Here is a 71,320-nt window from a genome sequence, read left to right as displayed (position 1 = left end):
GTGGCGTCATTTTATACAGAGCTTTACATTCACATCTATTAACGTGCATTAAAAAGAAGGAGATTTACTCAAAAGAAACAACTATAATTCAACCACTTCATATGACTCTGGTCCGGCCACATCTGGAGTATTCCGTCCAGTTCTGGTCACCAGTCCTCAGGAAGGAGGTGCTGGAGACAATCCAGAGAAGGGCAACAGGTGGAGGAGATCAGTTATGGGGGATGGAGGAGCTCAGTTATGGGGGGGTGGAGGAGATCAGTTATGGGGGATGGAGGGGCTGAGTTATGGGGGATGGAGGAGCTCAGTTATGGGGGGGTGGAGGAGATCAGTTATGGGGGATGGAGGGGCTGAGTTATGGGGGATGGAGGAGCTCAGTTATGGGGGATGGAGGAGCTCAGTTATGGGGGGTGGAGGACCTCAGTTATGGGGGATGGAGGGGCTGAGTTATGGGGGATGGAGGAGCTCAGTTATGGGGGATGGAGGAGCTCAGTTATGGGGGGTGGAGGACCTCAGTTATGGGGGACGGAGGAGCTCAGTTATGGGGGATGGAGGAGATCAGTTATGGGGAGGGAGGAGCTCAGTTATGGGGGATGGAGGAGATCAGTTATGGGGGGTGGAGGAGATCAGTTATGGGGGATGGAGGAGGTCAGTTATGGGGGGTGGAGGAGATCAGTTATGAGCAGAGTATTTCAGGAAAGGAGAGTCTGGAGGAAGGAGCAGAGTATTTCAGGAGAGGAGAGTCTGGAGGAAGGAGCAGAGTATTTCAGGAGAGGAGAGTCTGGAGGAAGGAGCAGAGTATTTCAGGAGAGGAGAGTCTGGAGGAAGGAGCAGAGTATTTCAGGAGAGGAGAGTCTGGAGGAAGGAGCAGAGTATTTCAGGAGAGGAGAGTCTTGGGAAAGGAGCAGAGTATTTCAGGAGAGGAGAGTCTGGAGGAAGGAGCAGAGTATTTCAGGAGAGGAGAGTCTTGGGGAAGGAGCAGAGTATTTCAGGAAAGGAGAGTCTGGAGGAAGGAGCAGAGTATTTCAGGAGAGGAGAGTCTTGGGGAAGGAGCAGAATATTTCAGGAGAGGAGAGTCTTGGGGAAGGAGCAGAGTATTTCAGGAAAGGAGAGTCTGGAGGAAGGAGCAGAGTATTTCAGGAGAGGAGAGTCTGTAGGAAGGAGCAGAGTATTTCAGGAGAGGAGAGTCTGGAGGAAGGAGCAGAGTATTTCAGGAGAGGAGAGTCTTGGGGAAGGAGCAGAGTATTTCAGGAAAGGAGAGTCTGGAGGAAGGAGCAGAGTATTTCAGGAGAGGAGAGTCTGGAGGAAGGAGCAGAGTATTTCAGGAGAGGAGAGTCTTGGGGAAGGAGCAGAGTATTTCAGGAGAGGAGAGTCTTGGGGAAGGAGCAGAGTATTTCAGGAAAGGAGAGTCTGGAGGAAGGAGCAGAGTATTTCAGGAGAGGAGAGTCTGTAGGAAGGAGCAGAGTATTTCAGGAGAGGAGAGTCTGGAGGAAGGAGCAGAGTATTTCAGGAGAGGAGAGTCTGGAGGAAGGAGCAGAGTATTTCAGGAGAGGAGAGTCTGGAGGAAGGAGCAGAGTATTTCAGGAGAGGAGAGTCTGGAGGAAGGAGCAGAGTATTTCAGGAGAGGAGAGTCTGGAGGAAGGAGCAGAGTATTTCAGGAGAGGAGAGTCTGTAGGAAGGAGCAGAGTATTTCAGGAGAGGAGAGTCTGGAGGAAGGAGCAGAGTATTTCAGGAGAGGAGAGTCTTGGGGAAGGAGCAGAGTATTTCAGGAGAGGAGAGTCTGGAGGAAGGAGCAGAGTATTTCAGGAGAGGAGAGTCTGGAGGAAGGAGAAGAGTATTTCAGGAAAGGAGAGTCTGGAGGAAGGAGCAGAGTATTTCAGGAAAGGAGAGTCTTGAGGAAGGAGCAGAGTATTTCAGAAAAGGAGAGTCTGGAGGAAGGAGCAGAGTATTTCAGGAGAGGAGAGTCTGGAGGAAGGAGCAGAGTATTTCAGGAGAGGAGAGTCTTGGGGAAGGAGCAGAGTATTTCAGGAAAGGAGAGTCTGGAGGAAGGAGCAGAGTATTTCAGGAGAGGAGAGTCTTGAGGAAGGAGCAGAGTATTTCAGGAGAGCAGAGTCTGTAGGAAGGAGTAGAGTATTTCAGGAGAGGAGAGTCTGTAGGAAGGAGCAGAGTATTTCAGGAGAGGAGAGTCTGGAGGAAGGAGCAGAGTATTTCAGGAGAGGAGAGTCTGGAGGAAGGAGAAGAGTATTTCAGGAGAGGAGAGTCTGTAGGAAGGAGCAGAGTATTTCAGGAGAGGAGAGTCTGGAGGAAGGAGCAGAGTATTTCAGGAGAGCAGAGTCTGGAGGAAGGAGAAGAGTATTTCAGGAGAGGAGAGTCTGGAGGAAGGTGCAGAGTATTTCAGGAGAGGAGAGTCTGTAGGAAGGAGTAGAGTATTTCAGGAGAGGAGAGTCTGGAGGAAGGAGAAGAGTATTTCAGGAGAGGAGAGTCTGTAGGAAGGAGCAGAGTATTTCAGGAGAGGAGAGTCTGGAGGAAGGAGCAGAGTATTTCAGGAGAGCAGAGTCTGGAGGAAGGAGAAGAGTATTTCAGGAGAGGAGAGTCTGGAGGAAGGAGCAGAGTATTTCAGGAGAGCAGAGTCTGGAGGAAGGAGAAGAGTATTTCAGGAGAGGAGAGTCTGGAGGAAGGAGCAGAGTATTTCAGGAGAGGAGAGTCTGGAGGAAGGAGCAGAGTATTTCAGGAGAGGAGAGTCTGGAGGAAGGAGCAGAGTATTTCAGGAGAGCAGAGTCTGGAGGAAGGAGAAGAGTATTTCAGGAGAGGAGAGTCTGGAGGAAGGAGCAGAGTATTTCAGGAGAGGAGAGTCTGGAGGAAGGAGCAGAGTATTTCAGGAGAGGAGAGTCTGGAGGAAGGAGCAGGGTATTTCAGGAGAGGAGAGTCTGTAGGAAGGAGCAGAGTATTTCAGGAGAGGAGAGTCTGGAGGAAGGAGCAGAGTATTTCAGGAAAGGAGAGGCTGGAGGAAGGAGCAGAGTATTTCAGGAGAGGAGAGTCTTGAGGAAGGAGAAGAGTATTTCAGGAAAGGAGAGTCTGGAGGAAGGAGCAGAGTATTTCAGGAGAGGAGAGTCTGGAGGAAGGAGCAGAGTATTTCAGGAGAGGAGAGTCTGGAGGAAGGAGCAGAGTATTTCAGGAAAGGAGAGTCTGGAGGAAGGAGCAGAGTATTTCAGGAGAGGAGAGTCTGGAGGATGGAGCAGAGTATTTCGGGAGAGGAGAGAGAGGAGGAAGGAGCAGAGTATTTCAGGAGAGGAGAGTCTAGAGAAAGGAGCAGAGTATTTCAGGAGAGGAGAGTCTGGAGGAAGGAGCAGAGTATTTCAGGAGAGGAGAGTCTGTAGGAAGGAGCAGAGTATTTCAGGAGAGGAGAGTCTGGAGGAAGGAGCAGAGTATTTCAGGAGAGCAGAGTCTGGAGGAAGGAGAAGAGTATTTCAGGAGAGGAGAGTCTGGAGGAAGGAGCAGAGTATTTCAGGAGAGCAGAGTCTGGAGGAAGGAGAAGAGTATTTCAGGAGAGGAGAGTCTGGAGGAAGGAGCAGAGTATTTCAGGAGAGGAGAGTCTGGAGGAAGGAGCAGAGTATTTCAGGAGAGGAGAGTCTGGAGGAAGGAGCAGAGTATTTCAGGAGAGCAGAGTCTGGAGGAAGGAGAAGAGTATTTCAGGAGAGGAGAGTCTGGAGGAAGGAGCAGAGTATTTCAGGAGAGGAGAGTCTGGAGGAAGGAGCAGAGTATTTCAGGAGAGGAGAGTCTGGAGGAAGGAGCAGAGTATTTCAGGAGAGGAGAGTCTGTAGGAAGGAGCAGAGTATTTCAGGAGAGGAGAGTCTGGAGGAAGGAGCAGAGTATTTCAGGAAAGGAGAGGCTGGAGGAAGGAGCAGAGTATTTCAGGAGAGGAGAGTCTGTAGGAAGGAGCAGAGTATTTCAGGAGAGGAGAGTCTGGAGGAAGGAGCAGAGTATTTCAGGAGAGGAGAGTCTTGAGGAAGGAGAAGAGTATTTCAGGAAAGGAGAGTCTGGAGGAAGGAGCAGAGTATTTCAGGAGAGGAGAGTCTGGAGGAAGGAGCAGAGTATTTCAGGAGAGGAGAGTCTGGAGGAAGGAGCAGAGTATTTCAGGAAAGGAGAGTCTGGAGGAAGGAGCAGAGTATTTCAGGAGAGGAGAGTCTGGAGGATGGAGCAGAGTATTTCGGGAGAGGAGAGAGAGGAGGAAGGAGCAGAGTATTTCAGGAGAGGAGAGTCTAGAGAAAGGAGCAGAGTATTTCAGGAGAGGAGAGTCTGGAGGAAGGAGCAGAGTATTTCAGGAGAGGAGAGTCTTGAGGAAGGAGAAGAGTATTTCAGGAAAGGAGAGTCTGTAGGAAGGAGCAGAGTATTTCAGGAGAGGAGAGTCTGGAGGAAGGAGCAGAGTATTTCAGGAGAGGAGAGTCTGGAGGAAGGAGCAGAGTATTTCAGGAAAGGAGAGTCTGGAGGAAGGAGCAGAGTATTTCAGGAGAGGAGAGTCTTGAGGAAGGAGCAGAGTATTTCAGGAGAGGAGAGTCTGTAGGAAGGAGCAGAGTATTTCAGGAGAGGAGAGTCTGGAGGATGGAGCAGAGTATTTCGGGAGAGGAGAGAGAGGAGGAAGGAGCAGAGTATTTCAGGAGAGGAGAGTCTAGAGAAAGGAGCAGAGTATTTCAGGAGAGGAGAGTCTGGAGGAAGGAGCAGAGTATTTCAGGAGAGGAGAGAGAGGAGGAAGGAGCAGAGTATTTCAGGAGAGGAGAGTCTAGAGAAAGGAGCAGAGTATTTCAGGAGAGGAGAGTCTGGAGGAAGGAGCAGAGTATTTCAGGAGAGGAGAGTCTGGAGGAAGGAGCAGAGTATTTCAGGAGAGGAGAGTCTGGAGGAAGGAGCAGAGTATTTCAGGAGAGGAGAGTCTGGAGGATGGAGCAGAGTATTTCGGGAGAGGAGAGAGAGGAGGAAGGAGCAGAGTATTTCAGGAGAGGAGAGTCTAGAGAAAGGAGCAGAGTATTTCAGGAGAGGAGAGTCTGGAGGAAGGAGCAGAGTATTTCAGGAGAGGAGAGAGAGGAGGAAGGAGCAGAGTATTTCAGGAGAGGAGAGTCTAGAGAAAGGAGCAGAGTATTTCAGGAGAGGAGAGTCTGTAGGAAGGAGCAGAGTATTTCAGGAGAGGAGAGTCTGGAGGAAGGAGCAGAGTATTTCAGGAGAGGAGAGTCTGGAGGAAGGAGCAGAGTATTTCAGGAGAGGAGAGTCTGGAGGAAGGAGCAGAGTATTTCAGGAGAGGAGAGTCTTGAGGAAGGAGAAGAGTATTTCAGGAAAGGAGAGTCTGTAGGAAGGAGCAGAGTATTTCAGGAGAGGAGAGTCTGGAGGAAGGAGCAGAGTATTTCAGGAGAGGAGAGTCTGGAGGAAGGAGCAGAGTATTTCAGGAGAGGAGAGTCTGGAGGAAGGAGAAGAGTATTTCAGGAGAGGAGAGTCTGGAGGAAGGAGCAGAGTATTTCAGGAGAGGAGAGTCTGGAGGAAGGAGCAGAGTATTTCAGGAGAGGAGAGTCTGGAGGAAGGAGCAGAGTATTTCAGGAGAGGAGAGTCTGTAGGAAGGAGCAGAGTATTTCAGGAGAGGAGAGTCTGGAGGAAGGAGCAGAGTATTTCAGGAGAGGAGAGTCTGGAGGAAGGAGCAGAGTATTTCAGGAAAGGGGAGTCTGGAGGAAGGAGCAGAGTATTTCAGGAGAGGAGAGTCTGGAGGAAGGTGCAGAGTATTTCAGGAGAGGAGAGTCTGTAGGAAGGAGCAGAGTATTTCAGGAGAGGAGAGTCTGGAGGAAGGAGCAGAGTATTTCAGGAGAGGAGAGTCTGGAGGAAGGAGCAGAGTATTTCAGGAGAGGAGAGTCTGGAGGAAGGAGCAGAGTATTTCAGGAAAGGAGAGGCTGGAGGAAGGAGCAGAGTATTTCAGGAGAGGAGAGTCTGGAGGAAGGTGCAGAGTATTTCAGGAGAGGAGAGTCTGTAGGAAGGAGTAGAGTATTTCAGGAGAGGAGAGTCTGGAGGAAGGAGCAGAGTATTTCAGGAGAGGAGAGTCTGGAGGAAGGAGCAGAGTATTTCAGGAGAGGAGAGTCTGGAGGAAGGTGCAGAGTATTTCAGGAGAGGAGAGTCTGGAGGAAGGAGCAGAGTATTTCAGGAGAGGAGAGTCTGGAGGAAGGAGCAGAGTATTTCAGGAGAGGAGAGTCTGGAGGAAGGAGCAGAGTATTTCAGGAGAGGAGAGTCTGGAGGAAGGAGCAGAGTATTTCAGGAGAGGAGAGTCTGGAGGAAGGTGCAGAGTATTTCAGGAGAGGAGAGTCTGTAGGAAGGAGTAGAGTATTTCAGGAGAGGAGAGTCTGGAGGAAGGAGAAGAGTATTTCAGGAGAGGAGAGTCTGTAGGAAGGAGCAGAGTATTTCAGGAGAGGAGAGTCTGGAGGAAGGAGCAGAGTATTTCAGGAGAGCAGAGTCTGGAGGAAGGAGAAGAGTATTTCAGGAGAGGAGAGTCTGGAGGAAGGAGCAGAGTATTTCAGGAGAGCAGAGTCTGGAGGAAGGAGAAGAGTATTTCAGGAGAGGAGAGTCTGGAGGAAGGAGCAGAGTATTTCAGGAGAGGAGAGTCTGGAGGAAGGAGCAGAGTATTTCAGGAGAGGAGAGTCTGGAGGAAGGAGCAGAGTATTTCAGGAGAGCAGAGTCTGGAGGAAGGAGAAGAGTATTTCAGGAGAGGAGAGTCTGGAGGAAGGAGCAGAGTATTTCAGGAGAGGAGAGTCTGGAGGAAGGAGCAGAGTATTTCAGGAGAGGAGAGTCTGGAGGAAGGAGCAGAGTATTTCAGGAGAGGAGAGTCTGTAGGAAGGAGCAGAGTATTTCAGGAGAGGAGAGTCTGGAGGAAGGAGCAGAGTATTTCAGGAAAGGAGAGGCTGGAGGAAGGAGCAGAGTATTTCAGGAGAGGAGAGTCTTGAGGAAGGAGAAGAGTATTTCAGGAAAGGAGAGTCTGGAGGAAGGAGCAGAGTATTTCAGGAAAGGAGAGTCTGGAGGAAGGAGCAGAGTATTTCAGGAGAGGAGAGTCTTGAGGAAGGAGCAGAGTATTTCAGGAGAGGAGAGTCTGTAGGAAGGAGCAGAGTATTTCAGGAGAGGAGAGTCTGGAGGAAGGAGCAGAGTATTTCAGGAGAGGAGAGTCTGTAGGAAGGAGCAGAGTATTTCAGGAGAGGAGAGTCTGGAGGAAGGAGCAGAGTATTTCAGGAGAGGAGAGTCTGGAGGATGGAGCAGAGTATTTCAGGAGAGGAGAGTCTGTAGGAAGGAGCAGAGTATTTCAGGAGAGGAGAGTCTGGAGGATGGAGCAGAGTATTTCGGGAGAGGAGAGAGAGGAGGAAGGAGCAGAGTATTTCAGGAGAGGAGAGTCTAGAGAAAGGAGCAGAGTATTTCAGGAGAGGAGAGTCTGGAGGAAGGAGCAGAGTATTTCAGGAGAGGAGAGAGAGGAGGAAGGAGCAGAGTATTTCAGGAGAGGAGAGTCTAGAGAAAGGAGCAGAGTATTTCAGGAGAGGAGAGTCTGTAGGAAGGAGCAGAGTATTTCAGGAGAGGAGAGTCTGGAGGAAGGAGCAGAGTATTTCAGGAGAGGAGAGTCTGGAGGAAGGAGCAGAGTATTTCAGGAGAGGAGAGTCTGGAGGAAGGAGCAGAGTATTTCAGGAGAGGAGAGTCTTGAGGAAGGAGAAGAGTATTTCAGGAAAGGAGAGTCTGGAGGAAGGAGCAGAGTATTTCAGGAAAGGAGAGTCTGGAGGAAGGAGCAGAGTATTTCAGGAGAGGAGAGTCTGTAGGAAGGAGCAGAGTATTTCAGGAGAGGAGAGTCTGTAGGAAGGAGCAGAGTATTTCAGGAGAGGAGAGTCTGGAGGATGGAGCAGAGTATTTCAGCAGAGGAGAGAGAGGAGGAAGGAGCAGAGTATTTCAGGAGAGGAGAGTCTAGAGAAAGGAGCAGAGTACTTCAGGAGAGGAGAGTCTGTAGGAAGGAGCAGAGTATTTAAGGAGAGGAGAGTCTGGAGGAAGGAGAAGAGTATTTCAGGAAAGGAGAGTGTGGAGGAAGGAGCAGAATATTTCAGGAGAGGAGAGTCTGGAGGAAGGAGCAGAGTATTTCAGGAGAGGAGAGTCTGGAGGAAGGAGCAGAGTATTTCAGGAGAGGAGAGTCTGGAGGAAGGAGCAGAGTATTTCAGGAGAGGAGAGTCTAGAGGAAGGAGCAGAGTATTTCAGGAGAGCAGAGTCTGGAGGAAGGAGAAGAGTATTTCAGGAGAGGAGAGTCTTGGGGAAGGAGCAGAGTATTTCAGGAGAGGAGAGTCTTGGGGAAGGAGCAGAGTATTTCAGGAGAGGAGAGTCTGGAGGAAGGAGTAGAGTATTTCAGGAGAGGAGAGTCTGTAGGAAGGAGCAGAGTATTTCAGGAGAGGAGAGTCTGTAGGAAGGAGCAGAGTATTTCAGGAAAGGAGAGTCTGGAGGAAGGAGCAGAGTATTTCAGGAGAGGAGAGTCTGGAGGAAGGAGCAGAGTATTTCAGGAGAGGAGAGTCTGGAGGAAGGAGCAGAGTATTTCAGGAGAGGAGAGTCTGGAGGAAGGAGCAGAGTATTTCAGGAGAGGAGAGTCTTGGGAAAGGAGCAGAGTATTTCAGGAGAGGAGAGTCTGGAGGAAGGAGCAGAGTATTTCAGGAAAGGAGAGTCTGGAGGAAGAAGCAGAGTATTTCAGGAAAGGAGAGTCTGGAGGAAGGAGCAGAGTATTTCAGGAGAGGAGAGTCTGGAGGAAGGAGCAGAGTATTTCAGGAGAGGAGAGTCTGGAGGAAGGAGAAGAGTATTTCAGGAAAGGAGAGTGTGGAGGAAGGAGCAGAGTATTTCAGGAAAGGAGAGTCTGGAGGAAGGAGCAGAGTATTTCAGGAGAGGAGAGTCTGGAGGAAGGAGCAGAGTATTTCAGGAGAGGAGAGTCTGGAGGAAGGAGTAGAGTATTTCAGGAGAGGAGAGTCTGGAGGAAGGAGCAGAGTATTTCAGGAGAGGAGAGTCTGGAGGAAGGAGCAGAGTATTTCAGGAGAGGAGAGTCTGGAGGAAGGAGCAGAGTATTTCAGGAGAGGAGAGTCTGTAGGAAGGAGCAGAGTATTTCAGGAGAGGAGAGTCTGGAGGAAGGAGCAGAGTATTTCAGGAGAGGAGAGTCTGTAGGAAGGAGCAGAGTATTTCAGGAGAGGAGAGTCTGGAGGAAGGAGCAGAGTATTTCAGGAGAGGAGAGTCTGTAGGAAGGAGCAGAGTATTTCAGGAGAGGAGAGTCTGGAGGAAGGAGCAGAGTATTTCAGGAAAGGAGAGTCTTGGGAAAGGAGCAGAGTATTTCAGGAGAGGAGAGTCTTGGGGAAGGAGCAGAGTATTTCAGGAGAGGAGAGTCTGGAGGAAGGAGCAGAGTATTTCAGGAAAGGAGAGTCTGGAGGAAGAAGCAGAGTATTTCAGGAGAGGAGAGTCTTGGGGAAGGAGCAGAGTATTTCAGGAGAGGAGAGTCTGGAGGAAGGAGCAGAGTATTTCAGGAGAGGAGAGTCTGTAGGAAGGAGCAGAGTATTTCAGGAGAGGAGGGTCTGGAGGAAGGAGCAGAGTATTTCAGGAGAGGAGAGTCTGGAGGAAGGAGCAGAGTATTTCAGGAGAGGAGAGTCTGGAGGAAGGAGCAGAGTATTTCAGGAGAGGAGAGTCTGTAGGAAGGAGCAGAGTATTTCAGGAGAGGAGAGTCTGGAGGAAGGAGCAGAGTATTTCAGGAGAGGAGAGTCTGGAGGAAGGAGCAGAGTATTTCAGGAGAGGAGAGTCTGGAGGAAGGAGCAGAGTATTTCAGGAGAGGAGAGTCTGGAGGAAGGAGCAGAGTATTTCAGGAGAGGAGAGTCTGGAGGAAGGAGCAGAGTATTTCAGGAGAGGAGAGTCTGGAGGAAGGTGCAGAGTATTTCAGGAGAGGAGAGTCTGTAGGAAGGAGTAGAGTATTTCAGGAGAGGAGAGTCTGGAGGAAGGAGCAGAGTATTTCAGGAGAGGAGAGTCTGGAGGAAGGTGCAGAGTATTTCAGGAGAGGAGAGTCTGGAGGAAGGAGCAGAGTATTTCAGGAGAGGTGAGTCTGGAGGAAGGAGCAGAGTATTTCAGGAGAGGAGAGTCTGGAGGAAGGAGAAGAGTATTTCAGGAAAGGAGAGTCTGGAGGAAGGAGCAGAGTATTTCAGGAAAGGAGAGTCTGGAGGAAGGAGCAGAGTATTTCAGAAAAGGAGAGTCTGGAGGAAGGAGCAGAGTATTTCAGGAGAGGAGAGTCTGGAGGAAGGAGCAGAGTATTTCAGGAGAGGAGAGTCTTGGGGAAGGAGCAGAGTATTTCAGGAAAGGAGAGTCTGGAGGAAGGAGCAGAGTATTTCAGGAGAGGAGAGTCTTGAGGAAGGAGCAGAGTATTTCAGGAAAAGAGAGTCTGGAGGAAGGAGCAGAGTATTTCAGGAGAGGAGAGTCTGGAGGAAGGAGCAGAGTATTTCAGGAGAGGAGAGTCTGGAGGAAGGAGCAGAGTATTTCAGGAGAGGAGAGTCTGTAGGAAGGAGCAGAGTATTTCAGGAGAGGAGAGTCTGGAGGAAGGAGCAGAGTATTTCAGGAGAGCAGAGTCTGGAGGAAGGAGAAGAGTATTTCAGGAGAGGAGAGTCTGGAGGAAGGAGCAGAGTATTTCAGGAGAGCAGAGTCTGGAGGAAGGAGAAGAGTATTTCAGGAGAGGAGAGTCTGGAGGAAGGAGCAGAGTATTTCAGGAGAGGAGAGTCTGGAGGAAGGAGCAGAGTATTTCAGGAGAGGAGAGTCTGGAGGAAGGAGCAGAGTATTTCAGGAGAGCAGAGTCTGGAGGAAGGAGAAGAGTATTTCAGGAGAGGAGAGTCTGGAGGAAGGAGCAGAGTATTTCAGGAGAGGAGAGTCTGGAGGAAGGAGCAGAGTATTTCAGGAGAGGAGAGTCTGTAGGAAGGAGTAGAGTATTTCAGGAGAGGAGAGTCTGGAGGAAGGAGAAGAGTATTTCAGGAGAGGAGAGTCTGTAGGAAGGAGCAGAGTATTTCAGGAGAGGAGAGTCTGGAGGAAGGAGCAGAGTATTTCAGGAGAGCAGAGTCTGGAGGAAGGAGAAGAGTATTTCAGGAGAGGAGAGTCTGGAGGAAGGAGCAGAGTATTTCAGGAGAGGAGAGTCTGTAGGAAGGAGCAGAGTATTTCAGGAAAGGAGAGGCTGGAGGAAGGAGCAGAGTATTTCAGGAGAGGAGAGTCTGGAGGAAGGAGCAGAGTATTTCAGGAGAGGAGAGTCTGGAGGAAGGAGCAGAGTATTTCAGGAAAGGAGAGGCTGGAGGAAGGAGCAGAGTATTTCAGGAGAGGAGAGTCTTGAGGAAGGAGAAGAGTATTTCAGGAAAGGAGAGTCTGGAGGAAGGAGCAGAGTATTTCAGGAAAGGAGAGTCTGGAGGAAGGAGCAGAGTATTTCAGGAGAGGAGAGTCTTGAGGAAGGAGCAGAGTATTTCAGGAGAGGAGAGTCTGTAGGAAGGAGCAGAGTATTTCAGGAGAGGAGAGTCTGGAGGAAGGAGCAGAGTATTTCAGGAGAGGAGAGTCTGTAGGAAGGAGCAGAGTATTTCAGGAGAGGAGAGTCTGGAGGAAGGAGCAGAGTATTTCAGGAGAGGAGAGTCTGGAGGATGGAGCAGAGTATTTCAGGAGAGGAGAGTCTGTAGGAAGGAGCAGAGTATTTCAGGAGAGGAGAGTCTGGAGGATGGAGCAGAGTATTTCGGGAGAGGAGAGAGAGGAGGAAGGAGCAGAGTATTTCAGGAGAGGAGAGTCTAGAGAAAGGAGCAGAGTATTTCAGGAGAGGAGAGTCTGGAGGAAGGAGCAGAGTATTTCAGGAGAGGAGAGAGAGGAGGAAGGAGCAGAGTATTTCAGGAGAGGAGAGTCTAGAGAAAGGAGCAGAGTATTTCAGGAGAGGAGAGTCTGTAGGAAGGAGCAGAGTATTTCAGGAGAGGAGAGTCTGGAGGAAGGAGCAGAGTATTTCAGGAGAGGAGAGTCTGGAGGAAGGAGCAGAGTATTTCAGGAGAGGAGAGTCTGGAGGAAGGAGCAGAGTATTTCAGGAGAGGAGAGTCTTGAGGAAGGAGAAGAGTATTTCAGGAAAGGAGAGTCTGGAGGAAGGAGCAGAGTATTTCAGGAAAGGAGAGTCTGGAGGAAGGAGCAGAGTATTTCAGGAGAGGAGAGTCTGTAGGAAGGAGCAGAGTATTTCAGGAGAGGAGAGTCTGGAGGATGGAGCAGAGTATTTCAGCAGAGGAGAGAGAGGAGGAAGGAGCAGAGTATTTCAGGAGAGGAGAGTCTAGAGAAAGGAGCAGAGTACTTCAGGAGAGGAGAGTCTGTAGGAAGGAGCAGAGTATTTAAGGAGAGGAGAGTCTGGAGGAAGGAGAAGAGTATTTCAGGAAAGGAGAGTGTGGAGGAAGGAGCAGAATATTTCAGGAGAGGAGAGTCTGGAGGAAGGAGCAGAGTATTTCAGGAGAGGAGAGTCTGGAGGAAGGAGCAGAGTATTTCAGGAGAGGAGAGTCTGGAGGAAGGAGCAGAGTATTTCAGGAGAGGAGAGTCTGGAGGAAGGAGCAGAGTATTTCAGGAGAGGAGAGCCTGGAGGAAGGAGCAGAGTATTTCAGGAGAGGAGAGAGAGGAGGAAAGAGCAGAGTATTTCAGGAGAGGAGAGTCTTGGGGAAGGAGCAGAGTATTTCAGGAGAGGAGAGTCTTGGGGAAGGAGCAGAGTATTTCAGGAGAGGAGAGTCTGGAGGAAGGAGTAGAGTATTTCAGGAGAGGAGAGTCTGTAGGAAGGAGCAGAGTATTTCAGGAGAGGAGAGTCTGTAGGAAGGAGCAGAGTATTTCAGGAAAGGAGAGTCTGGAGGAAGGAGCAGAGTATTTCAGGAGAGGAGAGTCTGGAGGAAGGAGCAGAGTATTTCAGGAGAGGAGAGCCTGGAGGAAGGAGCAGAGTATTTCAGGAGAGGAGAGTCTTGGGGAAGGAGCAGAGTATTTCAGGAAAGGAGAGTCTGGAGGAAGGAGCAGAGTATTTCAGGAGAGGAGAGTCTGGAGGAAGGAGCAGAGTATTTCAGGAGAGGAGAGTCTTGGGAAAGGAGCAGAGTATTTCAGGAGAGGAGAGTCTGGAGGAAGGAGCAGAGTATTTCAGGAAAGGAGAGTCTGGAGGAAGAAGCAGAGTATTTCAGGAAAGGAGAGTCTGGAGGAAGGAGCAGAGTATTTCAGGAGAGGAGAGTCTGGAGGAAGGAGAAGAGTATTTCAGGAAAGGAGAGTGTGGAGGAAGGAGCAGAGTATTTCAGGAAAGGAGAGTCTGGAGGAAGGAGCAGAGTATTTCAGGAGAGGAGAGTCTGTAGGAAGGAGCAGAGTATTTCAGGAGAGGAGAGTCTGGAGGAAGGAGCAGAGTATTTCAGGAGAGGAGAGTCTGGAGGAAGGAGCAGAGTATTTCAGGAGAGGAGAGTCTGGAGGAAGGAGCAGAGTATTTCAGGAGAGGAGAGTCTGGAGGAAGGAGCAGAGTATTTCAGGAGAGGAGAGTCTGGAGGAAGGAGCAGAGTATTTCAGGAGAGGAGAGTCTGGAGGAAGGAGCAGAGTATTTCAGGAGAGGAGAGTCTGTAGGAAGGAGCAGAGTATTTCAGGAGAGGAGAGTCTGGAGGAAGGAGCAGAGTATTTCAGGAGAGGAGAGTCTGTAGGAAGGAGCAGAGTATTTCAGGAGAGGAGAGTCTGGAGGAAGGAGCAGAGTATTTCAGGAGAGGAGAGTCTGTAGGAAGGAGCAGAGTATTTCAGGAGAGGAGAGTCTGGAGGAAGGAGCAGAGTATTTCAGGAAAGGAGAGTCTTGGGAAAGGAGCAGAGTATTTCAGGAGAGGAGAGTCTTGGGGAAGGAGCAGAGTATTTCAGGAGAGGAGAGTCTGGAGGAAGGAGCAGAGTATTTCAGGAAAGGAGAGTCTGGAGGAAGAAGCAGAGTATTTCAGGAGAGGAGAGTCTGTAGGAAGGAGCAGAGTATTTCAGGAGAGGAGAGTCTGGAGGAAGGAGCAGAGTATTTCAGGAGAGGAGAGTCTGTAGGAAGGAGCAGAGTATTTCAGGAGAGGAGGGTCTGGAGGAAGGAGCAGAGTATTTCAGGAGAGGAGAGTCTGGAGGAAGGAGCAGAGTATTTCAGGAGAGGAGAGTCTGGAGGAAGGAGAAGAGTATTTCAGGAGAGGAGAGTCTGTAGGAAGGAGCAGAGTATTTCAGGAGAGGAGAGTCTGGAGGAAGGAGCAGAGTATTTCAGGAGAGGAGAGTCTGGAGGAAGGAGCAGAGTATTTCAGGAGAGGAGAGTCTGGAGGAAGGAGCAGAGTATTTCAGGAGAGGAGAGTCTGGAGGAAGGAGCAGAGTATTTCAGGAGAGGAGAGTCTGGAGGAAGGAGCAGAGTATTTCAGGAGAGGAGAGTCTGGAGGAAGGTGCAGAGTATTTCAGGAGAGGAGAGTCTGTAGGAAGGAGTAGAGTATTTCAGGAGAGGAGAGTCTGGAGGAAGGAGCAGAGTATTTCAGGAGAGGAGAGTCTGGAGGAAGGTGCAGAGTATTTCAGGAGAGGTGAGTCTGGAGGAAGGAGCAGAGTATTTCAGGAGAGGAGAGTCTGGAGGAAGGAGAAGAGTATTTCAGGAAAGGAGAGTCTGGAGGAAGGAGCAGAGTATTTCAGGAAAGGAGAGTCTGGAGGAAGGAGCAGAGTATTTCAGAAAAGGAGAGTCTGGAGGAAGGAGCAGAGTATTTCAGGAGAGGAGAGTCTGGAGGAAGGAGCAGAGTATTTCAGGAGAGGAGAGTCTGGAGGAAGGAGCAGAGTATTTCAGGAAAGGAGAGTCTGGAGGAAGGAGCAGAGTATTTCAGGAGAGGAGAGTCTTGAGGAAGGAGCAGAGTATTTCAGGAAAGGAGAGTCTGGAGGAAGGAGCAGAGTATTTCAGGAGAGGAGAGTCTGGAGGAAGGAGAAGAGTATTTCAGGAGAGCAGAGTCTGTAGGAAGGAGTAGAGTATTTCAGGAGAGGAGAGTCTGTAGGAAGGAGCAGAGTATTTCAGGAGAGGAGAGTCTGGAGGAAGGAGCAGAGTATTTCAGGAGAGGAGAGTCTGGAGGAAGGAGCAGAGTATTTCAGGAGAGGAGAGTCTGGAGGAAGGAGCAGAGTATTTCAGGAGAGGAGAGTCTGTAGGAAGGAGCAGAGTATTTCAGGAGAGGAGAGTCTGGAGGAAGGAGCAGAGTATTTCAGGAGAGCAGAGTCTGGAGGAAGGAGAAGAGTATTTCAGGAGAGGAGAGTCTGGAGGAAGGAGCAGAGTATTTCAGGAGAGGAGAGTCTGGAGGAAGGAGAAGAGTATTTCAGGAGAGGAGAGTCTGGAGGAAGGAGCAGAGTATTTCAGGAGAGGAGAGTCTGGAGGAAGGAGCAGAGTATTTCAGGAGAGGAGAGTCTGGAGGAAGGAGCAGAGTATTTCAGGAGAGCAGAGTCTGGAGGAAGGAGAAGAGTATTTCAGGAGAGGAGAGTCTGGAGGAAGGAGCAGAGTATTTCAGGAGAGGAGAGTCTGGAGGAAGGAGCAGAGTATTTCAGGAGAGGAGAGTCTGGAGGAAGGAGCAGAGTATTTCAGGAGAGGAGAGTCTGTAGGAAGGAGCAGAGTATTTCAGGAGAGGAGAGTCTGGAGGAAGGAGCAGAGTATTTCAGGAAAGGAGAGGCTGGAGGAAGGAGCAGAGTATTTCAGGAGAGGAGAGTCTGTAGGAAGGAGCAGAGTATTTCAGGAGAGGAGAGTCTGGAGGAAGGAGCAGAGTATTTCAGGAGAGGAGAGTCTGGAGGAAGGAGCAGAGTATTTCAGGAAAGGGGAGTCTGGAGGAAGGAGCAGAGTATTTCAGGAGAGGAGAGTCTGGAGGAAGGAGCAGAGTATTTCAGGAGAGGAGAGTCTGGAGGAAGGAGCAGAGTATTTCAGGAGAGGAGAGTCTGGAGGAAGGTGCAGAGTATTTCAGGAGAGGAGAGTCTGTAGGAAGGAGTAGAGTATTTCAGGAGAGGAGAGTCTGGAGGAAGGAGCAGAGTATTTCAGGAGAGGAGAGTCTGGAGGAAGGAGCAGAGTATTTCAGGAGAGGAGAGTCTGGAGGAAGGAGAAGAGTATTTCAGGAGAGGAGAGTCTGTAGGAAGGAGCAGAGTATTTCAGGAGAGGAGAGTCTGGAGGAAGGAGCAGAGTATTTCAGGAGAGCAGAGTCTGGAGGAAGGAGAAGAGTATTTCAGGAGAGGAGAGTCTGGAGGAAGGAGCAGAGTATTTCAGGAGAGCAGAGTCTGGAGGAAGGAGAAGAGTATTTCAGAAGAGGAGAGTCTGGAGGATGGAGCAGAGTATTTCAGGAGAGGAGAGTCTGGAGGAAGGAGCAGAGTATTTCAGGAGAGGAGAGTCTGGAGGAAGGAGCAGAGTATTTCAGGAGAGCAGAGTCTGGAGGAAGGAGAAGAGTATTTCAGGAGAGGAGAGTCTGGAGGAAGGAGCAGAGTATTTCAGGAGAGGAGAGTCTGGAGGAAGGAGCAGAGTATTTCAGGAGAGGAGAGTCTGGAGGAAGGAGCAGAGTATTTCAGGAGAGGAGAGTCTGTAGGAAGGAGCAGAGTATTTCAGGAGAGGAGAGTCTGGAGGAAGGAGCAGAGTATTTCAGGAAAGGAGAGGCTGGAGGAAGGAGCAGAGTATTTCAGGAGAGGAGAGTCTTGAGGAAGGAGAAGAGTATTTCAGGAAAGGAGAGTCTGGAGGAAGGAGCAGAGTATTTCAGGAAAGGAGAGTCTGGAGGAAGGAGCAGAGTATTTCAGGAGAGGAGAGTCTTGAGGAAGGAGCAGAGTATTTCAGGAGAGGAGAGTCTGTAGGAAGGAGCAGAGTATTTCAGGAGAGGAGAGTCTGTAGGAAGGAGCAGAGTATTTCAGGAGAGGAGAGTCTGGAAGAAGGAGCAGAGTATTTCAGGAGAGGAGAGTCTGTAGGAAGGAGCAGAGTATTTCAGGAGAGGAGAGTCTGGAGGAAGGAGCAGAGTATTTCAGGAGAGGAGAGTCTGGAGGATGGAGCAGAGTATTTCAGGAGAGGAGAGTCTGGAGGAAGGAGCAGAGTATTTCAGGAGAGGAGAGTCTGTAGGAAGGAGCAGAGTATTTCAGGAGAGGAGAGTCTGGAGGATGGAGCAGAGTATTTCGGGAGAGGAGAGAGAGGAGGAAGGAGCAGAGTATTTCAGGAGAGGAGAGTCTAGAGAAAGGAGCAGAGTATTTCAGGAGAGGAGAGTCTGGAGGAAGGAGCAGAGTATTTCAGGAGAGGAGAGAGAGGAGGAAGGAGCAGAGTATTTCAGGAGAGGAGAGTCTAGAGAAAGGAGCAGAGTATTTCAGGAGAGGAGAGTCTGTAGGAAGGAGCAGAGTATTTCAGGAGAGGAGAGTCTGGAGGAAGGAGCAGAGTATTTCAGGAGAGGAGAGTCTGGAGGAAGGAGCAGAGTATTTCAGGAGAGGAGAGTCTGGAGGAAGGAGCAGAGTATTTCAGGAGAGGAGAGTCTTGAGGAAGGAGAAGAGTATTTCAGGAAAGGAGAGTCTGGAGGAAGGAGCAGAGTATTTCAGGAAAGGAGAGTCTGGAGGAAGGAGCAGAGTATTTCAGGAGAGGAGAGTCTGTAGGAAGGAGCAGAGTATTTCAGGAGAGGAGAGTCTGTAGGAAGGAGCAGAGTATTTCAGGAGAGGAGAGTCTGGAGGATGGAGCAGAGTATTTCAGCAGAGGAGAGAGAGGAGGAAGGAGCAGAGTATTTCCGGAGAGGAGAGTCTAGAGAAAGGAGCAGAGTACTTCAGGAGAGGAGAGTCTGTAGGAAGGAGCAGAGTATTTAAGGAGAGGAGAGTCTGGAGGAAGGAGAAGAGTATTTCAGGAAAGGAGAGTGTGGAGGAAGGAGCAGAATATTTCAGGAGAGGAGAGTCTGGAGGAAGGAGCAGAGTATTTCAGGAGAGGAGAGTCTGGAGGAAGGAGCAGAGTATTTCAGGAGAGGAGAGTCTGGAGGAAGGAGCAGAGTATTTCAGGAGAGGAGAGTCTAGAGGAAGGAGCAGAGTATTTCAGGAGAGCAGAGTCTGGAGGAAGGAGCAGAGTATTTCAGGAGAGGAGAGAGAGGAGGAAAGAGCAGAGTATTTCAGGAGAGGAGAGTCTTGGGGAAGGAGCAGAGTATTTCAGGAGAGGAGAGTCTTGGGGAAGGAGCAGAGTATTTCAGGAGAGGAGAGTCTTGGGGAAGGAGCAGAGTATTTCAGGAGAGGAGAGTCTTGGGGAAGGAGCAGAGTATTTCAGGAGAGGAGAGTCTGGAGGAAGGAGCAGAGTATTTCAGGAGAGCAGAGTCTGGAGGAAGGAGCAGAGTATTTCAGGAGAGGAGAGTCTTGGGGAAGGAGCAGAGTATTTCAGGAGAGGAGAGTCTTGGGGAAGGAGCAGAGTATTTCAGGAGAGGAGAGTCTGGAGGAAGGAGCAGAGTATTTCAGGAGAGGAGAGTCTGTAGGAAGGAGCAGAGTATTTCAGGAGAGGAGAGTCTGGAGGAAGGAGCAGAGTATTTCAGGAGAGGAGAGTCTGGAGGAAGGAGCAGAGTATTTCAGGAGAGGAGAGTCTTGGGGAAGGAGCAGAGTATTTCAGGAGAGGAGAGTCTTGGGGAAGGAGCAGAGTATTTCAGGAGAGGAGAGTCTGGAGGAAGGAGCAGAGTATTTCAGGAGAGGAGAGTCTTGGGGAAGGAGCAGAGTATTTCAGGAGAGGAGAGTCTGGAGGAAGGAGCAGAGTATTTCAGGAGAGGAGAGTCTGGAGGAAGGAGCAGAGTATTTCAGGAGAGGAGAGTCTGGAGGAAGGAGCAGAGTATTTCAGGAGAGGAGAGTCTGTAGGAAGGAGCAGAGTATTTCAGGAGAGGAGAGTCTGGAGGAAGGAGCAGAGTATTTCAGGAGAGGAGAGTCTGGAGGAAGGAGCAGAGTATTTCAGGAGAGGAGAGTCTTGGGGAAGGAGCAGAGTATTTCAGGAGAGGAGAGTCTTGGGGAAGGAGCAGAGTATTTCAGGAGAGGAGAGTCTGGAGGAAGGAGCAGAGTATTTCAGGAGAGGAGAGTCTTGGGGAAGGAGCAGAGTATTTCAGGAGAGGAGAGTCTTGGGGAAGGAGCAGAGTATTTCAGGAGAGGAGAGTCTGGAGGAAGGAGCAGAGTATTTCAGGAGAGGAGAGTCTTGAGGAAGGAGCAGAGTATTTCAGGAGAGGAGAGTCTGGAGGAAGGAGCAGAGTATTTCAGGAGAGGAGAGTCTTGGGGAAGGAGCAGAGTATTGATGGGATATATCATGGATTCTGTGACGTCTTTGGTGTCATTGATGGAATATCGGGGGATTTGCGCTCGCTCTTCAGTGGTTGATTATTGGATGATGGTGATTGGCTGGCTCAGGGAAGGGTTTCTGGTAATGACTCCTCTCCATTGCGTTATATGGTATCATGATGATGGGGGGCGGTAATGTAATCGGCGTGCGCGGTGTTATGTCATAGAGCTGCCTACAGCTGGCACACCTCTGGGTGGATTTTCTGGGCATTTTCAATAACTGATCGATCAATAATGTATCTGTAGTTTTAGTCAGCCCTGCCCCCACTACCCAAGCCTGGGGCGGGTTGAACCCTTTATCTAATAGTAATAATAGGATATATTATTAAAGCATCATTCTGATTGGCTCTGCAGAACATTCAACACGTTTATTAGATGATGATTGGGATTATGATTGACAGGTGTTGTGTGGGGGGGTGTAGGGGGAGGGGGTCAGGTATTGTTGTGGGGGGGGTAGATTTGTACTGGGGGATCTGTGATCAGCATGTCATAGTTCTAGGTGTTGGGGGCTGGACAGAGACACAGCTGATATTGAACCCCAGTGATCCCCCCGGTAGTAGATGATTGGTGGTGTATCCGGTGATCACACTGGTAGTAGATGATTGGTGGTGTATCCGGTGATCCCCCCGGTAGTAGATGATTGGTGGTGTATCCGGTGATCTCCCCGGTAGTAGATGATTGGTGGTGTATCCGGTGATCCCCCCGGTAGTAGATGATTGGTGGTGTATCCGGTGATCCCCCCGGTAGTAGATGATTGGTGGTGTATCCGGTGATCCCCCCGGTAGTAGATGATTGGTGGTGTATCCGGTGATCCCCCCGGTAGTAGATGATTGGTGGTGTATCCGGTGATCCCCCCGGTAGTAGATGATTGGTGGTATATCCGGTGATCCCCCCGGTAGTAGATGATTGGTGGTGTATCCGGTGATTCCCCCGGTAGTAGATGATTGGTGGTGTATCCGGTGATCCCCCCGATAGTAGATGATTGGTGGTGTATCCGGTGATCCCCCCGGTAGTAGATGATTGGTGGTATATCCGGTGATCCCCCCGGTAGTAGATGATTGGTGGTGTATCCGGTGATCCCCCCGGTAGTAGATGATTGGTGGTGTATCCGGTGATCCCCCCGATAGTAGATGATTGGTGGTGTATCCGGTGATCCCCCCGGTAGTAGATGATTGGTGGTGTATCCGGTGATCCCCCCGGTAGTAGATGATTGGTGGTGTATCCAGTGATCCCCCAGGTAGTAGATGATTGGTGGTGTATCCGGTGATCCCCCCGGTAGTAGATGATTGGTGGTGTATCCAGTGATCCCCCCAGTAGTAGATGATTGGTGGTGTATCCGGTGATCCCCCCGGTAGTAGATGATTGGTGGTGTATCCGATGATCCCCCCAGTAGTAGATGATTGGTGGTGTATCAGGTGATCCCCCCGGTAGTAGATGATTGGTGGTGTATCCGGTGATCCCCCCGGTAGTAGATGATTGGTGGTGTATCCGGTGATCCCCCCGGTAGTAGATGATTGGTGGTGTATCCGGTGATCCCCCCGATAGTAGATGATTGGTGGTGTATCCGGTGATCCCCCCGGTAGTAGATGATTGGTGGTGTATCCGGAGATCCCCCCAGTAGTAGATGATTGGTGGTATATCCGGTGATCCCCCCGGTAGTAGATGATTGGTGGTATATCCGGTGATCTGATCTCCCCGGTAGTAGATGATTGGTGGTGTATCCGGTGATCTCCCCGGTTGTAGATGATTGGTGGTGTATCCGGTGATCTCCCCAGTAGTAGATGATTGGTGGTATATCCGGTGATCTCCCCGGTTGTAGATGATTGGTGGTATATCCGGTGATCTCCCCGGTTGTAGATGATTGGTGGTATATCCGGTGATCCCCCCGGTAGTAGATGATTGGTGGTATATCCGGTGATCTCCCCGGTTGTAGATGATTGGTGGTGTATCCGGTGATCTCCCCAGTAGTAGATGATTGGTGGTGTATCCGGTGATCCCCCCGGTAGTAGATGATTGGTGGTAAATCCGGTGATCACCCCGGTAGTAGATGATTGGTGGTATATCCGGTGATCCCCCCGGTAGTAGATGATTGGTGGTGTATCCGGTGATCTCCCCGGTAGTAGATGATTGGTGGTGTATCCGGTGATCCCCCCCAGTAGTAGATGATTGGTGGTATATCCGGTGATCTCCCCGGTAGTAGATGATTGGTGGTGTATCCGGTGATCCCCCCGGTAGTAGATGATTGGTGGTATATCCGGTGATCTCCCCGGTAGTAGATGATTGGTGGTGTATCCGGTGATCCCCCCGGTAGTAGATGATTGGTGGTATATCCAGTGATCTCCCCGGTAGTAGATGATTGGTGGTGTATCCGGTGATCCCCCCGGTAGTAGATGATTGGTGGTGTATCCGGTGATCTCCCCAGTTGTAGATGATTGGTGGTGTATCCGGTGATCTCCCCGGTAGTAAATGATTGGTGGTGTATCCGGTGATCCCCCCCGGTAGTAGATGATTGGTGGTGTATCCGGTGATCCCCCCAGTAGTAGATGATTGGTGGTGTATCCGGTGATCTCCCCGGTTGTAGATGATTGGTGGTGTATCCGGTGATCACCCCGGTAGTAGATGATTGGTGGTGTATCCGGTGATCCCCCCCGGTAGTAGATGATTGGTGGTATATCCGGTGATCTCCCCGGTAGTAGATGATTGGTGGTGTATCCAGTGATCCCCCCAGTAGTAGCTGATTGGTGGTGTATCCGGTCATCCCCCCGGTAGTAGATGATTGGTGGTGTATACGGTGATCTCCCCGGTTGTAGATGATTGGTGGTGTATCTGGTGATCCCCCCGGTAGTAGATGATTGGTGGTGTATCCGGTGATCCCCCCGGTAGTAGATGATTGGTGGTGTATCCGGTGATCCCCCCGGTAGTAGATGATTGGTGGTGTATCCGGTGATCCCCCCGGTAGTAGATGATTGGTGGTGTATCCGGTGATCCCCCCGATAGTAGATGATTGGTGGTGTATCCGGTGATCCCCCCGGTAGGAGATGATTGGTGGTGTATCCGGAGATCCCCCCAGTAGTAGATGATTGGTGGTATATCCGGTGATCCCCCCGGTAGTAGATGATTGGTGGTATATCCGGTGATCTGATCTCCCCGGTAGTAGATGATTGGTGGTGTATCCGGTGATCTCCCCGGTTGTAGATGATTGGTGGTGTATCCGGTGATCTCCCCAGTAGTAGATGATTGGTGGTATATCCGGTGATCTCCCCGGTTGTAGATGATTGGTGGTATATCCAGTGATCCCCCGGTAGTAGATGATTGGTGGTATATCCGGTGATCTCCCCAGTTGTAGATGATTGGTGGTGTATCCGGTGATCTCCCCAGTAGTAGATGATTGGTGGTGTATCCGGTGATCCCCCCGGTAGTAGATGATTGGTGGTAAATCCGGTGATCACCCCGGTAGTAGATGATTGGTGGTATATCCGGTGATCCCCCCGGTAGTAGATGATTGGTGGTGTATCCGGTGATCTCCCCGGTAGTAGATGATTGGTGGTGTATCCGGTGATCCCCCCCAGTAGTAGATGATTGGTGGTATATCCGGTGATCTCCCCGGTAGTAGATGATTGGTGGTGTATCCGGTGATCCCCCCGGTAGTAGATGATTGGTGGTATATCCGGTGATCTCCCCGGTAGTAGATGATTGGTGGTGTATCCGGTGATCCCCCCGGTAGTAGATGATTGGTGGTATATCCAGTGATCTCCCCGGTAGTAGATGATTGGTGGTGTATCCAGTGATCCCCCCGGTAGTAGATGATTGGTGGTGTATCCGGTGATCTCCCCAGTTGTAGATGATTGGTGGTGTATCCGGTGATCTCCCCGGTAGTAAATGATTGGTGGTGTATCCGGTGATCCCCCCCGGTAGTAGATGATTGGTGGTGTATCCGGTGATCCCCCCAGTAGTAGATGATTGGTGGTGTATCCGGTGATCTCCCCGGTTGTAGATGATTGGTGGTGTATCCGTTGATCACCCCGGTAGTAGATGATTGGTGGTGTATCCGGTGATCCCCCCTGGTAGTAGATGATTGGTGGTATATCCGGTGATCTCCCCGGTAGTAGATGATTGGTGGTGTATCCAGTGATCCCCCCAGTAGTAGCTGATTGGTGGTGTATCCGGTCATCCCCCCGGTAGTAGATGATTGGTGGTGTATACGGTGATCTCCCCGGTTGTAGATGATTTGTGGTGTATCTGGTGATCCCCCCGGTAGTAGATGATTGGTGGTGTATCCGGTGATCCCCCTGGTAGTAGATGATTGGTGGTGTATCCGGTGATCCCCCCAGTAGTAGATGATTGGTGGTGTATCCGGTGATCCCCCCGGTAGTAGATGATTGGTGGTGTATCCGGTGATCCCCCCGGTAGTAGATGATTGGTGGTGTACATGGTGATCCCCCCGTAGTAGATGATTGGTGGTGTATCCGGTGATCCCCCCGGTAGTAGATGATTGGTGGTGTATCCGGTGATCCCCCCGGTAGTAGATGATTGGTGGTGTATCCGGTGATCCCCCCCGGTAGTAGATTATTGGTGGTGTATCCGGTGATCCCCCCGGTAGTAGATGATTGGTGGTGTATCCGGTGATCCCCCGGTAGTAGATGATTGGTGGTGTATCCGGTGATCTCCCCGGTAGTAGATGATTGGTGGTGTATCTGGTGATCCCCCCGGTAGTAGATGATTGGTGGTGTATCCGGTGATCCCCCCGGTAGTAGATGATTGGTGGTGTATCCGGTGATCCCCCCGGTAGTACATGAATGGTGATGTATCTGGTGATCCCCCCGGTAGTAGATAATTGGTGGTGTATCCGGTGATCCCCCGGTAGTAGATGATTGATGGTGTATCCGGTGATCCCCCGGTAGTAGATGATTGGTGGTGTATCCGGTGATCCCCCCCGGTAGTAGATGATTGGTGGTATATCCGGTGATCTCCCCGGTAGTAGATGATTGGTGGTGTATCCGGTGATCTCCCCGGTTGTAGATGATTGGTGGTGTATCCGGTGATCCCCCCCGGTAGTAGTTGATTGGTGGTGTATCCGGTGATCCCCCCGGTAGTAAATGATTGGTGGTGTATCCGGTGATCTCCCCGGTAGTAGATGATTGGTGGTATATCCGGTGATCCCCCGGTAGTAGATGATTGGTGGTGTATCCGGTAATCTCCCCGGTAGTAGATGATTGGTGGTGTATCCGGTGATCCCCCCGGTAGTAGATGATTGGTGGTGTATCCGGTGATCCCCCCGGTAGTAGATGATTGGTGGTGTATCCGGTGATCCCCCCCGGTAGTAGATTATTGGTGGTGTATCCGGTGATCCCCCCGGTAGTAGATGATTGGTGGTGTATCCGGTGATCCCCCGGTAGTAGATGATTGGTGGTGTATCCGGTGATCTCCCCGGTAGTAGATGATTGGTGGTGTATCTGGTGATCCCCCCGGTAGTAGATGATTGGTGGTGTATCCGGTGATCCCCCCGGTAGTAGATGATTGGTGGTGTATCCGGTGATCCCCCCGGTAGTAGATAATTGGTGGTGTATCCGGTGATCCCCCGGTAGTAGATGATTGGTGGTGTATCCGGTGATCCCCCCCGGTAGTAGATGATTGGTGGTATATCCGGTGATCTCCCCGGTAGTAGATGATTGGTGGTGTATCCGGTGATCTCCCCGGTTGTAGATGATTGGTGGTGTATCCGGTGATCCCCCCCGGTAGTAGTTGATTGGTGGTGTATCCGGTGATCCCCCCGGTAGTAAATGATTGGTGGTGTATCCGGTGATCTCCCCGGTAGTAGATGATTGGTGGTATATCCGGTGATCCCCCGGTAGTAGATGATTGGTGGTGTATCCGGTAATCTCCCCGGTAGTAGATGATTGGTGGTGTATCTGGTGATCTCCCCAGTAGTAGATGATTGGTGGTGTATCCGGTGATCCCCCCCGGTAGTAGTTGATTGGTGGTGTATCCGGTGATCCCCCCGGTAGTAAATGATTGGTGGTGTATCCGGTGATCCCCCCGGTAGTAGATGATTGGTGGTGTATCCGGTGATCCCCCCGGTAGTAGATGATTGGTGGTGCATCCGATGATCCCCCCGGTAGTAGATGATTGGTGGTGTATCCGGTGATCCCCCCGGTAGTAGATGATTGGTGGTGTATCCGGTGATCCCCCCGGTAGTAGATGATTGGTGGTGTATCCGGTGATCCCCCCGGTAGTAGATGATTGGTGGTATATCCGGTGATCTCCCCGGTAGTAGATGATTGGTGGTGTATCCGGTGATCCCCCCAGTAGTAGATGATTGGTGGTGTATCCGGTGATCCCCCCGGTAGTAGATGATTGGTGGTGTATCCGGTGATCTCCCCAGTTGTAGATGATTGGTGGTGTATCCGGTGATCCCCCCGGTAGTAAATGATTGGTGGTGTATCCGGTGATCCCCCAGTAGTAGATGATTGGTGGTGTATCCGGTGATCCCCCCGGTAGTAGATGATTGGTGGTGTATCCAGTGATCCCCCGGTAGTAAATGATTGGTGGTGTATCCGGTGATCTCCCCGGTAGTAGATGATTGGTGGTGTATCCGGTGATCCCCCCGGTAGTAGATGATTGGTGGTGTATCTGGTGATCCCCCCGGTAGTAGATGATTGGTGGTGTATCTGGTGATCCCCCCGGTAGTAGATGATTGGTGGTGTATCCGGTGATCCCCCAGTAGTAGATGATTGGTGGTGTATCCGGTGATCCCCCCTGGTAGTAGATGATTGGTGGTGTATCCAGTGATCCCCCCGGTAGTAGATAATTGGTGGTGTATCAGGTGATCCCCCCAGTAGTAGATGATTGGTTGTGTATCAGGTGATCCCCCCGGTAGTAGATGATTGGTGGTGTATCCGGTGATCCCCCCGGTAGTAGATGATTGGTGGTATATCCGGTGATCCCCCCGGTAGTAGATGATTGGTGGTGTATCCGGTGATCCCCCCGGTAGTAAATGATTGGTGGTATATCCGGTGATCCCCCAGTAGTAGATGATTGGTGGTGTATCCGGTGATCCCCCCGGTAGTCGATGATTGGTGGTTTATCTGGTGATCCCCCCGGTAGTAGATGATTGGTGGTGTATCCGGTGATCCCCCCGGTAGTAGATGATTGATGGTGTCTCCGGTGATCCCACTGGTAGTATATGATTGGTGGTGTATCCGGTGATCCCCCCGGTAGTAGATGATTGGTGGTGTATCACGTGATCCCCCCGGTAGTAGATGATTGGTGGTGTATCCGGTGATCACACTGGTAGTAGATGATTGGTGGTGTATCCGGTGATCCCCCCGGTAGTAGATGATTGGTGGTGTATCAGGTGATCCCCCCGGTAGTAGATGATTGGTGGTGTATCCGGTGATCCCCCCGGTAGTAGATGATTGGTGGTGTATCAGGTGATCCCCCCGGTAGTAGATGATTGGTGGTGTATCCGGTGATGCCCCCGGTAGTAGATGATTGGTGGTATATCCGGTGATCCCCCGGTAGTAGATGATTGGTGGTGTATCAGGTGATCCCCCCGGTAGTAGATGATTGGTGGTGTATCCGGTGATCCCCCCGGTAGTAGATGATTGGTGGTGTATCAGGTGATCCCTCCGGTAGTAGATGATTGGTGGTGTATCCGGTGATCCCCCCGGTAGTAGATGATTGGTGGTGTATCCGGTGTATCCGGTGATCCCCCCGGTAGTAGATGATTGGTGGTGTATCCGGTGATCCCCCCGGTAGTAGATGATTGGTGGTGTATCCGGTGTATCCGGTGATCCCCCCGGTAGTAGATGATTGGTGGTGTATCCGGTGATCCCCCGGTAGTAGATGATTGGTGGTGTATCCGGTGATCCCCCCGGTAGTAGATGATTGGTGGTGTATCAGGTGATCCCCCCAGTAGTAGATGATTGGTTGTGTATCAGGTGATCCCCCCGGTAGTAGATGATTGGTGGTGTATACGGTGATCCCCCCGGTAGTAGATGATTGGTGGTATATCCGGTGATCCCCCCGGTAGTAGATGATTGGTGGTGTATCCGGTGATCCCCCCGGTAGTAAATGATTGGTGGTGTATCCGGAGATCCCCCCGGTAGTAGATGATTGGTGGTATATCCGGTGATCCCCCCGGTAGTAGATGATTGGTGGTATATCCGGTGATCTGATCTCCCCGGTAGTAGATGATTGGTGGTGTATCCGGTGATCTCCCCGGTTGTAGATGATTGGTGGTGTATCCGGTGATCCCCCCCGGTAGTAGTTGATTGGTGGTGTATCCGGTGATCCCCCCGGTAGTAAATGATTGGTGGTGTATCCGGTGATCTCCCCGGTAGTAGATGATTGGTGGTATATCCGGTGATCCCCCGGTAGTAGATGATTGGTGGTGTATCCGGTAATCTCCCCGGTAGTAGATGATTGGTGGTGTATCTGGTGATCTCCCCAGTAGTAGATGATTGGTGGTGTATCCGGTGATCCCCCCCGGTAGTAGTTGATTGGTGGTGTATCCGGTGATCCCCCCGGTAGTAAATGATTGGTGGTGTATCCGGTGATCCCCCCGGTAGTAGATGATTGGTGGTGTATCCGGTGATCCCCCCGGTAGTAGATGATTGGTGGTGCATCCGATGATCCCCCCGGTAGTAGATGATTGGTGGTGTATCCGGTGATCCCCCCGGTAGTAGATGATTGGTGGTGTATCCGGTGATCCCCCCGGTAGTAGATGATTGGTGGTATATCCAGTGATCCCCCGGTAGTAGATGATTGGTGGTATATCCGGTGATCTCCCCGGTTGTAGATGATTGGTGGTGTATCCGGTGATCTCCCCAGTAGTAGATGATTGGTGGTGTATCCGGTGATCCCCCCGGTAGTAGATGATTGGTGGTAAATCCGGTGATCACCCCGGTAGTAGATGATTGGTGGTATATCCGGTGATCCCCCCGGTAGTAGATGATTGGTGGTGTATCCGGTGATCTCCCCGGTAGTAGATGATTGGTGGTGTATCCGGTGATCCCCCCCAGTAGTAGATGATTGGTGGTGTATCCGGTGATCTCCCCGGTAGTAGATGATTGGTGGTGTATCCGGTGATCCCCCCGGTAGTAGATGATTGGTGGTATATCCGGTGATCTCCCCGGTAGTAGATGATTGGTGGTGTATCCGGTGATCCCCCCGGTAGTAGATGATTGGTGGTGTATCCGGTGATCCCCCGGTAGTAGATGATTGGTGGTGTATCCGGTGTATCCGGTGATCCCCCCGGTAGTAGATGATTGGTGGTGTATCCGGTGATCCCCCAGTAGTAGATGATTGGTGGTGTATCCTGTGTATCCGGTGATCCCCCCGGTAGTAGATGATTGGTGGTGTATCAGGTGATCCCCCCAGTAGTAGATGATTGGTTGTGTATCAGGTGATCCCCCCGGTAGTAGATGATTGGTGGTGTATCCGGTGATCCCCCCGGTAGTAGATGATTGGTGGTATATCCGGTGATCCCCCCGGTAGTAGATGATTGGTGGTGTATCCGGTGATCCCCCCGGTAGTAGATGATTGGTGGTGTATCCGGAGATCCCCCCGTAGTAGATGATTGGTGGTGTATCCGGTGATCTCCCCAGTTGTAGATGATTGGTGGTGTATCCGGTGATCCCCCCGGTAGTAAATGATTGGTGGTGTATCCGGTGATCCCCCAGTAGTAGATGATTGGTGGTGTATCCGGTGATCCCCCCGGTAGTAGATGATTGGTGGTGTATCCAGTGATCCCCCGGTAGTAAATGATTGGTGGTGTATCCGGTGATCTCCCCGGTAGTAGATGATTGGTGGTGTATCCGGTGATCCCCCCGGTAGTAGATGATTGGTGGTGTATCTGGTGATCCCCCCGGTAGTAGATGATTGGTGGTGTATCTGGTGATCCCCCCGGTAGTAGATGATTGGTGGTGTATCCGGTGATCCCCCAGTAGTAGATGATTGGTGGTGTATCCGGTGATCCCCCCTGGTAGTAGATGATTGGTGGTGTATCCAGTGATCCCCCCGGTAGTAGATAATTGGTGGTGTATCAGGTGATCCCCCCAGTAGTAGATGATTGGTTGTGTATCAGGTGATCCCCCCGGTAGTAGATGATTGGTGGTGTATCCGGTGATCCCCCCGGTAGTAGATGATTGGTGGTATATCCGGTGATCCCCCCGGTAGTAGATGATTGGTGGTGTATCCGGTGATCCCCCCGGTAGTAAATGATTGGTGGTATATCCGGTGATCCCCCAGTAGTAGATGATTGGTGGTGTATCCGGTGATCCCCCCGGTAGTCGATGATTGGTGGTTTATCTGGTGATCCCCCCGGTAGTAGATGATTGGTGGTGTATCCGGTGATCCCCCCGGTAGTAGATGATTGATGGTGTATCCGGTGATCCCACTGGTAGTATATGATTGGTGGTGTATCCGGTGATCCCCCCGGTAGTAGATGATTGGTGGTGTATCACGTGATCCCCCCGGTAGTAGATGATTGGTGGTGTATCCGGTGATCACACTGGTAGTAGATGATTGGTGGTGTATCCGGTGATCCCCCCGGTAGTAGATGATTGGTGGTGTATCAGGTGATCCCCCCGGTAGTAGATGATTGGTGGTGTATCCGGTGTATCCTGTGATCCCCCCGGTAGTAGATGATTGGTGGTGTATCCGGTGATGCCCCCGGTAGTAGATGATTGGTGGTATATCCGGTGATCCCCCGGTAGTAGATGATTGGTGGTGTATCAGGTGATCCCCCCGGTAGTAGATGATTGGTGGTGTATCCGGTGATCCCCCCGGTAGTAGATGATTGGTGGTGTATCAGGTGATCCCTCCGGTAGTAGATGATTGGTGGTGTATCCGGTGATCCCCCCGGTAGTAGATGATTGGTGGTGTATCCGGTGATCCCCCGGTAGTAGATGATTGGTGGTGTATCCGGTGTATCCGGTGATCCCCCCGGTAGTAGATGATTGGTGGTGTATCCGGTGATCCCCCGGTAGTAGATGATTGGTGGTGTATCCTGTGTATCCGGTGATCCCCCCGGTAGTAGATGATTGGTGGTGTATCAGGTGATCCCCCCAGTAGTAGATGATTGGTTGTGTATCAGGTGATCCCCCCGGTAGTAGATGATTGGTGGTGTATCCGGTGATCCCCCCGGTAGTAGATGATTGGTGGTATATCCGGTGATCCCCCCGGTAGTAGATGATTGGTGGTGTATCCGGTGATCCCCCCGGTAGTAGATGATTGATGGTGTATCCGGTGATCCCACTGGTAGTATATGATTGGTGGTGTATCCGGTGATCCCCCCGGTAGTAGATGATTGGTGGTGTATCACGTGATCCCCCCGGTAGTAGATGATTGGTGGTGTATCCGGTGATCACACTGGTAGTAGATGATTGGTGGTGTATCCGGTGATCCCCCCGGTAGTAGATGATTGGTGGTGTATCAGGTGATCCCCCCGGTAGTAGATGATTGGTGGTGTATCCGGTGTATCCTGTGATCCCCCCGGTAGTAGATGATTGGTGGTGTATCCGGTGATGCCCCCGGTAGTAGATGATTGGTGGTATATCCGGTGATCCCCCGGTAGTAGATGATTGGTGGTGTATCAGGTGATCCCCCCGGTAGTAGATGATTGGTGGTGTATCCGGTGATCCCCCCGGTAGTAGATGATTGGTGGTGTATCAGGTGATCCCTCCGGTAGTAGATGATTGGTGGTGTATCCGGTGATCCCCCCGGTAGTAGATGATTGGTGGTGTATCCGGTGTATCCGGTGATCCCCCCGGTAGTAGATGATTGGTGGTGTATCCGGTGATCCCCCGGTAGTAGATGATTGGTGGTGTATCCGGTGTATCCGGTGATCCCCCCGGTAGTAGATGATTGGTGGTGTATCCGGTGATCCCCCGGTAGTAGATGATTGGTGGTGTATCCTGTGTATCCGGTGATCCCCCCGGTAGTAGATGATTGGTGGTGTATCAGGTGATCCCCCCAGTAGTAGATGATTGGTTGTGTATCAGGTGATCCCCCCGGTAGTAGATGATTGGTGGTGTATCCGGTGATCCCCCCGGTAGTAGATGATTGGTGGTATATCCGGTGATCCCCCCGGTAGTAGATGATTGGTGGTGTATCCGGTGATCCCCCCGGTAGTAAATGATTGGTGGTATATCCGGTGATCCCCCAGTAGTAGATGATTGGTGGTGTATCCGGTGATCCCCCCGGTAGTCGATGATTGGTGGTTTATCTGGTGATCCCCCCGGTAGTAGATGATTGGTGGTGTATCCGGTGATCCCCCCGGTAGTAGATGATTGGTTGTGTATCAGGTGATCCCCCCGGTAGTAGATGATTGGTGGTGTATCCGGTGATCCCCCCGGTAGTAGATGATTGGTGGTATATCCGGTGATCCCCCCGGTAGTAGATGATTGGTGGTGTATCCGGTGATCCCCCCGGTAGTAAATGATTGGTGGTATATCCGGTGATCCCCCAGTAGTAGATGATTGGTGGTGTATCCGGTGATCCCCCCGGTAGTCGATGATTGGTGGTTTATCTGGTGATCCCCCCGGTAGTAGATGATTGGTGGTGTATCCGGTGATCCCCCCGGTAGTAGATGATTGATGGTGTATCCGGTGATCCCACTGGTAGTATATGATTGGTGGTGTATCCGGTGATCCCCCCGGTAGTAGATGATTGGTGGTGTATCACGTGATCCCCCCGGTAGTAGATGATTGGTGGTGTATCCGGTGATCACACTGGTAGTAGATGATTGGTGGTGTATCCGGTGATCCCCCCGGTAGTAGATGATTGGTGGTATATCCGGTGATCCCCCGGTAGTAGATGATTGGTGGTGTATCAGGTGATCCCCCCGGTAGTAGATGATTGGTGGTGTATCCGGTGATCCCCCCGGTAGTAGATGATTGGTGGTGTATCCGGTGATCCCCCCGGTAGTAGATGATTGGTGGTGTATCAGGTGATCCCTCCGGTAGTAGATGATTGGTGGTGTATCCGGTGATCCCCCCGGTAGTAGATGATTGGTGGTGTATCCGGTGTATCCGGTGATCCCCCCGGTAGTAGATGATTGGTGGTGTATCCGGTGATCCCCCGGTAGTAGATGATTGGTGGTGTATCCTGTGTATCCGGTGATCCCCCCGGTAGTAGATGATTGGTGGTGTATCACGTGATCCCCCCGGTAGTAGATGATTGGTGGTGTATCCGGTGATCACACTGGTAGTAGATGATTGGTGGTGTATCCGGTGATCCCCCCAGTAGTAGATGATTGGTGGTGTATCCGGTGATCCCCCCGGTAGTAGATGATTGGTGGTGTATCCGGTGATCCCCCTGGTAGTAGATGATTGGTGGTGTATCCGGTGATCCCCCCGGTAGTAGATGATTGGTGGTGTATCAGGTGATCCCCCCAGTAGTAGATGATTGGTGGTGTATCCGGTGATCCGCCCTCATCAGGTAAATGTCAGAATATCTTCTAGAAGGATCTGTGGGAAGGATTTGTTTGGAGTCTTTGGAGGAAAGTGAATTGTCTGTAATCTTTGGATATCTGGAGGGTGCGGACTGAGAACAGGACTGCGGGGACCCCAGGGAACGGCACAAGTCTGAGCACGCCGGCTGTAATTACACCCCCCGATGTATTCATTTATTGTCTTCTTCAAAAAGTATCACGCTACAAGTCTGATCTACTCTACAGAGATACGCTATATTCCCAAAAGTATTGGGACGCCTGCCTTTACACACACATGACCTTTAATGACATCCCAGTCTTAGTCCGGAGGGTTCAATATTGAGTTGGCTCCGCCCTTTGCAGCTATAACAGCTTCACCTCTTCTGGGAAGGCCATCCACAAGGTTTAGGAGGGTGTCTATGGGAAGGTTTGACCATTCTTCCAGAAGAGCATTTGTGAGGTCAGGCACTGATGTTGGATGAGAAGGCCTGGCTCACAGTCTCCAGAGGTGTTCTATCGGGTTAAGGTCAGGACTTTGTGCAGGCCAGTCAAGTTCCTCCATCCCAAACTCGCTCATCTATGTCTTTATTGACCTTGCTTTGTGCACTGGTGGGCAGTCATGTTGGAACAGGAAGGGATCGTCCCCAAACTCTTCCCACAAAGTTGGGAGCATGAAATTGTCCAAAATGCCTTGGTATGCCGACGCCTTAAGAGTTCCCTTTACTGGAACTAAGGGGCCAAACCCCACCCCTGAAAAACAACCCCACACTAATATCCCCCCCCCCCACACACCATAATCCCCCCTCCACCAAATGATTTGTTCCAGTGTGCAAAGCAAGGTCCATAAAAACATGGATGAGTGAGTTTGGGTGGAGGAACTTGACTGGCCTGCACAGAGTCCTGACCTCAAGAGACTGTGAGCCAGGCCTTCTTATCCAACATATCTGGGCCCTCTCTTATTTTGGGAATCCCACATTCCAATAAGTCCCCCCAACATGCTCTTAGGGCATCAGATGTTGGGATGAGGTCCAACATCTGGACAATGTGCCTGGCTTTGTTGCCCCCCTTTTGCAAGGTACCCTGTCAATGCTGAAGTTAGTTGGCCTGGTATAGTTTGGGGGGGTGTTCATGCTTGCTCCACCTCCCCCACCCCAACCTTGCAAGCCAGGCTGCATGCTTAGATTGGGGTCTCATATTTTTTGTTCTGACACAACAGAGTATTGCAATGAAAAAAAAACACCTTGTACGGGGTCCCCCACAAAATCAATACTATACTCTGATACTCTGGATAAGGTAAGGCTGAATTGTGAGGGAGACCCCACACCTTTTTTTTTTTTTTTTTTTTTTTTTTAGGGTAATTTGTAAGGGGGTGGGGGGAGGAGGACTGAGAACCCTGGGTGACATCATTGACCTAAAATGGTCATGACTAAACTTGGTCAATGAAGTCACCCAGGATTCCCACTTTGTTTATAGACAGAAGCCGGTCCATGTCCCTCGTGGCCAGCTCCTTGTGCTCTTTTTTTCCCAAAAGGTTGCGATTTAACCCTAAAAAAGGCCCTAAATAAAAGATTTGGCTCCCATAGACTTTATAGGGCTTGAGTGTGATGTTCAGAATTTGGAGAATACAGTGAGCGGTCAGCAAACTGGACTTTTCTTGGTTCCCAGAACCTTGGGAGGTAATCTTCCTCTGAAGGTTGGATACACAAAATACACCTTCCTGTACACCTTCCCACAATCTCCGCCCAGGCGTGGCCTCAGGATGCAAAGCTGAGGGTCAGAATCAGCCATTTGTGGTCTTCAGCCATTTTCACTTCCCTCCTCTAAACCAGCGATATAGAGTCCAGGAATATAAGAGGTTGACTTTCATTGTAAAGGTTTATTTCCAATCTCTATAAATCATTTTCATTTCAAAATTTGACAAATGACAGAAATGTTTACATTACACAGAAGATACAATGTAATTTCCCAATACGGGGGTAAAAGATAGGTTCCCAGTACAGGGAGTAAACGATAAAATCCCAGTATAGGGGGTAAAGTGCTGCCTGTGATGCTGCTACATAAAACATTGAGAATTTTTGTATCATTCTGACCATTCCAAGAATCCAACTTTCCCCTCAGTGCTACCATCCATCAAATAGTCCATGCTGGATCCACTACATCCCATTCTGTCCTGGTCTACTAGATGTCCTTCATACCTTGCCAAATCAACATGGCAAATTTTAGATCTACTGGGTTTCATTCTTACCAAATCTACTGGATTTCATACTTAACCCACCAGATATATCTAACCCAATACCTAGTCTACTGAACCCATGATTTCTTCTTCTACTGGGTCCCACCTTATCTGAACTATTGGATCTCATTATTCCCTAATCTTCCATAGCCCACCTAATCATCAAGCCAGTATTTTATCCACTGGATCCTATCATTTCCTGAAGATATTAATTCCCAATCTACCCAATGGAATGATCCTCCAGGATCTCGTCTAACAATCTGGTTCTTAGGTTGCCGAATATACTAGGCGTGTTTTCCTGGTCTACTAGATCTCAGCATTTCACGGTGGACTCTGTGGCCTTCAGAAGTCTATAACTCCTCATATACAGTACATTGTTACTGTTTTAATTTCTCACATTAATGGGCATCTTTCACAATGGAATGACGTGGGTCATTTTCCTGCCTGGATGTGTCCAGGCAAACATTGGCACGGTTCTGGTAAACGATTCCCACCTCAAAACAAACCCAACCGGTCGGCATTTTCCTGAGATGAGCCCTTCACACAGTACAGACATATCATTACAACCACAAAACATCTAAGAAGTACGAGCAATGTCTAAAGAGAACCTGTCAGAATAGGATTATTGGAGTTGTTATTGCTGAATCTCTGGGCTGTCATCATCATCCTCATGCTTACGTCCCCATGTAGCGAGTCATTGACCTGAAACAAAGACGTGCCATATCATTTCTCCAGACGCCTGATATCTTCATGTTTCAGGAAGAGTCTCACCATGTAGGAAGGATGAAGATGACTACTCCAGACACGTATCAGACCAGCACCTCCTATATTCCAACCTGACAAGCTCTGAAGGGCCTTCAAGGATCATGGGGCCCCAACATGTCAGCTCCCCCCAGTGTCTCACATTTTCCTGCATTGTCACATCCAACATTGAAGAACATTTTGGCATTACAGCAAATTGTAACAAATCTGAGAACAAAAACTTCTCCTGAACCCCTCATAGTCACACATAACAAGGGGCTGTACAAAGGTGCCCCACCCAGAATGGAGGTATGTAGTCTATATGTTCCTGGTGGCGAATTCATTGTATATACAGACAATTTAAGGAGAAATTAGCAATCTCATTATCTTGGTAGAAAGGATTTCCTGTCACCACATTTGATCTCCATACAGGAATATTATTACTTGTATCTGAACGCAAAGAAAGGTGGATCTGGCCAGCTCAGTAGATTGCTATAAGAAAGGTCTGGATTCTTTCCTAAATGTACATAATATAACGGGGTACTGACATTTAGAGGTAAAGGTGATCCAGGGAAAATCCAATTGCCTCTCGGGGGATCAGGAAGGATTTTTTTCCCCTGCTGGAGGAAATTGGATGATGCTTTGCTGAGGATTTTCACCTTCCTCTGGATCAACTGAGGGTGAAGGTTTATGTATATGGGATTGTATTTTTTTTTTTGGTTGATCTAGATGGACTTGTGTCTTCAACCTGACTAACAATGTAAATAACTATGTAACCTGAAAACTGACATTTACAGAGAAATGACGAAGGGTTTTATCACAGCAGTTTGAATTTTCCGAGTTCACAGACTAGGATGGGAACACAAAAATATCAGTGAACTTCATGAGGTCTTAAGGAAGAGAATCCTCCACCAGGGGTAGGCAACCTCGGCCCTCCAGCTGTGGTCAAACTACAAGTCCCATGAGACATTGCAAGACCCTGACATTCACATGCATGACTCCTAGAGGCAGAAGAATGGACAGATGAGGTGAGACCATTGAATTGTTTTATCATGAAAAAGGATACATTCGAAGGAAAATGCAACTAGAACTCCAGGTTAAAAAAAAATCAACATTTTGTTTTAGAAGACGAAACTTCTTAGTGCGGGAACTAGATGAGGCAACTAGTAGTAGGTGGTCACCATCAGCTGGACTATTAAATGGTCACAATCAGCTGGACTTGTTCTGTAATATTGAAGACATTTTGCAGCTTCTCCAAGCCACTCCAAGCCAATATTTACTGTATATACATACGATAAGACACCTTCATCCAATCACCATGGAATGTGCAGATGATGGCGGTCCAAGACCAGGATGAGGGGGTGTGTAAAATTTGTGGAACCCCCCCCGGTACATCATCCCATCCTTGGTGTCAGGAAGTTGTACATTCTTCCCACTGACTACCAATGTAAGAGGTATTTTTCCCATTGGCCCCCAATAAATTGGATTTAGCAGGGGTTTCTTGAGACCTGAGAGTTCTTTCAAAGGTTTTTCTGGGGTTAGAAGGTCGAGAAAGACCGGACTAAAGGGTGGACTCCCTAATCTGATTACTATTCAGATGGAGAAGGAGCTAAGATCCAGATTTCAGCAGGTGAACCAGGCACTTGGACACAAGGAGACACCATTAGAGTTCATCCTTCATGGGGGGGGAGAGCTCTTCCGAAATAATTGGTTTGCTCTTGGAATACGATGATCATTTGAGGCACTTTAGTGAAGGGACTCGTCTTTGGTAAACAAACAAAAAAAAGGAAATTCTAGTTTATAAGGGGGTTTGAGGGTTTGTTATAAAAAAAAAATAATAATGTCATAAACCTTCAAAATGGAAACTTCTGATATGAAAGTGAACCCCAATCCTAGTCACCAGCAATGAAATAGCAGTGACATACTCTACAGTGCTGTACAGTCAGGGAGTTAGTGGGCTTACAAAGCATGCTGGGACCTTGGTGGGGGTGTAGTCATGGGGGACTCAGGAGGACAAGAAAATTGATAAAAGCTACAAAATGATGGATGACAAGATGGCCACCAACCACAAGGTCATGTTTGTGACCTGTAAAGGGACTAAACACTCATAGTTCACTCTGCTGGGACAATTACTGGTCATAGTGTATACTCTGCTGGGACAATTACTGGTCATAGTGCTCTCTACTGGGACAATAACTGGTCATAGTGCTCTCTACTGGGACAATAACTGGTCATAGTGCTCTCTGCTGGGACAATTATTGGTCATAGTGTACTCTGCTGGCTCTTTTACTGGTCATAGTGCTCTCTGCTGGAACAATTACTGGCCACAGTGCTCTCTGCTGGAACAATTACTGGCCACAGTGCTCTCTGCTTGGACAATTACTGATCACAGGGCTCTCTGCTGGGACAATTACTGGTCATAGTGCTCTCTGCTGAGACAATTACTGGTCATAGTTGCTCTCTGTTGGAACAATTACTGGTCATAGTGCTCTCTGCTGGGGCAATTACTGGTCATAGTGCTCTCTGCTGGGACAATTACTGATCACAGGGCTCTCTGCTGGGACAATTACTGGTCATAGTGCTCTCTGCTGGGACAATTGCTGGTCATAGTTGCTCTCTGTTGGAACAATTACTGGTCATAGCGCTCTCTGCTTGGACAATTACTGGCCATAGTGCACTCTGCTGGGACAATTACTGGTCATAGCGCTCTCTTCTGGGACAATTACTGGTCATAGCGCTCTCTTCTGGGACAATTACTGGTCATAGCGCTCTCTGCTGGAACAATTAAAGGTCATAGTGCACTCTGCTGGGACAATAACTGGTCATAGTGCTCTCTGCTGGTACAATTACTGGTGATAGTGCACTCTGCTGGCTCTTTGACTGGTCATAGTGCTCTCTTCTGGGGCAATTACTGATCACAGGGCTCTCTGCTGGAACAATTACTGGTCACAGTGCACTCAGCTGGAACAATTACTGATCATAGTACACTCGGCTGGTACAATTACTGGTTATAGTGCTCTCTGCTGGGGCAATTACTGGTCATAGTGCACTTTGCTGGCTCTTTTACTGGTCATAGTGTGCTCTGCTGGGACAATTGCTGGTCATAGTGCTCTCTGCTTGGACTCTTACTGGTCATAGTGCACTCTGCTGGGACAATTACTGGTCATAGTGCACTCTGCTGGGACAATTACTGGTCATAGTGCACTTTGCTGGCTCTTTTACTGGTCATAGTGTGCTCTGCTGGGACAATTGCTGGTCATAGTGCTCTCTGCTTGGACTCTTACTGGTCATAGTGCACTCTGCTGGGACAATTACTGGTCATAGTGCACTCTGCTGGTACAATTACTGGTCATAGTGCACTTTGCTGGCTCTTTTACTGGTCATAGTGTGCTCTGCTGGGACAATTGCTGGTCATAGTGCTCTCTGCTTGGACTCTTACTGGTCATAGTGCACTCTGCTGGGACAATTACTGGTCATAGTGCACTCTGCTGGGACAATTACTGGTCATAGTGCTCTCTGCTGGGACAATTACTGGTCATAGTGCTCTCTGCTGGGACAATTACTGGTCATAGTGCACTTTGCTGGGACAATTACTGGTCATAGTGCACTTTGCTGGAATAATTACTTGCCATAGTGCTCTCTGCTGGGACAATTACTGGTCATAGTGCTCTCTGCTGGCTCTTTTACTGGTCATATTGCTCTCTGCTGGGGCAATTACTGGTCATAGTGCGCTCTGCTGGGACAATTACTGGTCATAGTGCTCTCTGCTGGAACAATTACTGGTCATAGTGCTCTCTGCTGGGACTCTTACTGGTCATAGTGCTCTCTGCTGGTACGATTACTGGTCATAGGGCTCTCTGTTGGCTCTTTTACTGGTCATATTGCACTCGGCTGGGGCAATTACTGGTCATAGTGCTCTCTGCTGGAACAATTACTGGTCATAGTGCTCTCTGCTGGTACAATTACTGGTCATAGTGCTCTCTGCTGGGGCAATTACTGGTCATAGTGCTCTCTGCTGGTACAATTACTGGTCATAGTGCTCTCTGCTGGTACAATTACTGGTCATAGTGCACTCTGCTGGCTCTTTTACTGGTCATAGTGCTCTCTGCTGGCTCTTTTACTGGTCATAGTGCTCTCTGCTGGGGCAATTACTGGTCATAGTGCTCTCTTCTGGAACAATTACTGGTCATAGTGCTCTCTGCTGGTACAATTGCTGGTCATAGTGCTCTCTTTTGGAACAATTACTGGTCATAGTGCTCTCTGCTGGGACAATTACTGGTCATAGTGCTCTCTTCTGGAACAATTACTGGTCATAGTGCTCTCTGCTGGTACAATTACTGGTCATAGTGCTCTCTTTTGGAACAATTACTGGTCATAGTGCTCTCTGCTGGGACAATTACTGGTCATAGTGCTCTCTGCTGGTACAATTGCTGGTCATAGTGCACTCTGCTGGGACAGTTACTGGTCATAGTGCACTTTGCTGGGACAATTACTGGTCACAGTACTCTCTGTTGGGGCAATTACTGGTCATAGTGCTCTCTGGTGGGGCAATTACTGGTCATAGTGCTCTCTGCTGGGGCAATTACTGGTCATAGTGCTCTCTGCTGGGACAATTACTGGTCACAGTGCGCTCTGTTGGGGCAATTACTGGTCATAGTGCTCTCTGCTGGGGAAATTACTGGTCATAGTGCTCTCTGTTAGGGCAATTACTGGTCATAGTGCTCTCTGCTGGGACAATTACTGGTCATAGTCCTCTTTGTTGGGGAAATTACTGGTCATAGCACTCTCTGTTGGGGAAATTACTGGTCATAGCACTCTCTGTTGGGGAAATTACTGGTCATAGCACTCTCTGTTGGGGCAATTACTGGTGATAGTGCTCTCTGTTGGGGCAATTACTGGTCATAGTCCTCTTTGTTGGGGCAATTACTGGTGATAGTGCTCTCTGTTGGGGCAATTACTGGTGATAGTGCTCTCTGTTGGGGCAATTACTGGTGATAGTGCTCTCTGTTGGGGCAATTACTGGTGATAGTGCACTTCTCTGCTCAGGACAACGAATTCCTTGACTCTAGAAATAGATTTATTACTTCTTTTGCTCCATTTTGCCTTCAGAAGCTTCTCATGTCACTGGACACTGTGGACACTTTAAGAGCCTGTATAGGTTGAGTGGTAGAAGACAGGAATGCATAGAGTATAGGAAAGACACATATAGGGGGAGATAGAGATGCTGCACACCCCAAATAGTACAACATGGGAAGGTCCCCCAGAGGGGCTTTTTAGCAGCAAAGTCAATAAATATAAAGAATAAATTATTTTAAAAAAAAGATTATTGAAAAGTTGACATATAATATTCACATGGCAATTCAAATATGAGCAACTTTTATATATGTCAACTTTTCAATAAAGAATCAGTTTTTCTAAATAATTTATTCTTTATAATTATTGACTTTGCTGCTAAAAAGCCCCTCTGGGGGACCTTCCCACATAGGAATGCATAGAAACCATTCACAACATCAGACTCGGCATGGAATGTTACCTGAAACTTATTATATTAGTTTTGGGTGGAGTGTGACAAGGTTGGATCCATTATTATGCCATCATCTGTCCTGGTTGGAGCCCCTCAATGATTACATGAAAAACAGAGCGGGGACCCCAGACAATCAGTGTATGGAGGAGCCCGTCTGTCCTGGTGGGAGCCCCTCAATGATTACATGGAGAACAGAGAGGGGACACCAGACATTCAGTGTATGGAGGAGCCCGTCTGTCCTGGTTGGAGCCCCTCAATGAATAAATGGAGAACAGAAAGGGGATACCAGACAATCAGTGTATGGAGGAGCCCGTCTGTCCTGGTGGGAGCCCCTCAATGATTACATGGAGAACAAAGAGGGGACACCAGACATTCAGTGTATGGAGGAGCCCGTCTGTCCTGGTTGGAGCCCCTCAATGATTACATGGAGAACAGTCAGGGGACACCAGATGTTCAGTGTATGGAGGAGCCCGTCTGTCCTGGTGGGAGCCCCTCAATGATTACATGGAGAACAGAGAGGGGACACCAGACATTCCGTGTGTGGAGGAGCCTGTCTGTCCTGGTTGGAGCCCCTCAATGATTACATGGAGAACAGACGGGGGACACCAGACATTCAGTGTGTGGAGGAGCCTGTCTGTCCTGGTTGGAGCCCCTCAATGATTACATGGAGAACAGAGAGGGGACACCAGACGTTCAGTGTATGGAGGAGCCCGTCTGCCCTGGTTGGAGCCCCTCAATGATTACATGGAGAACAGACGGGGGACACCAGACATTCAGTGTGTGGAGGAGCCCGTCTGTCCTGGTGGGAGCCCCTCAATGATTACATGGAGAACAGAGAGAGGACACCAGACGTTCAGTGTATGGAGGAGCCTGTCTGTCCTGGTTGGAGCCCCTCAATGATTACATGGAGAACAGAGAGAGGACACCAGACGTTCAGTGTATGGAGGAGCCTGTCTGTCCTGGTTGGAGCCTCTCAATGATTACATGGAGAACAGACGGGGGACACCAGATGTTCAGTGTGTGGAGGAGCCCGTCTGTCCTGGTTGGAGCCTCTCAATGATTACATGGAGAACAGACGGGGGACACCAGATGTTCAGTGTGTGGAGGAGCCCGTCTGTCCTGGTTGGAGCCTCTCAATGATTACATGGAGAACAGTCAGGGGACACCAGACGTTCAGTGTGTGGAGGACCTCGTCTGTTCTAGTGGAATTGGTACTGAGAAAACTCACAATCTGAAGTAGACCCAACAAGGGACCAAATCTTGCCTCACTCCAACCAATATAAAACAGAGTTCCTGTAAATAGAGTTCAGCACAAAGCAATGGTATGAAGGATTTTATAAGCACCAATCACAGAGCAGCTTCCAGTAGTGTACTTCTGAAATCCTGCTTGTGATTGGAGGGTACAGGTTGCTGCACTTCCTTGGTCTCTGCTCTGACATAAAGTCCCCCCCCCAAGGAAGAGTCACCCCTAAGTCTCTGGCTGTTCTTTACCGGTCGCCATTTTTACAAAACAGCTCTAATGCCGGAGAGCCAAGGACTGCCAGAGACACACCTTCATATAACGTCATATAACCCTCGTGTCCCTTTTTATGGCACGTTAACGTTGGTACTATGCTACTCATAGGACAATCAAATATCAATTATTTTTTTGCGCTCTGGTCACAGTATCAATAGCCGCATTTCTGCGCAGTAATGACATTAACATCTCGTATGGGAGAAATGGAAATTAGCGACAAACGCCACAATCAGATTAATAAATACTTAAGTATTTACACAATACTTTGTACAACAAGTAGTCACGTTACAGGAGAGTTTGGAGTTTTCTCCTGCAGAGGCCTTTGCTTCACCACCATGTGACACCAGGGGGCGCTACACGAGGCCACTCTGCATGTGTATGTGGAACTGGAAGGGCTGGTAGTAGATGGTCTGGCCCTGAGGGATGTAGTAGTTACTGAAGTTCCTGTCGCTCATGTAAGGGGCCGGTTGGTAGTAACAAGTAACGTTTGCGGCGTTGGGGATGATATTTTGCTCCCCCAGGACTTTCAGCGCCAGGATGGTGATCATGTTCAGCGTCTGTCTGCGCTCGTGTCCCATAAGGCAGACTGTGCTTTCATTCACCACGGAGCGCAGAGTCATCAGATAGTCGTACTTGCTTTTCTCCTCGCCAATAAAGTGGTTGCGCAGGTAAGACTCGATTTTCCTTTGCTGTTCCGCCACGTCGGGAAAGTCAATGAAGAACCGGGAACACATGTAACGCTCCAAGGATTTGAGCTCCGTCTCGCTGGTCGGTTTGTAGTCCCGTACTAGGAGGTTGGAGTATTTCAGAAGCCCTCCCCCGCGGATCTCCTCTGGATTCCTGGTCGCTATCAGTTTACCTTTCAGGTGCTCCATCGACTCGTTAAAGTCCCCGTACATGCTCTCCGCCAGGACGGTCGGGTACGAATCCAAGCTCAGCTCACCGTCTTTTTCTGCATAAATGTCCAGGATGGTATCCAGGACGATCTGAAAAGAGTCAACACTGAATTCAAACTGTCTCCGCAAACAATGGACAAACTTCAGCTCCACGTTCTTCCCGCTGTTGTTGGACAAGGAAATGAGACTCCAACGGTCCTGGTCGGTGTAGACCTTCACCATCTTCTGGACGTAGGCTTCATTCATGGTCAGAGCTGTGATCTTCTCTTTGTTGACGCACTTTGGAAGGAAATCCAAGAGAGAATCCAAAACGATATCTTTAACCGTCTGGAAGGCTGGTTCCCCCGGAAGCTCCACGCCGAAAATAATATCCAGGTCTTTGCAGCTCGTGCCATTTTGCTGCATGAGGATGTGGCTGGCCGTAGATCCGTTCAAGCGAATATCCCGTATGGCGATGTCTTTTTGGGCCAGTTGGTCCTTCACCATGCGGATAATGTCCTTGGGCTTGACTTCCATGGTGGGGAAGTTGCCCCGTCCGTGGATTGGAGTCACCTCCGACAGGACCTGGTCAAGGATAGTGATCTGATCCTCCGTCAGATTGCTGAATCTGCACTCGGATTTGTCGGCCATGGTGTACGGTCAGCGGGTCAACTGCGGGAAACAAAGATATTTGGTTAAGAATAAGTCAACGGTTTTAAGGACACGTTCTACAATCATGAATGTTCATGAAGCTGTTAGTTGCAGAGTATAAAAGTCTAACATACGACATTATGCTCTTCATCATAACATGAAATACTCCGTCCTGTACTGAACCAATCAAGATCTAAACACAGAATGAACCGGATGCATGCAATCAGATCCCCTATCCTTGTCTTGCTGCAATCTCACCGTCCTGTCATTGTGTTACGTCATTGATGAGCCCAGTGATGTCATGACATCTCTGAACACAATTACTTATCTAGCAATTCTATGATTTTACTTTTATACTTCCTTTAAATTTTTATCCAATCCCAGCTCCAGACAAAACGTTGTTTCTGTCTTTTAAGGAGCAGAAAAGGGCGGAAGTTCTTTTGGGTTTCTATAATCAGTGACCCCATTGATAAGATTCCCCCTCACTTCCTGTCTGGTTACCAGGGACAGGAAGTGGAATGGATCCCGCCGGGTGACACATATGAGCTGCAAAACTTTTCAGCCAACAAACAGTCCTGAAGCCTCCGTAGTTTAGAGAGATCAATAAGAATCATTCTGCCGCTCGGAGAACGTTAATAATATCTGAGCCGAGAGAAGCCGAGAAATAGAATTAAAGTGGGCGTCCGCCCGCAGGGACGAGTGACAGTATAGAAACAACACGATCGTCTCCCAGATGTACGCAGCCTTGTTAACTGGATAATTACATGTTAATGAGAAAGGCCGCACAATCTGTCAGACCTCGGGGCTTTGGGGGCACCTCGATCCCTGGAGACGATGGAAATACACATAATGATCAGTGTAGGCGGCCTGAGAACCTTCCAGCCAACCATCCGCCAACTGACAACCGATCGAGGAAAAAACCGCATCACAACAATGTATGGAAGGAAATACCTACAATCCCATCCAACCCCATACATACAATCCCATACAATCCCATACATACAATCCCATACATACAATCCCATACAATCCAATACATACAACCCCATACATACAATCCCATACAACCCCATACATACAACCCCATACATACAATCCCATCCAACCCCATACATACAATCCCATCCAACCCCATACATACAATCCCATCCAACCCCATACATACAATCCCATACATACAATCCCATCCAACCCCATACATACAATCCCATCCAACCCCATACATACAATCCCATCCAACCCCATACATACAATCCCATACATACAATCCCATCCAACCCCATACATACAATCCCATCCAACCCCATACATACAATCCCATCCAACCCCATACATACAATCCCATCCAACCCCATACATACAATCCCATCCAACCCCATACATACAATCCCATCCAACCCCATACATACAATCCCATACATACAATCCCATCCAACCCCATACATACAATCCCATCCAACCCCATACATACAATCCCATCCAACCCCATACATACAATCCCATACAACCCCATACATACAATCCCATACATACAATCCCATCCAACCCCATACATACAATCCCATCCAACCCCATACATACAATCCCATACAACCCCATACATACAATCTCATACAACCCCATACATACAATCCCATCCAACCCCATACATACAATCCCATCCAACCCCATACATACAATCCCATACATACAATCCCATCCAACCCCATACATACAATCTCATACAACCCCATACATACAATCTCATACATACAATCCCATCCAACCCCATACATACAATCCCATCCAACCCCATACATACAATCCCATACATACAATCCCATCCAACCCCATACATACAATCCCATACATACAATCCCATCCAACCCCATACATACAATCCCATACAACCCCATACATACAATCCCATACATACAATCCCATCCAACCCCATACATACAATCCCATCCAACCCCATACATACAATCCCATCCAACCCCATACATACAATCCCATACATACAATCCCATCCAACCCCATACATACAATCCCATCCAACCCCATACATACAATCCCATACAACCCCATACATACAATCTCATCCAACCCCATACATACAATCCCATACATACAATCCCATACATACAATCCCATACATACAATCCCATCCAACCCCATACATACAATCTCATACATACAATCCCATCCAACCCCATACATACAATCCCAAACAATCCCATACATACAATCTCATACATACAATCCCATCCAACCCCATACATACAATCCCATACATACAATCCCATACATACAATCTCATACATACAATCCCATCCAACCCCATACATACAATCCCATACATACAATCCCATACATACAATCCCATACATACAATCCCATCCAACCCCATACATACAATCTCATACATACAATCCCATCCAACCCCATACATACAATCCCAAACAATCCCATACATACAATCCCATACATACAATCTCATACATACAATCCCATCCAACCCCATACATACAATCTCATACATACAATCCCATACATACAATCCCATACAATCCCAAACATACAATCCCATCCAACCCCATACATACAATCCCATACATACAATCCCATACATACAATCCCATACAATCCCATCCAACCCCATACATACAATCTCATACATACAATCCCATACATACAATCCCATACAATCCCATCCAACCCCATACATACAATCTCATACATACAATCCCATACATACAATCCCATACAATCCCAAACATACAATCCCATACATACAATCCCATACAATCCCATACATACAATCCCATACATACAATCTCATACATACAATCCCATCCAACCCCATACATACAATCTCATACATACAATCCCATACATACAATCCCATACAATCCCAAACATACAATCTCATACCTACAATCCCAAACATACAACCCCATACATACAATCTCATACCTACAATCCCATACATACAACCCCATACATACAATCTCATACATACAATCCCAAACAATCCCATACATACAATCCCATCCAACCCCATACATACAATCTCATACATACAATCCCATCCAACCCCATACATACAATCTCATACATACAATCCCATACCTACAATCCCATACATACAATCCCAAACAATCCCATACATACAATCCCAAACAACCCCATACAATCCCATCCAACCCCATACATACAATCCCAAACATACAATCCCATACATACAATCCCAAACAATCCCATACATACAATCCCATACATACAATCTCATACATACAATCCCATCCAACCCCATACATACAATCCCAAACAATCCCATACAATCCCAAACAATCCCATACATACAATCCCATACATACAATCCCAAACAATCTCATACATACAATCCCATCCAACCCCATACATACAATCTCATACCTACAATCCCATCCAACCCCATACATACAATCTCATACATACAATCCCATCCAACCCCATACATACAATCCCATCCAACCCCATACATACAATCCCATCCAACCCCATACATACAATCCCATCCAACCCCATACATACAATCCCATACATACAATCTCATACAACCCCATACATACAATCCCATACATACAATCCCATACAATCCCAAACATACAATCTCATACATACAATCCCAAACAATCCCATACATACAATCCCATACATACAATCCCATCCAACCCCATACATACAATCCCATACATACAATCCCATCCAACCCCATACATACAATCCCATACATACAATCCCATACAATCCCATACATACAATCTCATACATACAATCCCATACAATCCAATACATACAACCCCATACATACAATCCCAAACAATCCAATACATACAACCCCATACATACAATCCCATACAATCCAATACATACAACCCCATACATACAATCCCATACAATCCAATACATACAACCCCATACATACAATCCCAAACAATCCCATACATACAATCCCATACATACAATCCCAAACAATCTCATACAATCCCATACAATCCCATACAATCCCTGTAACGGAACATCCCACACTCCGCTTGAGTGCTTCCATCAGTATACCGCTTCCTAAGTCCTGGAACACGAGACCAATGGATCTGGCTATAGGAACCCCAAGATCCAGACAACACCAGTCTAGGAGTACATCAGGAATAGCTTCCTTTATTTGAGATCTCACACAAATATATACAGCAGGATGACAATACAAAATGGAACCAGAAACCTAATTAACATGAGCTAATTAACTAATCATTTAACCAGACAGGTGACTCAGAGATATGACCTTTCAGGGCAGCCTTGACATCTCCTAGCTCACCAACTATACAATACAGATTATCATAAATATCAACACAGAACTCCTTCATACAATAGCAGAGATAATGAACACAAACAACAATTGGTGAAAGACTCTTAGAAGCCACACTAGACTTATTTACATCATAGCAGACAACAGACAGACAGGTGGCTGGAGTTGATGACATCAGCATCTTCTAACAGTATGAATCAGTCACTATTTCTAATATGGCATATAAAGGGTCCCCAGAGTCTGTGTGTCTTGGGGGACATGGACCTGAATCCAAAGTAACACCACCTCAAGGGTCCCCAGGAATACAGCTCACAAAGAGCACCATTCCCCCAAATGCCAGGGCCCATAATCAGTAGAGAAGAGGCTGGAATTCAGTCCCCTCCAAAAGCCCCTGTCCCGGGTGAGTCCATCACATAACCCCCTACAATAAATCCCACACATAAAACCTCTGATGAGGGGGTGGAGCCAGGACCGGTGAACACGGGAGGGGCAATTCACTAAGATGAATGTTTTAGAGTGAATTCAAAACTAAAACTGCATATAAATATATTGAACTGATGCATTGTGGGAAGGTTGTAGCACCTACACACCTGTTTTCCTTTATTGTAGCCGTATTATTGTCTCCCTTTATATTTTGGCACTGTATAAATCCTGAATAATAATATTTAAATATATATTATAATAAAAATGTAGGCAGGTGATTGGCTAGAGACAGAAAAGTGATTCAGGTCACTGAGGTGCATTGCATTCCTGGCTGAATGGGCTAACACTACCTCACCTCCATCCACCAGGGGGAGCTGACAAGCGGAAGGAGCTCAAGAGACTTGATTGTTGTTAGCAGTGAACCATGGGAGATGTAGTTTAAGAAGGGAACTCTGCTATGACAATGAATGGACGGGGAACTACAATTCCCAGAGAGGGATTGTAGTGAGAAGAAGAAAGGGCTGTATTTTCTCAGGCTGAAGTTTGGAGATTCTTCCTCTCTCTGCAAGGGGACCAGAGTGAGCAGATCTGTGACGGGAGTCACTTTGGGCGGGGGACTTGTGGAACCCAGCTTACCTTGGAAAGCTCTGGAATCTCCTTGTCCAATTCCCCTGGCCCCTCCTATGTGTAAGTCACGCCGTGTCTATTAAGGGCACAGGGTGACCGAGAACCTCAGTCTGGTCTGCACTAATCAGATTCACCGTACAACCACATTGGACTCAGCATTTCCTTATACCCCTGTTATCCAGGGTCTTATATGCGTGGTTTGTGATGAAGGAATGAAGGGGCTCCTTCACTTGGGACAGTAATATTTCTGAACAATATCCCTCAAGAATATATAAAGATAAAGTCCACCTTTCCTCTCAGACCATTGCTAGATAGTTTGAGGTGGGGTGGGGGTTGTTATGTGTTCGTTAAGTACCTGTATCCCATTGTTCTATTGTTTCTGTCTGCCTTGGTAGCAAAGTATTATGGGATGTATATGTGTATGTGGATTAGATGCTACGGGGGGGGTTCTCTAGCAGGCCCTCCTAAAGACGCTCTACTGCTGGATAGTTGAATATACCGGTGTGTCATGTTACTGGAGGAGGTAAAGTTTCCCCCACCCCGTGTCATTATACAAAGAAGAGGGGATTGTCCCCTCAGTGTATATCTCTTTGTGCCTGTGTTTAAAAAAACAGTCTTATGTTTTCACCCTACACTGATGTCTCAACAAGTGACTGGGTGGGCTGAGGAACCTTGGATCATGCTGGTACCGGACAAGGGAAGCGGACATACTATTCTTGAGTACAGGGGTCTGTCACAACATCGATCCATCTGAGTGTGTGCCCACCTGATACAAGCCTGCGGCCTAAACTAGAGAGCGGAAGGTGAACTTGCAATGTGCTGAGGATTGAAGTCTGGATACTGAAGCAGACCATGACCTGGGCAACGGAATTAAAGCGGCTATATCTCCTGGACTGGTAAGAGGGCACTTTTGACCCATCGCTGATAGCAGAGACTGACCACCTACAGACTACATATCTAACTAGCAGCCTTTACAACTACATGCAGACTTTACTGGGCTCTGTCATTATGTGCACCACCGTAAAGACTGGGCCCCAACGCTTGCCGGCAGAAGAACTAGGGCAAAGAATTGTCTTCTATAAGAACTTTACTTATTGTCCATAGTAAGATGTATGGCTGTAGGAAGGTCGGGGTCATAGCGTAGCCATTCATACAGCATTGATTAATGCTGATTAGCAGGTTATCAGATATAGATTGCTCTAACCTTATAGATTATATTCTAATCTGCTATAATACAGTAACTCCTTTATCCTGAGAGCTGTATGACCTGCACTCTGCTTCTTCCTATCTGTACTTATTCACATTGGCTTTCATTCTTTAAAATGCAATGCATTTCTTCATTCCTAACTAGCAGTGGTGTGTTTTGGTTTTGTGCTGCCCTAGGCAAGACTAAAATCGGGCGCCCCCCATCTAAATTTGTCCCACCCTGGCCACGGTATACCATTCTTGTCTCAGGATCTGATGAGGAAGCTGCAGCCGCTCACAGTGAACAGTTGTGGCTTCCTCATCAGACCCTGAGACATGATTTGACCAAGTGTCACATATGTGGTCAATGGAGCAGAGGACGGGGTCAGAAGCACATAGGATGGGGTCAGCGTGACATAGAACGGGGTCAGCAGGGCAGAGGACGGGGTCAGCAGGGCAGAGGACGGGGTCAGCAGGGCAGAGGACGGGGTCAGTGGGACCTAGAACAGGGTCAGCGGGACATAGGACGGGGTCAGCGGGACATAGGACGGGGTCAGCAGGGCAGAGGACGGGGTCAGCAGGGCAGAGGACGGGGTCAGCGGGACAGAGAACGGGGTCAGCAGGGCAGAGGACGGGGTCAGCAGGGCAGAGGACGGGGTCAGCGGGACATAGAACGGGGTCAGCGGGACATAGAACGGGGTCAGCGGGACATAGGACGGGGTCAGCAGGGCAGAGGACGGGGTCAGCAGGGCAGAGGACGGGGTCAGCGGGACATAGGACGGGGTCAGCAGGGCAGAGGACGGGGTCAGCAGGGCAGAGGACAGGGTCAGCAGGGCAGAGGACGGGGTCAGCGGGACATAGGACGGGGTCAGCGGGACATAGGACGGGGTCAGCAGGGCAGAGGACGGGGTCAGCGGGACATAGAACGGGGTCAGCAGGGCAGAGGACAGGGTCAGCAGGGCAGAGGACGGGGTCAGCGGGACATAGAACGGGGTCAGCGGGACATAGAACGGGGTCAGCGGGACATAGGACGGGGTCAGCAGGGCAGAGGACGGGGTCAGCAGGGCAGAGGACGGGGTCAGCGGGACATAGGACGGGGTCAGCGGGACATAGGACGGGGTCAGCGGGACATAGGACGGAGTCAGCAGGGCAGAGGACGGGGTCAGCAGGGCAGCGGACGGGGTCAGCAAAACATAGGACGGATCAGCGGGACATAGAACGGGGTCAGCAGGGCAGAGGACGGGGTCAGCAGGGCAGAGGACGGGGTCAGCGGGACATAGAACGGGGTCAGCCAGACATAGAACGGGGTCAGCGGGACATAGGACGGGGTCAGCGGGACATAGGACGGGGTCAGCGGGACATAGGACGGAGTCAGCAGGGCAGAGGACGGGGTCAGCAGGGCGGAGGACGGGGTCAGCAGGGCAGAGAACACAGTCAGCGGGGCAAAGGATGGGATCAGTGGGACATGTAACGGGGTCAGCAGGGGCAGAGGATGTGGCAGCACTGGTGGGCACTGATGAGGGGGTACTGATGAAGCTGCACTGATATGCTGCACTGATGGGCACTAATAGGCGGCACTGATGGGCACTAATAGGCGGCACTGATGGGCACTAATAGGCAGCACTGATGAGGAGGCACCGATTGGCAATACTGATGGGCAGCACTGATGGGCACTGATTGGAAGCACTGATGGGCACTAATAGGCTGCACTTATAGGTGACACTGATAGGCAGCACTGATAGGCGGCACTGATGGGTAGCACTGATAGGCAGCACTGATAGGCAGCAGTGATGGGTACTGTTGGAGCTGCACTGATAACCAAATGTCCTCTTTTACACTTGCTGATTACTGCTCTCCTCTCATCACACTGTGACAGCGCAAGGAAAGGAAAGCCGATAACCGACAAGTGTTATTAGATCGTAATCAGCTGTGATTGTCTCTCTACCCTGATCTGCGAGGAACTGTGTCCGATTATATGCCCTCCCAGAACTGGACAACAGTGCTGTAGCTGTCATTTAGCTATAGCGCAGCCAACTTGTTTGCCTTGCGGCAGATACGCCCCTGCCTCTCCCCCCATGGCCATTAAAATAAAGCGGCCCCTCTATGTGGCTATAACATCCTCCACTCTTCTGGGAAGGTTCCACAAGATTTTGGAGGGTGTCTGTGGGAAACTGTGCCCATTTGTGAGGTCAGGAACTGATGTTGGATGAGAAGACCTGTCTAACCATCAGTGTTCCAATTAATCTCAAAGGTGCTCAGTAGGGATGAGGTCAGGGCTCTGTGCAGGACACTCGAGTTCCTCCACACCAAGCTGGTCAACCCATGCCTTTATGGAGCTGGTCCAAACTGGTCACACCATGTCTTTATGGAGCTAGTCCAAACTGGTCTCACCATGTCTTTATGGAGCTGGTCCAAATTGGTCAACCCATGTCTTTTTGGAGCTGGTCCACACTGGTCACCCCATGTCTTTATGGAGCTGGTCACCCCATGTCTTTATGGAGCTGGTCACCCCATGTCTTTATGGAGCTGGTCCAAACTGGTCACCCCATTTCTTTATGGAGCTGGTCCATACTGGTCAACCCATGTCTTTATGGAGCTGGTCCACACTGGTCAACCCATGTCTTTATTTAGCTGGTCCAAACTGGTCAACCCATGTCTTTATGGAGCTGGTCCAAACTTGTCAACCCATATCTATATGGAGCTGGTCCAAACTGGTCAACCCATGTCTTTATGAATCGGGTCCACACTGGTCATCCAGTGTCTTTATGGAGCTGATCTAAACTAGTCACCCCATGTCTTTATGGAGCTGGTCCAAACTTGTCAACCCATGTCTTTATTGAGCTGGTCCAAAATGGTCAACCCATGTCTTTATGGAGCTGGTCCAAACTGGTCACCCCATGTCTTTATGGAGCTGGTCCAAACTAGTCACACCATGTCTTTATGGAGCTGGTCCAAACTGGTAAACCCATGTCTTTATGGAGCTGGTCACCCCATGTCTTTATGGAGCTGGTCCAAACTAGTAAACCCATGTCTTTATGGAGCTAGTCCAAACTGGTCAACCCATGTCTTTATGGGCAGTGGGGCACAGTCATGCTGGAACAGAAAAGGGTCTTCACCAAACTGTTACCACAAGGTTGGAAAAACACAATTGTCTACAATGTCTTTATGTGATGGATTATTACCAGGACCCCTCACTGGAGACACTTGAACTCCATCATTGGGGGGGGTTCACATACTTTTGGACATATAATGCTTCTATTGGACATCTTCATGTTGACTCCTTTATGAAAGCCTCATCACTCGCACCCTCATACAACTTCACCATTAATCTGGAAGTCTAATCTGAGGTCTCCTTGCATCCCCCACTCCATAGAGAATGTATGAGCTCCACCTGCTGACCATAAATGTTGATCCAACTCTTAAGGAGAACTCTACCTGGAAGGTTACCATTTTATGGTTTGGATCCATATCTCAGGTCAGTGCAGAGCTCATACCTTCTCTAAGTGGTCCGGTGGCACAGGGTGCTCTGTACCTCACAGCTTTTTGTTATCTGTGGAGTGCTTGGACCTCACCCAAGAGCAATACTGTCAATGATTGGGAGGGGGAGATGTCACTCACCTTGAAGGTACAGATGGGAATCCGATCACTCATGAATCTCTCACAGAATGGAAATTGTCATTGTAGAGGGAACCGTGAGGAGCCACCTGGAGGGAGACACAGAATGGAGAATATGAAATTACCCAAATACCCAAAATTATGGCCCAATAAATTTAGTACCCTCTTGCTAGTCTGTTTCTGAAGTAAGACTTTTGCCCTGTTAACCAGCCAACCTTTATTACCTCCTGATTGATAATTGAAATGCACCCATCCTCCATCCCTATCAGTATAAATATAAGCATAATTTGGGGGAAGCATTTGCAGGGGGCATATTTGCAACTGGGGCTCTTTCTCAAAGTGGGGCTATTTCTATAAGTGGGAGCACTTCTGACTCTGCACTTCAGTGAATGCGCAAAGTGAATGAACACAAGAATATACTTTGAAAAACACCAGACAGACATCAGGTGACCTTGTTTACCCCTTTACTCTTTCTCCTTGTAACATGTATTCTCTCCCACTCCCTTTGACAGCTCTGTCCTCTATCCTTAAACTATCTCTCCTTCACCCCTCTTCTCTACCCCACTCGCCATTACCGAAACCTGGCTCCACGAATCCGACACTGCGTCTTCTGCTGCCCTATCCCATGGTGGTCTTCTCTGGACTCACTCCCCCAGATCCAGCGGACGTAAGGGAGGAGGTGTCGGAATCCTTCTAGCCCCACATAGCACCTTTCAGGTACTTCAGCCACCTCCCTCTCTGTCACTCTCCTCTTACGAAGCACACTGTATTCGCCTTTTCTCTCCAGTTTCTCTAAGAATATCTGTGATCTACAGGCCCCCTGGACCAGTATCAGCCTTTCTTGAAGACTTCTCTGCCTGGCTACCCTACTTTCTTTCTTCTGAAATCTCCACAATCATTCTCGGGGACTTCAACATCCCTATTAATACTAACACTCCTTCCACTTCCAAACTTCTCAGCCTAACATCCTCCTTTGATCTGAAGCAGTGGATACATGCTCCAACTCACTCAGAAGGCAATATCCTTGACCTCGTGTTCTCTCATCTTTGCACTCCATGCAACCTCTCCAACTATCCATCCCCTCTCTCTGATCACCACCTTATTAGTTTCACTCTCTTCCTCTCCTCCACCTCCTCTCCCTCCAACCACCTTAAAGTTACCCACAGAAACCTACATCATCTCAACCCTTCTCTTCTCTACTCTGATACCGACAACCTCTACAACAAAATCTCACCCCTATCCTGCACCAACCTGGCCACTTCTGTCTATAGCACCTCACTTCTAGCCTCACTGGACTCACTGGCCCCCCTCACAACACACAGAATCCGGCCCCGACCCCTTCAACCTTGGCAAACAGATGATACTAGAAGTCTGAAAAAACGTAGTCGTGCTCTGGAGTGCCTGTGGCGTAAGACTAAGTCCCAGAGAGATTTCAACCAATATAAATCTGCCCTCCAAAAATACAATTCCAGCCTCCTCACTGCCAAGCAGACCTATTTTATCACTGTCATTAGCAACTTATCCTGTCCCTGTCAACTCTTCTCTACCTTCAACTCTCTACTTCATCCTCCACCGCCTCCACCCGCCAACTCACTCACTGCCCAGGAGATCGTCAATCACTTCAAACAGAAGATTGATACAATTCGCGAGGAGATCTCTACTGTTCTGATACCCTCAACGCTTTACACTTCATGCCCACTATAGATGAAGTTGCTAAACTACTTGCTAATGTCCACCTTACCACCTGCCCTCTGGATCCCGTTCCCTCACAAAAGCTACCTTCACCCTCTGGCCCTATACTACAATCTCTAACCCACATCTTCAATCTCTCCCTCTCTTCTGGCATCTTCCCCAACTCTCTAAAACATGCACTGGTCAGCCCCATACGTAAAAAGCCCTCACTGGACCCATCCAATCTTAACAACCTACGCCCCACCTCCTTGCTCCCCTTTTTATCCAAATTCCTCGAACGTCTGGTCTACAACCGACTGAGCGACCACCTCGCTGATAATGGCCTTCTTGATCCACTTCAGTCTGGATTTCGTCCTCAACACTCCACAGAAACTGCTCTCCTAAAACTAACAAACGATCTACTAACGGCCAAAACCAATCGACACTATTCTGTACTCTCACTCCTGGACCTCTCTGCTGACTTTGATACGGTTGACCACCCCCTCCTCCTCAAAAAACTCCACGCCTTTGGTGTCAGTGACTGTACTCTTCGCTGGTTCTCTTCCTACTTATTCAACCGCACCTTTAGTGTTTCTTACAACTCTACTTCCTCCTCTCCTCTTCATTTCTCTGTTGGAGTCCCTCAGGGTTCTGTTCTTGGACCTCTCCTATTTTCAATCTACACCTCCTCCCTGGGTCAGCTGATGGCCTCCCATGGCTTCCAATACCACCTCTACGCTGACGACACCCAAATCTATTTCTCTACCCCTTTCTCTAACCCCTTTCCTGCCAGAGAGCCAAGAGGAGGAGGGGCCTTCAGATTCCCCGCAAATACATCAGTATCCCCATCAGAATTCCTCCTTATATCAGGGTCCCCATCAGAGTTCCCCCTTACATCAGGGTCCCCATCAGGGTTCCTTCTTACATCAGGGTCTCCAAAGGAGCACCCCCTTACATCAGGGTCCCCATCAGATTTCCCCTTAACATCAGGGTCCCCACCAGAGTTCCCCCTCACATCAGGGTCGCCATTAGAGCCCCCCTTACATCAGGGTCCCCATAAGAGCCCCCCCTTACATCAGGGTCCCCATCAGATTTCCCCTTAACATCAGGGTCCCCACCAGAGTTCCCCCTCACATCAGGGTCGCCATTAGAGCCCCCCTTACATCAGGGTCCCCATAAGAGCCCCCCCTTACATCAGGGTCCCCATAAGAGCCCCCCCTTACATCAGGGTCCCCATCAGAGTTCCCCCTTATATCAGGGTCCCCTTCAGGTTCCCCCTTACATCAGGGTCCCCATCAGAGTTCCTCCTTACATCAGGGTGCCCTTCAGAGTTCCCCCTTACATCAGGGTCCCCATCAGAGTCCCCCCTTACATCAGGGTCCCCATTAGAGTTCCCCCTTACATCAGGGTCCCCATCAGAGTTCCCCCTTACATCAGGGTCCCCATCAGAGTTCCCCCTTACATCAGGGTCCCCATCAGAGTCCCCCCTTACATCAGGGTCCCCATCAGAGTCCCCCCTTACATCAGGGTCCCCATTAGAGTTCCCCCTTACATCAGGGTCCCCATCAGAGTTCCCCCTTACATCAGGGTCCCCATCAGAGCCCCCCCTTACATCAGGGTCCCCATCAGAGTTCCTCCTTACATCAGGGTCCCCATTAGAGTTCCCCCTTACATCAGGGTCCCCATCAGAGTCCCCCCTTACATCAGGGTCCCCATCAGAATTCCCCCTTACATCAGGGTCCCCTTCAGAGTCCCCCCTTACATCAGGGTCCCCATCAGAATTCCCCCTTACATCAGGGTCCCCATCAGAATTCCCCCTTACATCAGGGTCCCCATCAGAGTCCCCCCTTACATCAGGGTCCCCATCAGAATTCCCCCTTACATCAGGGTCCCCTTCAGAGTCCCCCCTTACATCAGGGTCCCCATCAGAATTCCCCCTTACATCAGGGTCCCCTTCAGAGTCCCCCCTTACATCAGGATCACCATCAGAGTTCCTCCTTATATCAGGGTCCCCATCAGAGTTCCTCCTTATATCAGGGTCCCCATCAGAGTTCCTCCTTATATCAGGGTCCCTATCAGAGTTCCTCCTTATATCAGGGTCCCCATCAGAGTTCCTCCTTATATCAGGGTCCCTATCAGAGTTCCTCCTTATATCAGGGTCCCTATCAGAGTTCCTCCTTATATCAGGGTCCCCATCAGAGTTCCCCCTTACATCAGGGTCCCCATCAGAGCCCCCCCCTTACATCAGGGTCCCCATCAGAGTTCCCCCTTAACATCAGGGTCCCCTTCAGAGTCCCTCCTTACATCAGGGTCCCCATTAGAGTTCCCCCTTACATCAGGGTCCCCATCAGAGTCCCCCCTTACATCAGGGTCCCCATTAGAGTTCCCCCTTACATCAGAGTCCCCATCAGAGTTCCCCCTTACATTAGTGTCCCCTTCAGAGTTCCCCCTTACATCAGGATCACCATCAGAGTTCCTCCTTATATCAGGGTCCCCATCAGAGTTCCTCCTTATATCAGGGTCCCCATCAGAGTTCCTCCTTATATCAGGGTCCCTATCAGAGTTCCTCCTTATATCAGGGTCCCTATCAGAGTTCCTCCTTATATCAGGGTCCCTATCAGAGTTCCTCCTTACATTAGGATCCCCATCAGAGTTCCTCCTTATATCAGGGTCCCTATCAGAGTTCCTCCTTACATTAGGATCCCCATCAGAGTTCCTCCTTATATCAGGGTCCCTATCAGAGTTCCTCCTTATATCAGGGTCCCCATCAGAGTTCCTCCTTATATCAGGGTCCCTATCAGAGTTCCTCCTTATATCAGGGTCCCTATCAGAGTTCCTCCTTATATCAGGGTCCCCATCAGAGTTCCTCCTTGTATCAGGGTCCCTATCAGAGTTCCTCCTTATATCAGGGTCCCCTTCAGAGTCCCCCCTTACATCAGGGTCCCCTTCAGAGTCCCCCCTTACATCAGGGTCCCCATTAGAGTTCCCCCTTACATCAGGGTCCCCTTCAGAGTCCCCCCTTACATCAGGGTCCCCATTAGAGTTCCCCCTTACATCAGGGTCCCCATCAGAGTTCCTCCTTATATCAGGGTCCCTATCAGAGTTCCTCCTTATATCAGGGTCCCCATCAGAGTTCCTCCTTATATCAGGGTCCCCATCAGAGTTCCCCCTTACATCAGGGTGCCCTTCAGAGTTCCTCCTTATATCAGGGTCCCCATCAGAGTTCCTCCTTATATCAGGGTCCCCATCAGAGTTCCTCCTTATAGCAGGGTCCCTATCAGAGTTCCTCCTTATATCAGGGTCCCCATCAGAGTTCCTCCTTATATCAGGGTCCCCATCAGAGTTCCTCCTTATATCAGGGTCCCCATCAGAGTTCCTCCTTATAGCAGGGTCCCTATCAGAGTTCCTCCTTATATCAGGGTCCCCTTCAGCGTCCCCCCTTACATCAGGGTCCCCTTCAGAGTCCCCCCTTACATCAGGGTCCCCATTAGAGTTCCCCCTTACATCAGGGTCCCCATCAGAGTTCCTCCTTATATCAGGGTCCCTATCAGAGTTCCTCCTTATATCAGGGTCCCCATCAGAGTTCCTCCTTATATCAGGGTCCCTATCAGAGTTCCTCCTTATATCAGGGTCCCCATCAGAGTTCCTCCTTATATCAGGGTCCCTATCAGAGTTCCTCCTTATATCAGGGTCCCCATCAGAGTTCCTCCTTATATCAGGGTCCCTATCAGAGTTCCTCCTTATATCAGGGTCCCCATCAGAGTTCCTCCTTATATCAGGGTCCCTATCAGAGTTCCTCCTTACATCATTCTCCCCTCCCCCCAACTACAATCCCCCGTCCTCAGATCATTCTGTAATCCCGTAGTGGAGAGACGGAGATCAGCACGGTGGCGGAGTGGTTCGCTCTTCCACCCGGCAGCACCAGGGTCCTCGGTTCCAATCCCAACCACAGCGCCACCTGCCTGGAGTCTGCACGTTCTCCCTGCGCCTGCGTGGGGCTCCTCCCACACTACAAAGACATGCTGGGAGCTGATTGGCTCCTGTATGTGTATGAATGTGGGTTAGGGACATTGGAGTGTCAGCTCCTGGGGGCAGAGACTGATGTACAACATAAGTGCTGTGTACACTGAGCATGATATATAAATCAGCGTTATGTGTGACGTCACATTATATACAGAATGAATTGTGACGTTACATTGTATACAGAATGATGTGTGACGTCACATTGTATACAGAGGATCAGCTCAGTATGAGGTTGGCTGAGTGCTACAGATAATAGTACAGAATATAGAGGTAAGTAGATGATATAGAGGTAAGTACAGGATATTGAGGTAAGTAGATGATATAGAGGTAAGTACAGGATATTGAGGTAAGTACAGGATATTGAGGTAAGTAGATGATATAGAGGTAAGTACACGATATAGAGGTAAGTAGATGATATAGAGGTAAGTACAGGATATTGAGGTAAGTACAGGATATTGAGGTAAGTAGGTAATATAGAGGTAAGTACACAATAGAGGTAAGTACAGGATATAGAGGTAAGTACAGGACATTGAGGTAAGTAGATGATATAGAGGTAAGTACAGGATATTGAGGTAAGTACAGGATATTGAGGTAAGTAGATGATATAGAGGTAAGTACAGGATATTGAGGTAAGTAGATGACATAGAGGTAAGTACACGATATAGAGGTAAGTAGATGATATAGAGGTAAGTATAGGATATTGAGGTAAGTAGATGATATAGAGGTAAGTACAGGATATTGAGGTAAGTAGATGATATAGAGGTAAGTACAGGATATTGAGGTAAGTAGATGATATAGAGGTAAGTATAGGATATTGAGGTAAGTAGGTAATATAGAGGTAAGTACACAATAGAGGTAAGTACAGGATATAGAGGTAAGTACAGGATGTTGAGGTAAGTAGGTGATATAGAGGTAAGTACACAATATAGAGGTAAGTACAGGATTGGGAATTTCCAGGTACAGCCTTGTGTACAGAGTGAGGAGGAGGGATGGTGAGGAGTGCTGAGCACTGGATGCCCTCAATCATATACTAGGAATGGTCACATACAGACACCTACCTGTGAGGTCTGTGGGTTCCGCTCACTGTGGCCAGTAACGTCCTCGACCAATGATCTTCTCCCCTCTAAGCCGATGTCCTGGGGTCTTCTTCAGTCTGAAGCCAACAATCCTGGTCTTCAAACTGGTGGTGTTCCCAACCAGTGGTGTCCAGTGGCCGGTGATCTTCTATGCTCTCCCACCAGTGGCCGGTGATCTTCTATGCTCTCCCACCAGTGGCCGGTGATCTTCTATGCTCTCCCACCAGTGGCCAGTGATCTTCTATACTCTCCCACCAGTGGCCGGTGATCTTCTATGCTCTCCCACCAGTGGCCCGGTGATCTTCTATACTCTCCCACCAGTGGCCGGTGATCTTCTACGCTCTCCCACCAGTGGCCGGTGATCTTCTATGCTCTCCCACCAGTGGCCGGTGATCTTCTATACTCTCCCACCAGTGGCCGGTGATCTTCTACGCTCTCCCACCAGTGGCCGGTGATCTTCTATGCTCTCCCACCAGTGGCCGGTGATCTTCTATACTCTCCCACCAGTGGCCGGTGATCTTCTATGCTCTCCCACCAGTGGCCGGTGATCTTCTATACTCTCCAGCCACAGTTGCTCTCTACCCTCTGGCCAGTGCCGGGGTTCTCCTCTGTAGTCCAGGCTGTCCTCCAGCTGAGGGGCAGATGAAGGGGTCTCGCTATTTGGAGCTCCAGCATGGAATCTGGAGAGAGAAGAGTGTGCTATCCACTGAGATGTGGTGCTGAAATATCCTCCCCCCCTCCTCCCTGTGTAGCGTAATAACATCTCCATGGAAACGTGACGTCACTCACTCACGGTGGATCAGTGAGAGAAAATGAATGAGGAATAAGAAGGAGAGAAGCCCCAAGAACTCATCAGTGAGGGAAACTCACTTCCAGAGACCACCGCTCTCATCTCCGACTTCAATTCTATAGAAGAGGAAACCCTACCAGGAGGAGAGGAGCCAACGGGGCAAATATCTGCACCATATGTTATAGACCATGACTTCTATATGAGGAGCATGGACTCCTCTCCCCTAATAATGTCCCCGGACTCCTCTCCTATCCCTTTATATTATCCCTTACCCCCGATAATGTCCCCGGACTCCTCTCCTATCCCCTTTTTATTATCCCTTACCCCCGATAATGTCCCCGGACTCCTCTCCTATCCCCTTTATATTATCCCTTACCCCCGATAATGTCCCCGGACTCCTCTCCTATCCCCTTTATATTATCCCTTACCCCGATAATGTCCCCGGACTCCTCTCCTATCCCCTTTATATTATCCCTTACCCCCCATAATGTCCCCAGACTCCTCTCCTATCCCTTTATATTATCCCTTACCCCCCATAATGTCTCCGGACTCCTCTCCTATCCCTTTATATTATCCCTTACCCCCGATAATGTCCCTGGACTCCTCTCCTATCCCTTTATATTATCCCTTACCCCCCATAATGTCTCCGGACTCCTCTCCTATCCCCTTTATATTATCCCTTACCCCCCATAATGTCCCCGGACTCCTCTCCTATCCCCTTTATATTATCCCTTACCCCCGATAATGTCCCTGGACTCCTCTCCTATCCCTTTATATTATCCCTTACCCCCCATAATGTCTCCGGACTCCTCTCCTATCCCCTTTATATTATCCCTTACCCCCCATAATGTCCCCAGACTCCTCTCCTATCCCTTTATATTATCCCTTACCCCCGATAATGTCCCCAGACTCCTCTCCTATCCCTTTATATTATCCCTTACCCCCCATAATGTCTCCGGACTCCTCTCCCCTAATAATGTACCCAGATTCCTCTCCCATTCCCTTTATATTATCCCTTACCCCCGATAATGTCCCCGGACTCCTCTCCTATCCCTTTATATTATCCCTTACCCCCGATAATGTCCCCGGACTCCTCTCCTATCCCCTTTATATTATCCCTTACCCCCGATAATGTCCCCGGACTCCTCTCCTATCCCTTTATATTATCCCTTACCCCCGATAATGTCCCCAGACTCCTCTCCCCTAATAATGTACCCAGATTCCTCTCCCATTCCCTTTACATTATCCCTTACCCCCATAATTTTATTTAAAATATTCAGATAAAAACAAGCAGAACTAATCCTATTACAAAAACCGGTGAATAGTAAAAAAAACGACACTACCGCCGTTTGAATTGAAAGCGTGCATGCGCTTTGTCACATTGTCACAACATTGCACGCACCGCGCTTGCGCGCTTTCAATTCAAACGGCGGTAGTGTCGTTTTTTTGTGCCTGTTTGGACCCCCCTGAGTAAGAGCGGTCACAGGCTTTCTGGTAAGCCTCCATTTTAACTACCAGGTGGTGGGCAACACTGATGGGTGAACCTTGATCCCTGACCCTGTACAAGAACATCCACTTATTATATATTATGACCCTGTACAAGAACATCTATCTATTATATATTATGACCCTGTACAAGAACATCCACCTATTATATATTATGACCCTGTACAAGAACATCCACTTATTATATATTATGACCCTGTACAAGAACATCCACTTATTATATATTATGACCCTGTACAAGAACATCCACCTATTATATATTATGACCCTGTACAAGAACATCTATCTATTATATATTATGACCCTGTACAAGAACATCCACTTATTATATATTATGACCCTGTACAAGAACATCCACTTATTATATATTATGACCCTGTACAAGAACATCCACCTATTATATATTATGACCCTGTACAAGAACATCTATCTATTATATATTATGACCCTGTACAAGAACATCCACCTATTATATATTATGACCCTGTACAAGAACATCTATCTATTATATATTATGACCCTGTACAAGAACATCTATCTATTATCATTTTTGGACTCTTATGACACAAATTTTGGTTTATTTGTTCTTAATATATAATTCACCATTCAATTCAATGCACTGTTGTTTTGTTATTAATAATTGTCATTTAATTTAATTTTTCACTATAATTCTGCTATATTGACATGTAGAGTTTATCATTACTTATTTACATCACTTAGTCCAGCGCTGCACTTTTAATTTGTAAAGGAATTGAGAATGCCAATCAGCAGTGTTCAAACTCTAATCAAGAAGAGGAAAATGAGGGGTTCTGTGTAAACCAAACCACGGTCAGGTAGACCAACTAAAATTTCAGCCACAACTGCCAGAAAAATTGTTTGGGGTGCAAAGAAAACCTCACAAATAACTTCAGATGAAATACAGGACTCTCTGAAAACATGGGATGTGGCTGCTTCAAGATGCACAATAAGGAGACACTTGAAGAAAGATGGTCTGCATGGTCGAGTCTCCAGAAGAAAGATGGGCTGTATGGTCGAGTCTCCAGAAGAAAGATGGTCTGTATGGTCGAGTCTCCAGAAGAAAGATGGACTGCATGGTCGAGTCTCCAGAAGAAAGATGGTCTGCATGGTCGAGTCTCCAGAAGAAAGATGGGCTGTATGGTCGAGTCTCCAGAAGAAAGATGGTCTGTATGGTCGAGTCTCCAGAAGAAAGATGGTCTGCATGGTCGAGTCTCCAGAAGAAAGATGGTCTGTATGATCGAGTCTCCAGAAGAAAGATGGTCTGCATGGTCAAGTCTCCAGAAGAAAGATGGGCTGCATGGTCGAGTCTCCAGAAGAAAGATGGGCTACATGGTCGAGTCTCCAGAAGAAAGATGGGCTGCATGGTCGGGTCTCCAGAAGAAAGATGGGCTGCATGGTCGAGTCTCCAGAAGAAAGATGGGCTGTATGGTCGAGTCTCCAGAAGAGAGATGGGCTGCATGGTCGAGTCTCCAGAAGAGAGATGGGCTGTATGGTCGAGTCTCCAGAAGAAAGATGGGCTGCATGGTCGAGTCTCCAGAAGAAAGATGGGCTGCATGGTCGAGTCTCCAGAAGAAAGATGGGCTGTATGGTCGAGTCTCCAGAAGAAAGATGGGCTGCATGGTCGAGTCTCCAGAAGAAAGATGGGCTGTATGGTCGAGTCTCCAGAAGAAAGATGGGCTGCATGGTCGAGTCTCCAGAAGAAAGATGGGCTGCATGGTCGAGTCTCCAGAAGAAAGATGGGCTGCATGGTCGAGTCTCCAGAAGAAAGATGGTCTGTATGGTCGAGTCTCCAGAAGAAAGATGGTCTGCATGGTCGAGTCTCCAGAAGAAAGATGGTCTGTATGGTCGAGTCTCCAGAAGAAAGATGGTCTGCATGGTCAAGTCTCCAGAAGAAAGATGGGCTGCATGGTCGAGTCTCCAGAAGAAAGATGGGCTGCATGGTCGGGTCTCCAGAAGAAAGATGGGCTGCATGGTCGAGTCTCCAGAAGAAAGATGGGCTGTATGGTCGAGTCTCCAGAAGAGAGATGGGCTGCATGGTCGAGTCTCCAGAAGAGAGATGGGCTGTATGGTCGAGTCTCCAGAAGAAAGATGGGCTGCATGGTCGAGTCTCCAGAAGAAAGATGGGCTGCATGGTCGAGTCTCCAGAAGAAAGATGGGCTGTATGGTCGAGTCTCCAGAAGAAAGATGGGCTGCATGGTCGAGTCTCCAGAAGAAAGATGGGCTGTATGGTCGAGTCTCCAGAAGAAAGATGGGCTGCATGGTCGAGTCTCCAGAAGAAAGATGGGCTGCATGGTCGAGTCTCCAGAAGAAAGATGGGCTGCATGGTCGAGTCTCCAGAAGAAAGATGGGCTGCATGGTCGAGTCTCCAGAAGAAAGATGGGCTGCATGGTCAAGTCTCCAGAAGAAAGCCATTACTATGCAAATACCACAAAGTATTACAATACACCAAACAGCACAGAGACAAGCCTCAAACCTTCTGCCATAAAGTCATTTGGAGTGATGAGACCAAAATTGAGCTTTTTGGCCACAACCATAAACATTACATTTGGAGAGGAGGCAACAAGGCCTATGATGAAAGGTCCACCATCCCTACTGTGAAACATGGAGGCGGATCGCTGATGTTTTGGGGATGTGTGAGCTACAAAGGCACAGGAAATTTGGTCACAATTGATGGCAAGAAGAATGCAGAATGTTATCAAATACTGGAGGAACATTTCATTCATCAGCCAAGAAGCTTCTCATGGGACGGACTTGGACATTCCAACATGACAATGATCCAAAACACAAGGCCAAGTTGTCCTGTCATTGACTACAGCAGAATAAAGTGAAGGTTCTGGAGTGGCCATCTCATTCTCCTGACCTCAATATCATTGAGCCCCTCTGGGGAGATCTCAAACGTGCCGTTCATGGAAGACAGCCCAAGAATTTACAGGAACTGGAGGCTTTGTGCCAAGAGGAACCATCTGAGAAGATAAAGAGCCTCATCCACAAATACCACAAAACACTTCAAGCTGTCATTGGGGGTAAAGGGGGCAATACACGGTATTAAGAACGGGGGTATGTAAACGTTTGATCAGGATCATTTGGGTAGTTTGTGTTGTGATTATGATATAAATAGAGTAAACACAGATGATTGATAATAAATGGCTTCAGCCAAACACTAACCATGAGTGAGAGAAAAGGTTTCGTGTTATCATTTATATTCTCTGAACAATGGCCAAGAAATCATAAATTCTGCCAGGGTATGTAAACTTATGAGCACAGCTGTATATCCCATTCTCTTCCTGTATTTTCTCTTCCTTCCCTTCTATTTCATTCTATTTGAAAGAAACGTATCCCTCTCCTCTCCTCTGCTCTCCTCTCCTCTCCTCTTCCATTACTTTTCTTTTTTTCCCTGTCATCTTCTCTTCTTTCCTCCATTTCCTTCTTTCTCTTTACTTTACCCCCCTTTCCTCTTTTCTTTTCTTCTCTCCCCTTCCCTTCTTTTTTTTCCCTGTTTTTCTCTTTTGTCCCCCTCTCTTCCCTTTCATCATCCTCTATTTTTTTCTCCCTTATTTTATTTTCCTTCACTTTCCTTCCTTCCCTGTCGTTCTCTTCCCTTTTCCCATCCTCTTCTCTCCTCCATTACTTTCCTTCCCTTCTCTACTTCCTTCCTTTTTCTTACCTTTCCTTTCATTTCTTTCTTTTTATCCTCTCTTCCCTTATTCTCTCATACTTCCCTTCTCTTTTTTCTTCCATTCTCTTTCTATCTCTTTGAATGAAACATCTCCCCCTTAATTCTCTTCACCTCTTTTCTCTTTCTTCAGTTTCCTTCCTTCCCTTTTCTCCTCTCTTCTCCCTGTCCTCTTCTCTTTTCTTCCCTTTTCTTCCCTTTTCTCCAATTCACTTCCCCTATTTTCTCTTCTTTTTCTGTCTTTTCTCCTTCAATCTGTCCCTTCTCCTCCCTTCTCTTCCCTTCCCTTTTACTCTCTTCCCTTCCCTTTTTATATCCCTTTCCTTTTTTATACAGTTCAACTACCTTTTCCCGCAGATCTTTTGACAATTCTTTTTCTTTCCCCCATGACTCAGAATTCCCTTCCCTTTTCCTCTCTTCCCTTCCCTTTTCTTCTCTTCCCTTCCCTTTTCCTCTCTTCCCCTCCCTTTTCTTCTCTTCTCTTCCCTTTTCTTCTCTTCTCTTCCCTTTTCCTCTCTTCCCTTCCCTTCCCTTTTCTTCTCTTCTCTTCCCTTTTCCTCTCTTCCCTTCCCTTCCCTTCCCTTTTCCTCTCTTCCCTTCCCTTTTCTTCTCTTCTCTTCCCTTTTCTTCTCTTCTGTTCCCTTTTCCTCTCTTCCCTTCCCTTCCCTTTTCTTCTCTTCTCTTCCCTTTTCCTCTCTTCCCTTCCCTTTTCCTCTCTTCCCTTCCCTTTTTTTCTCTTCTCTTCCCTTTTCTTCTCTTCTGTTCCCTTTTCCTCTCTTCCCTTCTCTTCCCTTTTCTTCTCTTCTCTTCCCTTTTCCTCTCTTCCCTTCCCTTTTCCTCTCTTCCCTTCCCTTTTTTTCTCTTCTCTTCCCTTTTCTTCTCTTCTCTTCCCTTTTCCTCTCTTCCCTTCCCTTCCCTTTTCCTCTCTTCCCTTCCCTTCCCTTTTCCTCTCTTCCCTTCCCTTTTCTTCTCTTCTCTTCCCTTTTCTTCTCTTCTCTTCCCTTTTCCTCTCTTCCCTTCCCTTTTCTTCTCTTCTCTTCCCTTTTCCTCTCTTCCCTTCCCTTTTCTTCTCTTCTCTTCCCTTTTCTTCTCTTCTCTTCCCTTTTCCTCTCTTCCCTTCCCTTTTCCTCTCTTCCCTTCTCTTTTCTTCTCTTCTCTTCCCTTTTCTTCTCTTCCTTTCCCTTTTCTTCTCTTCCCTTCCCTTTTCTTCTCTTCCCTTCCCCTTTTCTCTCTTTTTTCCCTTCCCTTTTCTTCTCTTCCCTTCCCTTTTCCTCTCTTCCCTTCCCTTTTTCTCTCTTCCCTTCCCTTCTTTCTCTTTGATATGACACCTTCATCATGCACTTCCGATGAGGAACGAGTCATTGGAGACTCTGGACTGTCATGGAAATTGCGATCACAGCCCCAAATCTAGCAAGCTTGATCAATCAATGTGCCTGAAAGAAGGACTGTCTGAGTTACCAGCGTTACCATCCTGCTAATTCCTTTCTCGTCAGTGCTGGAAAAACGAAAGCACATCCAGTCCACATGCCGACTTCTCCATACATATATGGGGTGTGCAGAGTCTGGAGAAGTGGGAGTCTCTCTCCTTAATACATTTTTCCCCCTAAAACTGATATTAAAGTTATGGGTGGAGGAGGGTCGGTTCATTCATTGGCGGGAGGGGGTGGAGCTGGGACAACGATTTTACCATCGCACTCTCCAAAAGTTATATAAGAATTTTGTCAGCCAGCATCCCCTAAAACTCAAATATTCATTTTGAGGTCTTTAATTTCTCCTTAGGTTAAGGTGGAAGTAAATTACTGAAAAAATGTTTGACAAAAAGTGAAATGTGGTCTTTCCAAAACTGAAATGTCTCTGATGAATAGATAAGCTTGGCTCTCCCCTTCTGGATGGACCTGAAAAGCTTGGATCTCCCCTTCTGGATGGACCTGAAAAGCTTGGCTCTCCCCTTCTGGATGGACCTGAAAAGCTTGGATCTCCTCTTCTAGATGGACCTGAAAAGCTTGGATCTCCTCTTCTGGATGGACCTGAAAAGCTTGGCTCTCCTCTTCTGGACGGACCTGAAAAGCTTGGATCTCCTCTTCTGGATGGACCTGAAAAGCTTGGCTCTCCTCTTCTAGATGGACCTGAAAAGCTTGGATCTCCTCTTCTGGATGGACCTGAAAAGCTTGGCTCTCCTCTTCTAGATGGAACTGAAAAGCTTGGATCTCCTCTTCTAGTTGGACCTGAAAAGCTTGGATCTCCTCTTCTGGATGGACCTGAAAAGCTTGGCTCTCCCCACCTGGGTGGACCTGAAAAGCTTGGCTCTCCTCTTCTAGATGGACCTGAAAAGCTTGGATCTCCTCTTCTAGTTGGACCTGAAAAGCTTGGATCTCCTCTTCTGGATTGACCTGAAAAGCTTGGCTCTCCTCTTCTAGATGGACCTGAAAAGCTTGGATCTCCTCTTCTAGATGGACCTGAAAAGCTTGGATCTCCTCTTCTGGATGGACCTAAAAAGCTTGGCTCTCCTCTTCTGGACGGACCTGAAAAGCTTGGATCTCCTCTTCTGGCTGGACCTGAAAGGCTTGGCTCTCCTCTTCTAGATGGACCTGAAAAGCTTGGATCTCCTCTTCTGGATGGACCTGAAAAGCTTGGCTCTCCTCTTCTAGATGGACCTGAAAAGTTTGGATCTCCTCTTCTAGTTGGAAATGAAAAGCTTGGATCTCCTCTTCTGGATGGACCTGAAAAGCTTGGCTCTCCCCACCTGGGTGGACCTGAAAAGCTTGGCTCTCCTCTTCTAGATGGACCTGAAAAGCTTGGATCTCCTCTTCTAGTTGGACCTGAAAAGCTTAGATTTCCTCTCCTGGATGGACCTGAAAAGCTTGGCTCTCCTCTTCTAGATGGACCTGAAAAGCTTGGATCTCCTCTTCTAGTTGGACCTGAAAAGCTTGGATCTCCTCTTCTGGATGGACCTGAAAAGCTTGGCTCTCCCCACCTGGGTGGACCTGAAAAGCTTGGCTCTCCTCTTCTAGTTGGACCTGAAAAGCTTGGATCTCCTCTTCTGGATGGACCTGAAAAGCTTGGATCTCCTCTTCTAGATGGACCTGAAAAGCTTGGCTCTCCTCACCTGGATGGACCTGAAAAGCTTGGATCTCCTCTTCTAGATGGACCTGAAAAGCTTGGCTCTCCTCTTCTAGATGGACCTGAAAAGTTTGGATCTCCTCTTCTAGTTGGAAATGAAAAGCTTGGATCTCCTCTTCTAGATGGACCTGAAAAGCTTGGCTCTCCTCTTCTAGATGGACCTGAAAAGTTTGGATCTCCTCTTCTAGTTGGAAATGAAAAGCTTGGCTCTCCTCTTCTAGATGGACCTGAAAAGTTTGGATCTCCTCTTCTAGTTGGAAATGAAAAGCTTGGATCTCCTCTTCTAGATGGACCTGAAAAGCTTGGCTCTCCTCACCTGGATGGACCTGAAAAGCTTGGATCTCCTCTTCTGGATGGACCTGAAAAGCTTGGCTCTCCTCTTCTAGATGGACCTGAAAAGTTTGGATCTCCTCTTCTAGTTGGAAATGAAAAGCTTGGATCTCCTCTTCTGGATGGACCTGAAAAGCTTGGCTCTCCCCACCTGGGTGGACCTGAAAAGCTTGGCTCTCCTCTTCTAGATGGACCTGAAAAGCTTGGATCTCCTCTTCTAGTTGGACCTGAAAAGCTTAGATTTCCTCTCCTGGATGGACCTGAAAAGCTTGGCTCTCCTCTTCTAGATGGACCTGAAAAGCTTGGATCTCCTCTTCTAGTTGGACCTGAAAAGCTTGGATCTCCTCTTCTGGATGGACCTGAAAAGCTTGGCTCTCCCCACCTGGGTGGACCTGAAAAGCTTGGCTCTCCTCTTCTAGTTGGACCTGAAAAGCTTGGATCTCCTCTTCTGGATGGACCTGAAAAGCTTGGATCTCCTCTTCTAGATGGACCTGAAAAGCTTGGCTCTCCTCACCTGGATGGACCTGAAAAGCTTGGATCTCCTCTTCTAGATGGACCTGAAAAGCTTGGCTCTCCTCTTCTGGATGGACCTGAAAAGCTTGGATCTCCTCTTCTAGATGGACCTGAAAAGATTGGCTCTCCCCGCCTGGGTGGAC

The 71,320-nt window shown here is 48.7% G+C and overlaps 1 protein-coding gene across 1 annotated transcript; it reads right to left on the bottom strand.

The window, feature by feature from the left end:
• Positions 1-42,257: 42,257 nt before the first annotated feature.
• TENT5D (terminal nucleotidyltransferase 5D) lies at positions 42,258-61,955 on the bottom strand. The gene is made up of 3 exons (XM_073598048.1): positions 61,210-61,955; positions 54,461-54,546; positions 42,258-44,304 (listed from the first exon to the last, which is right to left on the bottom strand). The coding sequence occupies exon 3, from the start codon at positions 44,281-44,283 to the stop codon at positions 43,111-43,113; it is 1,173 nt and encodes a 390-aa protein (XP_073454149.1). The 5' UTR covers positions 44,284-44,304; positions 54,461-54,546; positions 61,210-61,955; the 3' UTR covers positions 42,258-43,110.
• Between the last annotated feature and the right edge of the window lie 9,365 nt (positions 61,956-71,320).

The sequence above is a fragment of the Aquarana catesbeiana genome, linkage group LG09, assembly GCF_042186555.1.
Source record: "Aquarana catesbeiana isolate 2022-GZ linkage group LG09, ASM4218655v1, whole genome shotgun sequence".
Lineage (NCBI taxonomy): Eukaryota > Metazoa > Chordata > Amphibia > Anura > Ranidae > Aquarana > Aquarana catesbeiana.
This window is presented reverse-complemented; position numbering and strand designations above follow the sequence as displayed.

Bases quoted from the DNA above. Each gene is read 5' to 3' on its own strand.
- TENT5D (XM_073598048.1), bottom strand. From the start codon at position 44,283: ATGGCCGACAAATCCGAGTGCAGATTCAGCAATCTGACGGAGGATCAG.